The 72,089-nt window shown below is 42.3% G+C and overlaps 1 protein-coding gene across 1 annotated transcript; it reads right to left on the bottom strand.

The window, feature by feature from the left end:
* Nucleotides 1-22,259: 22,259 nt before the first annotated feature.
* On the bottom strand, nt 22,260-67,857 carry LOC121271757 (deleted in malignant brain tumors 1 protein-like). The gene is made up of 14 exons (XM_041177996.1): nt 67,751-67,857; nt 61,585-61,653; nt 57,680-57,991; nt 40,268-40,585; nt 38,273-38,587; nt 36,984-37,298; nt 35,533-35,844; nt 32,928-33,242; nt 32,270-32,584; nt 31,343-31,387; nt 30,198-30,503; nt 27,083-27,214; nt 25,443-25,529; nt 22,260-22,591 (listed from the first exon to the last, which is right to left on the bottom strand). Exons 1-14 carry the CDS (start codon nt 67,794-67,796, stop codon nt 22,518-22,520), a joined length of 2,961 nt encoding a protein of 986 aa, XP_041033930.1. The 5' UTR covers nt 67,797-67,857; the 3' UTR covers nt 22,260-22,517.
* Between the last annotated feature and the right edge of the window lie 4,232 nt (nt 67,858-72,089).

Here is a 72,089-nt window from a genome sequence, read left to right as displayed (position 1 = left end):
ACCGTGCCCCAGCACAGCTCATGAATCAACACTCCCCAATGTTGAAATACAGTTAGAGGAAGCAAGGGTGGAAAAGGCACAACAGGCTCTCAGGCCTGGGAGCTTCAATGTCCATCACCATGAGCCGCTAGGTAGCACCACTACGAGCCAAGCTGGCCGCGACGTAAAGGACATTTTTGCTGCCCTGGGGCTGGGCTAGTTGGTGAGGGAATGAACGAAATGCAAAACACCAGTTCACCTCGTCCTCACCATTCTACCTGTCGCAAATACACCTGGTTGTGATTGCATTTCGGGAGTGCCGACAGCCACAGATCAGTGCTTGAGGAAACGAGTCCAGTCTTCACATTGACATACCCTCAATCGTGGTGTGTGGCACTACAATCATGCTAAATGGGAGAGAAATCAAACAGATCTAGCAGCACAAAATTTTGCAACCATAAGGCCATGTGTGCCATCAAAATTAGCAGAATTTTGTTCAACCATCATCGTCAATCACCTCATTTCCAGAACATCGCTGCAGGAGTTTCAGCCATCGTCAACTGCTTCATCAAACACCTTCCTTCCATCATAATGTCAGAAGTGGCGATTTTACAGATGATATCGCTATGCTCAGAATCTTTCCTGACTACTCAGATATTGAAGCAGTCCATGTCCAATTGCAGCAGGAGTGGGGCAAAATCCAGGCTGGCTGTTAGAAGTCGTAAGTAGCATTCGAGTCACACAAGAGCCAGGGAATCAGCATCTCCAACAAGAGAGAAGCTGACCATCGACGTATGATATTCACCGGCATTACCACTGATGTATCCCACTCTATCCACATCCTGGGGGTAACCTTTGACCAGAATCTGAATTGGACTAGGCACTTAAATACTAAGGCTACAAGAGCAGGTCAGATTAAGAATCCTACAGTGAGTAATTCACACCCTGACTCCCTAAAGCCTGTCCACCATCTACAAAGCACAGGTCAAGAGTGTGATGGAATCCTGCACATTGTTCGGGATGAGTGCTGACCAATCAACACTCAGGAAGCTTGACACAATCCAGGGGAAAGCAGCCCGCTTGATTGGCACATCTTCCAAAAACATTCACTCCCTCCACCAACGACAAACAGTGGCATTAGGGTGTACGTTCAGCCAGATGCATTGCAGCAACCCAACAATGCTCCTTAGACAACACCTTCTAAACCCACGACCGTGCCAACCTAAGAGGACAGTGGCAGCAGAAACGTGGGAACACCATTACCTGGATGTTACCCTCCAAGCCACTCACCATCGTGACTTGGAAATGTATCACATTTCCTTCGTTGTCACTGGTTCAAAATTCAGGAACTCCCTTACGAAGTGAACTGTGGGTTTTCCTACGCCACATGTGCGACAGGAGTTTCTGAAAACAGCTCACCACAACCTTCTCAAGTGCAATGAGCGCTGAACAATACACGCTAGCTTGGCCACTGATGCCCACATCCATTAACTGAATTTAAAAATCACAACCTGTAAACTCATGGCCCTGCAGAATCCCAACTCTATCATTATTGTCAAATCAATGGATAAACCCTGATTCAATGAAAAGGGCAGAAGGACGTTCCAGGAGTAGCACAAAACTTGCCACAAATGAGGTGCCAACCTGGTGAAGCTACAACAGAGCATGACTCGCATGCCAAACAACACAAGGAGCATGCAATAGGCAGATATGAGCGATCCCATAAGATAGGAACATGGGGATATAGGAACAGGAGTTGGCCCTTCGACCTGTTGAGCCTGTACAGCCATTCAAACTGATCATGGCCGATCGTCTTCCTCTACACCATTTTCCCCACGATGTCCAAATCACTGAATGTCATTTTATCCAGATATCTATCGATTTCCGTCTGGAAATGCTCAGTGAATGAGCTTCCACAGCCCTCTAACTCAGAGAAATTTCTCTTCATCTCTGTCTTAAATGGGCTGATCCTTTTTCTGAGACTAAATCCCCTGGTTCTAGAGTCATCAGCCCGGGGAAACATCCTGTCTGCACCTACCCTGTCAGGCAATGTCACAATTTTGTACTTTTCAATGAGATCAACTCTCATCCTTTGAAACGCTGTAGAAAACAGGCCAGGTAGCCTCAATCTCACCTCATAAGACAGGACTGCAATCCCTGGATATAACCTGCTGAGCCACGTTCGCAATCTCTCTATGGCGTTTATGCCATGACTGAGGTAAAAAGATGAAAAGTGTAAACATTTCTCCAGCTGCGGTCTCACCAACGTTCTATACTATTACAACAATACACATATATTCCTGCACTCATATCCCATGCCATGAATTCCAACAAACCATTTGCCTTCTTAATTGCTTGCTGCGTCTGCATTCTAACTTTTAGTGACTCATGGACAAGGGAAACCAACATTGCACTTTCCAACATAATACTTCCCAAACTCTCGTCATGGAATAAATACTCTGTATGCTTGTTTTTGTTTTCTACCAAAGTGGTAACTTCACACTTGCGCACATTAGATTCCATCTGTCGTGTTCTTGTGCATTCACTAAGCCTGTCCAAATCCCTTTCAAGTTTCCTTGATTCCTCCTGAAAACTATTTGCCCTCGGCAAGTTTTGTGCCATCAGCAAATTTAGAAATATTACATTTGGTCCCAACTTCCAAATCATTTATATAGGTTGTGAGCAGCCATCCCCAGTACTGATCCTTGTAGTATGCCACCAGTTCATTCCTACTCTCTGTTTTCTGTCTGTTAATCAATTCTCAATCCTTGAGTATATTGCCGCCAATCAGATGTGATTTACTTTTTCTCACTAACCTCTTTCGAGGGACCCTATCAAAAGCACCCTGTAAATCTAAATACATCACATCCTTTACATACGCTACACGGAGCATCCTCAAAAACACCAAAAGGTTTGTCAAACTTTCATAAAGCCACGTTGACTCTGTATGTCCTGTTAAGACATCCTTTATGATAAATTTTAATATTCTTCCTACGACTAACATGAAATGAAGTGGTCTGTAGTTCTCCGTTTTCTCTCTCCCACCCCCATCCCCGTTCTTTAAAGAGTGTGGTTAAACTTGCTAATTTGCAGTCTGCAGTAACCTTTCCAGAGTATATAGAAATTTGAAAGATAACAACCAATGAATGCTTATCTCTGTAGCCAACTTCCTTAATACTCTGGGTTGTAGCTCATCTAGTCCAGGTGAGTTACCAAACTGAAACCTAATTAATTTTCGAGTAGTACCTCTTTATTAAGAGTAATGTCTTTCACTGTCTCGTTTTCACAAGTGCTTCCATTCCGTCGTATTTCTAGGAGATTTTCTGAATCTTACACGTGAAGACCATAAAGTGGTTGATTACTTTCTTCACCATTGCACTATTCTCAATTACAAATTCTCATGTCACCGCCTGTAATGGATCCAAATCTGCCCCTGCTTATCTTTTCCTTTTGACGTGCCAAAATAAGCTTTTACTGTCCATCTTGACGTTTCTCGCATTCTTGCATTGACATTCTCTTTCCCCTTTCTTTATCAGTTTCTTGGCCCTGCATTTTCGATTCTAAATTCTCCCCAATGCTCGGGATTGCCACATTTTTGACAACATTGTAAGCCACTCCCCTTTGATCAAATGCAATCGTCAACTAACTTTCTTAGCCAAGGTTGATTAAACTTCTCTGTTGAAGTTTTGCATCTTAGAGTCATAGAGTTATACAACAGAGAAACAGGCCCTTCAGCCCATCATTTCCGAGCCAGCCATCAAGCAACTACGTTTTGTAATTCCATTTTTCAGCACTTTACCGGTAGCCCTGTATGCTATGGCGTTTCAATTGCTCATCTAAATATTTCTTAAATTTGGTGAGTGTTCATGCCCCTACAATCACCAATCCCCCACCCACCACCAGGCCATGAGTTACAGATTCCAAACACCCTCTGAGTGAAAGCAGTTTTCCTCAAATCCTCTATAATCCATCTGCCAATTAAGTTAAATGTATGCCCCCTGGTTACTGACACCACCCAAGGGGAAATTCTTCTTCCTTCTAACATATTAACACCTCTCATAATATTGTATGTGTCTATCAGGTCCCCCGTCAGCATTCTCTGCTCTAAGGAAAACAATGCTAGCCTATCCAGCCTCTCTTCGTAGCTGAAACATTCCTGCCCAGGCAACGCCCTGGTGAATCTCCTGTGCAACCTCTCCAGTGTGAATAAATCCTTTCTGTAGTGTAGCGACCAGAACTGCACACAGTAATCCAGCTGTGGCCTAACTAGTGTTTTATATAGTTCCAACATAACCACCCTGTTCTTACACTCTATGCCTCGGTTAATAAAGGCAAGTATCCCATTTGCCTTATTAACCATTTTATCTACCCGTGTTGCTGCCATCAGGGATCTATAGGCATATACATCCAGGCCCATCTAATCCTCTGTACTTCCTCGGGTCCTACCGTTCATTGTGTATTCTGTTGCAGTGTTAGTACTCCCAAAATGCATCACCTCACACTTCTCAGGGTTATTTTCCGTTTGTCATTGCTCTGCCCATCTTACCAACACATCTACATCGCCCTGAAGTCTAAAGGTTTCATCCTCACTAGTTATGACACCACCAATTTTCATGTCATTTGCGAATTTACTGATCATACTTCCTATATTCAAGTCTAAATGATTAAAGTACATTGCAAACAGCTAAGTCCCCAGCACTGATCCCTGAGGCACACCACTCATCAAAGGCTTCTAATCGCTAAAAACAACTTTCGACCATCAGCCTGTGCCTCCTGCGACGAAGAGAACTTTGGATCCAATTTGCCAAATTACCCTGGATCCCATGGGCTCTTAACTTCTTGACCATTCGCCCATGCAGGGCATGGTCAAAAGCCTTACTGAAGTTCATAAACATTATGTCAACTGAACTACCCTCATCTACACATCTATACATCTCTGCTAAAATTTCAACCAATTTTGTTCGAGATGATTTACCCTGAAAAAGCTATGCTGGCTGTCCCTGATTAACCTCTTTCTCGACAGGTGGAGAGTAATGCTAGCCCTCAGAATGTTCTCCAGTTGTTTCCCTACCACAAATGCGAAAGTCACTGACCTGTAATTACCGGGTTGATCCCTGCTAACATTCTTGAATAATGACACCACATCGCTGTCCTCCAGGCCTCTGGCACCGGTACTTGATCCAACAGAGGCCGAAGCTGAGAAGTGACTGACGCATTCTGGGAGAAGTCGCTGCAGCCACCGTGAATCAGGAGGGTATCGAGGAGGACCCACTGTCAAAAAAGAGAATAGCACCAAACATTACAATGTGTTTCCATCCCTCCCTCCTCCTCAAACCTAAAGAAAAAGAGACAAAGGAAGAGGAAGTGCCTTCAAGAGTGCACCAGACCTGATGGAATGGTGGAAATTGCATTGGCACTGGCCACAAATTTTCAGTCTTCCTTTGGGCTCAGGGTTAGTCCTGGAGAATTGGAGGTTTGAAATGTTACCCCCTTGTTCAAAGAAAGGGTGTAAAGATAAGCACAACAACTACAGGCCAGTTAGTTTAGTCTCATTGTAGGGAAACCTCTTGAAATGATAATTTGGTTCAAATTTAATAGTCACTGAACAAATGCAGGTTAATAAAGGAAAGGTGGAATGGATACCTTAAGGGAAGCTTGGAAAAGAAGGAGATGAACGATGAATTGAACACGATACAAGTAACATGCCAGAAGTGCCGATAAACCAGGAAAGGGAATTGAGGAATCAAGTCAGGAAAATTACCATCACCAGAGAAATGGTACTGAGTAACGCTGACAAGAGCCCAGGTCCTGATAGACTTCATCCTAGGGTCTTAAAAGAATTGTCTAGTGAGATAGTTGGTGCATTGGTTTTAACTTTCCAGAACTCTCTGGATACACTAAAAGTGGATTTTAAATAAAAAGCAGCTGATCAGTGAGTAAAAACTGGGAGCACACTCGGAGGGAGGAACCTAGATGCTATGTTTAAGGAGGCAGTCCCACCCGGCAGCTTAAGTACCTCAAGTTCACTCAGTAGTCAGGGTCAGCAAGGTGTGACTGCAGGTGAGGCAGGTAGAGGCATTCGGCGTTCAGGAACAGAGGGGCCTCAGCTCTTCACCTTGTCCAACAGGTACGACGTACTTGCTTAGTGTGTGGATGAGGAACAGGGATGTAGGGAGGATGAGCCAGCTGATGACGGCACAGTGGCAGAGGAGACAATTCAAGAGGGGCGAGCAAAAACAAAAGTGGTAATTGTAGAAGATCCTATAATTAGGGGAATTGATAGCATCCTTTCTAAGCTGGATCCAGAGCCCTGCATGGTTAGTTGCCTGCCCGATGCCAGGGTGTGGGACATCTCCGACCGGCTTCAAAGGATATTGAAGAGGGAGGGGGGGATCCAGTTGTTGTGGTCCATGTCCGGATAAATAACATGGTAAAGCCTAGGAAGGAGGATCTCTTTGAGGATTATCAGGAACTAGGAACTATATTAAAGAACAGGGCCTCAAGGGTTATAATCTCCAGATTACTACTCGAGCCACGTACAAATTGGCATAGGAATGCGGAAATAAGGGAAGTAAACAGGTGGCAAAAGGAGTGGTGCTGGAAAGGGGGGTTCCATTTCTTGGGGCAGTGGCATCAGTATTCGAACAGGAGGGATCTGTACTGTTGGAACGGTCTCCACCTGAACCGATATGGGACCAATGTTCTAGTGAAAAGGGTAAATAGCGTGGACAACAGGACTTCAAACTAGAGAGTGTTGGGGGGTGGGGGAAGGGAAGGGTATAACTCCAAGAAGTATGACTAATGGGAAACAAAACAGCAGGTTAGCGTATGGGGGGTGAATTCAACTTCATGGAAAATTATGAAAAAATGAAAAGCTGGAGAGCCCAGGAGAGGCTACTGAAGTCTCCAGAACACAAAATAGGATAGAATGTTTGGAAAGGGCTAGGAATCTAACTTCAAGCACATCAGATAAAGGTACGACAATGAGAAAGGGGACGGGAAATACAGGACAGAAGCTGTTGTATCTGAATGCACGCAGTATACAAAATAAGGTAAATGAACTTGAGGCGCAGATTGAAATTGGCAGGTATGATGTAGTGGGCATCACCGAGACATGGCTGCAATGGGATCAGGACTGGGAGCTAAATATACAAGGATATAAATCCTATTGAAATGATAGGCAGGTTGGCAGTGGGGACGGGGTTGCTTTGTTAGTAAGAAATTAAATTAAATCGATAGCAAGAAACGACGTAGGTTCAGATGATGTAGAATAATGTGGATAGAGTTGAGGAACCGCAAAGGTAAGAAAAAAAAACTGGGAGTTATGTACAGGCCTCCGAACAGTAGTCAGGATGTGAGGCACAAGATACACCAGGAGATAGAAAAGGCATGTACAAAAGGCAAGGTTACAGAGATCATGGGGGATTTCAAAATGCAGGTAAAATGGAAAAATCAGGTTGGTAGTGGATCCCAAGAAAGGGAATTTGTGTAATGTCTACGAGATGGCTTTTTGGAGCAGTTTGTGGTGTAGCCCACTAGGAAACATAAATTTTAGACTTAGTGTTGTGTAAAGAGGCAGATTTGATAAGGGAGCTTAAAGTGAAAGAACCCTTAGGAGGAAGTGACCATAATATGAAATAATTTACTCTGCAATTTGAGAGGAAAAAGCTGGAAGCAGATATAGCGGTATGACAGTTGAACAAAGGCAAATACAGAGGCATGAGGGAGTAGCTGGCCAGAATTGACTGGGAGATGAGCCTAGCTGGAAAGTGAGTGGGACAGCAATGGCAGGAGTTTCTTGGAGTAATTTGGTAAACACAGCAAAATATCATCCTTAGGAAGAAGAAGCAAACTAAAGGGAGGACGAGGCAAACATAGCTGACAAGGGAAGTCAGGGGCAGCATAAAAGCTAAAGAGAAAGCAGACAATGCGGTGAAGAGCAGTGGAAAATCAGGGGATTAGGAATCCTACAAAGACAAACATAGGACAAAATAAAAAAGAAATAATAAATAAGAATATATAGGAGGGTAAACTAGCAAGTAACATAAAAGAATTTTGCAAGAGTTTTTTTAGATAACTTAAGTGTGAGAGAGAGGCAATATTGGACATTGGGCCGTTGGAAAATGACGCTGGACAAGTAGTAGTGGGGAACAAAGAAATGGCGGAGGAACTGAATAGGTACTTTGCGTCACTCTTCACGGTGGAAGACACGAGTAATATCCCCAGATTTCAAGAGAGTCGCGGAGGCAGAGCTGAGTATGGTGGCCATTACCAAGGAGAAGATGCTAGAAAATCTGAAAGGTCTGAAGGTGGATAAATAAACTGGACCAGGTGGATTATACCCCAGTGTTCTGAAGAAGGTAGCTAAAGAGACACTGGAGGTGTTAATGATGATGTTTCAGGAATCACTGGAGTCAGGGAGGATAAAGCGAACTGGGGAATCACGAACGTAACGCTCCAGTTTTAGAAGGGAATGAGGCAAAAGAGGGGAACTTACAGGCTGTTTAGCCTGACCTCGGTTGTTGCTAAGATTTTAGAGTCCATTATTAAGGATAAGCTTTCAGAGTACTTGGAAGTGCATGGTAAAATAAGGCTAAATCAGCATGGTTTCATCAAGGGGACATCTTTCCTGACAAATCTGTTAGAGGTCTTTAAGGAGGTCACGAGCAGATTAGACAAAGGAGAGCCAATGGATGTTATCTACTTGGTCTTCCAGAAGGCTTTGCACAAGGTGCCACACAGGAGGCTGCTCAGTAAGATAAGAGTCCATGTGTTAGAGGCAAGGTTCCAGCATGGATAGAAGATTGGCTGGCTGACAGGAGGCAGAGAGTGGTGATAATGGGGTCCTTGTCAGGATGGCGGCCGGGGACTACTGGAGTTCTTCAGGGGTCACTGTTGGGACCACAACTTTTCACTTTATACATTAATGATCTAGACGAAGGAACTGGGGGCACCCTGGCTAAGTTTGCAGATGTTACAAAGATAGGTGGAGGACAGGTAGTATTGAAGAGGCGGGGAGTCTACAGCAGGATTTTGACAGGTTAGGAGAATGGGCAAAGAAGTGGCAGATGGAATACAATGTGGGGAAGTGTGAAGTCATGCACTTTGGTAGAAAGAATAGAGGCATAGACTATTTTCTAAATGAGGAGATATTCAGAAATCTGGTGTGCAAAGGGACTTGGGAATCCTAGTCCGGATTCTCTTAATGTTAACTTGCAGGTTGAGTCGGTAGTTAGGAACGCAAATGCAATGTTGGCCTTTATTTCGAGAGGACTAGAATATAAAAGCAGGGAAGTGCTGCTGAGGCTTTATAAGGCTCTGGTCAGACCACGTTTAGAATATTGTGAGCAATCCTGGGCTCCGTATCCCAGGCTGGATGTTCTGGCCCTAGAGAGGGTCCAGTGGAGGTTCCCGAGAACGATCCCAGGAATGAAAGGCTTAACAAATTACGAACGCTTGAGAACTCTGGGTCTATATTCGAAAGAGTTTAGAAAGATGAGAGCGGATCTGTTTGAAACTTACAGAATGCCAAAAAGCCTGGATTTCGGGGACGTGGGGAAGGTGTTTCCAATAGTAAGCGAGACTAGGACCCGAGGGTAGAGCCTCAGAGTAAAGGGAAGATATTTTAGAACAGAGATGAGGAGAAACCTCTTTAGCCAGTGAGTAGTGAATCTATGGAATTCATTGCCACAGAACGCTATGGGCCAGGTCATTGAGTGTATTTAAGACCAAGATAGAAAGGATCTTGATTGGTAAGTCGATCAAATGTTATGGGGAGAAGGCAGGAGAATGGGTTGAGAAATTTCTTAGCCATGATTGAATGGCATAGCTGACTCGATGGGCCGAATGGCCTAATTTCTGCTCCTTTGTCTTATGGTCTTATGGTCCTGTGGCGAGAGAAGATTTAAAAATTAGTATCAGAGCTCCTGCAAACCTTCCCTCACATAGCAGCCTGGGCCTGGGCATTTATTAAATTTTAAGACCACTAAAACCATTCATATCTCCTGTCTTTCAATGGTAATTAATTCAAGTATAAAACAGTCCCCCTCCCAGATCTGTGCACCTGCATCGCCTTTCTCAAACTGAATACAGATGTAAAGCAATCATTTCTAAACCCATCTGCACCCTCTTGCTCCTTGCCAATTTGGTTCCTACTGGGCCCTATTCTTTCACTGGCCTTAACATATTCATAAAAAATCTTGGGGTTTACCTTTATCTTGAGCACCAGTGTTTTTCCATGCCTCCTCTTCGCTCCCCTAATTACTTTTTTTAAGTGCACACTGTGATGAAGCTATTATTGTGTATAATAATGCTTGAAATTATTTTTTATTTAAGTCATACCTTGTTGCTCTGGCTTAATTGGATTAAAAGACGGTAGTCTGAGTGCCTTGATATTTTCTTGTTTTGAGATGTAAGAGTTAAAGTGCATTTGCAATTTGTTGTAGAGAGCATTCAAGAAGGGAAGTGAAATTTGGCACCTTGCTAGTAGAGACCTAGCAATATTTATATTACTAATAAAATGGGTAAATGAAAGGAATTTTATTGTTAGAAGAAGTGGAGTTCAAAGGAGCTGGTGACACAATGAGAATTATGCGCCCTATCCCCAAAATGCTCACCGACTGACACTTCTAACAGTTGTCTGGCTTCATTCCCCAATATTAAGTCTAGTATTACCACGTATCTTCTCGAGCTTTCTACGTTCTGTCTCAAATAGCTGTCCTGGATGAACTTTAAGAATTTTGTTCGCTCTAAGCTTTTCACACTAAGTCTATGCCAGTTAATGCTGGGGAACTTCAACTTCTCTTACCATTATTACGGTTTTATCTTTACAACTTCTCTGAGATTTGTTTACATATCTGTGCCTCTATTCCCCGCTGTACTCCCAGAAAGGTCATTGTTCTTTTTTTGTTTTTACATTCTACCCATATGGCTTCATTTGAGGAATCTTCTAATATACCATCCTTCCTTGTACTGCAGTAGTTTACTCTTTGATTAATAGTGCAATAACACCTCCTCTTCACGTCCACCCTGCCCCTCAGCCCCCAACCTACGGCATGCCTGACAATTCTATACGCTGAAACATTGAGGAGCCAGTCCTGCACTTCCCTCAGAAATACCATATACCTGTATGTTAATTAACACCCTCAATTCATCTGCCTTACTGTTAAGGCTCCTTATATTAAAATAAATGCAATCTAGCCTTGCATTATTCCCTTGTGCATTAACAACTCTGTATTCACTCTGCCTTCCAGGCTGACCTTGTTTCTCTTCTATATTTGGCTGTGCATCACCGCCTCCACTCTATCCCACCCCCCGGCCAAATTAACTTCAACACCCCCCGCCCATCAACCACCGCACTGCCCCCCCTCCCCCGCCATGGCACCAGCAATTCTCGTCACATTTATGTTGGCCCTGTTCCAGCACTCAGGTTTAACCTATCTGATCGTCCTGTTTTTACCGTCCCTACCTTCAACAGAAGCAGACCCAGTGACACAAGAAGATAAAGCCCTCCCTCCTGCATCATTTGTTCAGCCACCCATCCAACCTCTCTACCTTCATTTTCCTATACTCACTAGCAAGTGACACGGGGAGTTATCCACAGATTACAAACTTTGAGGTATTGTTTATTAATCTGCTTCCCAGCTCCCTAAATTGCTGAGTAGATGCTGCTTGAGATAGCACTGTCAAGAACATATTTCACCAAGTTGCTGATGACTGAAAGCAGACGGATGGAGTGGTAAATGACCAGAGTGGATTTATCTTTCTTGTTTTGGAGAGGATGCACGTGAGCAGTTTTCCATATCACCGGGTAACTGCCAGTGCTGTAGCTGTACTGGAACAGCTTGGCTGGAGCGCAGCTATTTTGGGAGCAAGAGTCTTCAGTATGATTGCTGGAATGTTGCCTGGGTTTATAGCCTTTGCAGTATCCAGTACCTTCAGCATGTTTTCATATCACGTGGAGTGACCTGATGGGTGAAAGGCCAAAAGCATCAGGAACATGTTCCTTTATTAAGCAGTATTCAAGTTTGGACAATCAATCCACTGTTTATTTACATAACTCTAATTCCTCGTGCTTGGAATCATCCTCATAAATATTTTCTGTCCATTCTCTATTCCTTTCACATCTCCCCTAATGTGTGGTGCCCAGAATTGACACACTATTCCAGTTGAGGTCGACTGAAGCTCCAGCAACACCAGCGAGTACAAAGCAGTTCACTTGAACTTCACCCCTTCCACCAACCTAAATATTCAATTGCCTGACCACCAGTGCACAGTAACTTCCGAGTTATTTATCTGTATCATGCAACTCACTAACTAGCCCAGGTCTGTCCAGAATACCTTCCCAACCTATGGAGAAAAACATGGGCAGCAGGCGCATGGAAAGACAACCACTTGCAAGTACTCACCAAGGCACACACCATCCTGAGTTGGAAATACATCACTCATGCTCCATTATCTCTGGTTGAAAATTCTGGAACTACACCCTTAACAACTCTGTTGATGTTTCTGTATCACCTGGAGTGCAAAGGTTCAAAGAAACAAAATGTCTTGCCTTTTCAAGTGCAATAGGTTTGGCCAATAAATGGTTTAATGCCAGCCACGGCCCAACCCTTGAACTAAGGAAATAAAAGCAGCATGTCAGAAACGCAATATCATCCTGTTCTCTGAATCTCGTGACCACGTCAACTTATTCCTGGGTGATGAAAGGTAAGGGCGTGCCAGGTAAAGTTTGAGCTGGAAAGTGATCCATGAGAAATGAGTGCTGGATCGGTCCCTCTGCCACCGCAAGATTTCTTTTTGTGCCTTATTAATTCAAGTATAATTGCGGCTCTGCGGTTAAACAGGAGCAAAGAGATTTCCGATGCAGTGACCCCCCTCTAAATCAAATGTATGCGTGTACATTGGGGGTTGCGGTGGGGGGATGGCAAGAGTAGGAAGAGATATGTCAAAATTCATTATGTGCATAATTCAGTCCTTTTCATCTTTTTAACGATTAATAATATCACAAGGATCATTATTTCACTGAGTTTCCGCACACCATAGTTACTTATTAGCTCCAATTATCTCAGCTGCTTCTGGAACTTATGCCTAGGTGCATCACACGTTCAATTTCACTTCCATGTTCTCTAACATATCCACTGCACTAATGAAACTCAACACAACATCGTGGCACAACACCATCACCTTCCCATTAGTCATTTCACAGCTTTTTAGCCTCAACATTGGAGAGTATCACCCCAGATTTTAACAAAGCGCAGTAGAGGACGGGGGCAAAAGTTGTTTCACCCGCCAGCCACAATGGTTGGTTTTCACGCAGAGGTGTCACATTCCTGGCCTGCCCTACATCATTAATAATGCACTCACGGGAAACATGCCAGATCTCTGGTGCGTGCACTCAGATTTGCCGGCCCTGCCCTGATCTCAGCAATTCTTCACTAAGGAGACCATGTTCAAGGCGCACCAGAGCACAAAGCTACATCAAGTCTACAGCCAGCACTGCTCCAAGTGACAGATGACCCCGAAAGCATAGATGGCAGCAGACCCTAAATTCAGTGATACCGCTCTGGGTTCCCTGCTGGATGCAGTGCGATGTGCTGTAACCCTGACCTCGCCATCCGAGGTCGAGCAGAGTCATCAGCCCGGCGTGGGAGGCAGTGGCAGTGGCAGTAAATGCCACCGGAGCACATGAGAAGGTCAGCCAACCAGTTCATGGAGCGGATGAATGCTCTCATCCATTCCACCAGAGTAATTCAACTACATCATCACCCTCAACTCGCACTCAGAAACCAATCAGACATCAAAAGGGACCTCACTCCTCACGACACAAATCCATTAACTGTCACACACCCTCGTGTTGCGACGAGAGTATAATAATTTTCAAAATATTTCACTGATTTATTGTGAAGTGGCTTCATGCGACTAATTATCGTTGGGTCTGTTATGATGATTTAATTGCATTTGCAGTCTAGTAGACTGCCAACTTTAAATCATCAAAAGAAGCTAGGTGCTTGACATGCTAGTGAGTAACATGAATGATGGCTTGGCATGTAAGGTGTGAAGGGAGTTAGCATTTTTAGATAAATGAAGTGATTTGGATTTCAAAGGGATCTTAGTCTGTTTACAAATAGCCAGAGAAGCAAGATTAAGGAGTTTGTTTATTTTTTTAATAACGTTTACTGACAATATTTGCAACATGATTTTTTTTTAGTATTGTGAGGAATTGTTGCTGATCGAGAGAAGGCTAACGGGGCAGTAGTTGGAAGTGTTTAATTCATGCGAACATGCAAGCATACGATTTCGGAGCAGGATTAGGCCATTCAGCACATCAATCTGGCTCCAGTATTCAGTAAAACCATGGCTGATCTCATTGTAGCCTCAATGCCTTTTTCCATTTTACCCCCAAACTCTTTGATTCTCTTGTCAATGAAGAATGCACTTTATTCAGATTTGAGTATACTTAATGACCCTGCCTTCACCAATCCCTGGAAAAGTGTTCTCACGACCGTTTGAGAGGGGGAAAAAATCTCAAATCCATCTTAATGTCCCGACCCCTTATTTCAAAACATTGTCTCCTATTTCCAATCTCTCCCACTAGGGGAAGCATCCTTTCAAAAGCCATTGTGTCAATTCCCCTCAGTGGCCAGAATTTTCTGGGTAAAATGTCGTGGGGTGAGATTGGGCAAGCGTCTGGACGTTACTGTGCTCCATCGCGATATTTCATTCGGCAGGCGCCCGATGAAGTGTGACGAGTGCCTGTTATTAATTAAGGGGCTTGCTCAGACCCTTTACTTGGCAGGGAATTATAGCCTCAGCGCTCAGCCACAACTGACAGGCCGGTAAGCAGCTTTATTACAAACCTCACCCAGGGGCAGGATTTGAGCCACAGTGGTTGTCAATTTTCTTTGTGAAGTATTTATTGTATACAGTGCCTTTAACTTGCCTCTGTCATCTGTAGGGGTTCAGAATTAATTCCCACAGCTTTCTGTGTATTTTGAACCCTCAGCTCAGCTCTCGGCAGTCAGTAACCTTTATCAGGCCTGCATCTTTCGGAAGGCCTCCCTTTAGCCTTGGGTATGAGTACTCACACCTCCACTGGAGGCAGCTCCTCTGCGGAGGCAGGAAGAGCTAGAATAAGGAGGAGGCCAGCCTCCAGGGGAGCCGACAGTGGAAGTGCATGTTAAGGCACAAGGGGCGCTATGCCAAGAGGAAGTCCAACATAGAAGATGCTGCAGAAGATGCCACTATCCTGCTGCCAGGGTATACAGGCAGAGAAACAGCTGTCACAATATGACTGAGGTGCAGTGCCGCATGAGGCTCCGACTGTCAATGGAGACAGTCAACTATATCTGTCAGATGATTGGGCCTGTGATCTCTACTAACTGTGGGGGCAGACACCGCAGGTCAGCAGCTCTGAAGGACACAGTTGCCCACAATTCCTACTCCTCTGGCTCCTTCCAGGGTTCGGTGGGTGATCTTTGTGATGTCTCCCAATCAGCTGTCCAGACTTGTGTCAAGCAGTTCACTGAGGCTCTGTTCAAGCGTGCATTGACCTTCCTACACTTCCACTGTGACGAGGCAAGACACGCACAGCGAGCCAGAGTCTCCGCGGCTATTGCAGAATTCCCCTGAATACAGGGTGTAATAGACTGCACATATGTGACAATCAAGATGCCAGCAGGTGAACCCAGTGCCTTCATCAACAGGAAGAACTTCCACTCCATGAACGTGCAGATAGCGTGTGATTACAGGAGGCTGATTCTACAAGTCTGTGCAAGGTACCTCGGCAGCTCCCATGATGCCACATCCTCAGACACTCCCAGGTGCTGGGCCTCTTCAGTGCTCCAGCTCAGCATGATATATGGCTAATTAATGACAAGGGCTATTCCCTCAGAAGGTGGCTCATGAAGCCTCTCCGCTATTCATGAAGAGAAGCTGAGCGCTACAATAGGAGTCAGAGCTCCACAAGGGCTGTGGTGGACAGAGACATTGGCCTTCTCAAGATGTAGTCCCGATGCCTGGACCGCTCAGGTGGTGCAGTACAGTGCCATTCAGATTATGTCTCTGTGATCATGCTAGCATGCTGCGCTCTGCACAATCTTGCACATTGGAAACTGGGGAAACAATGGACTACAAAGACCTTGATGCAGAGGATGCGGCTACACAAGATGACTGCAGCAGTGGTTCAGAGGATGAGAAAGCCCTGATCAGGGGCTGAACAATGACCCGGCACTACACCAAGGAGGCAGGGTCACCCCGGAGATTTTAATCCAACAAATCTTCAGGTAGCTCCACACAAATGGATCTGGCAGACCAGCATTGCTTGGCGCATCCATACAGCGCACATAAGTGCCACATCAGTCACTTCATCAGCTGCATCTGAGGCCTTTGCACATAAATCTCAGTGTCCACTCAAACATTCATGATACCTCTGTGAAACATAGAAATGCAGCACAAAGGAGCCGCTCTCAGCCATGGTAACACATGTGGATTTTATTTTGATCCATCATATGGGCCAACAGAATTAATTGCAAACGTTGTTAGAACGTCAAAAAAAATTGAAATCCTTAATCTAGGGGTAACACAAAAACACCGGTGGGAAACCTGAGCCTATTGGAAGAAACACTGTGGGATTCTTCTCAATCAGGAGTCAACAGCAACACGCTATGCAAACCCCTCAACTGCTTGGTTTATGAAATTCATGGGAAGATTGGAATTAGTAGAAGATGGCCATTCAGCGCCTTGAGCCTGCTCAGATATTGAGTAAGACAATGGCTGATTTAAATGGGGCCGCAACTCCAAACCCCACCAACCCCTTATAACCTCTTATTCCCTCTTCAGTTAAGAATCCAGCTCTAAGAATTTAGTTCTGTTGAAGGGTCATGAGGACTCGAAACATCAACTCTTTTCTTCTCTGCCGATGCTGCCAGACCTGCTGAGTTTTTCCAGGTAATTCTGTTTTGGTTAAGAATCTAGCTGCCTCTTAATTAAAAATATAAATTGACCCTGCTTCTACAGATTTCTATAGAACACAGTTCCAAATATTCACGGTCCCCTGAGAGAAAAAAAAATACTCTCCTCAACTCCGTCTTAAATGGGAGACTCCATAAATTTAAAATCTGTCTCCCAGTTCTCGTTTCTGCCACAAGGGGGAAAATCCTATCAGCATTCACCCTCTCAAGACTCCTCAGGACATTTTCTGTTTCAATATGATTAGCTCTAAATCTTCTCAACCCCAGTGGAAACAGTCCCAACCTGTCCAACCTTTCCTCGTAAGATAACCCGCAAACTTCCAACCCAGGTATCAGCTGATGGCATTTCCTCTACACTGGTCCGAATGCACATATATACTTTCTGGGATCCCTTGATCAAAATTGCACGCAGTGCTGGAGATGTGGCATCACCAATTTTCTGTACAAATGTAGAAAAATATCCCTACCTTCATCTTACATTGCCCTTGCAATAAACAACATTCAATTTGGCTTCTTAATCACGTGGTGAAACTATATATAGTAACAGATAATGAATCACATACCAGGACACATAGATGCATCTGAGCTCCAGAGCACATCAATTTCTCTCCATTAAAATAAAATGCTGCTTTTGTATTCTCCCAGCCAAAGTAGAACTTTTCGCATTCTCTCACATTACACTCCTTCTGCCAATTATTTGCCAACTCAATGAAGCTATGTTTAACCCTTTCCAAATTCGTATGCCCTTTTGGCAACTTAATTTCCTACCCACATTTATGCTAGCAGCAAATTTAGCAACCGTACATTCAATCCCTTCATCCAAGTCATTCATATACATTGCAATTAGTTGAGGCCCAGCAATGATCCCTGTGGAACTTCACATGTCATATCTTGCCAACTCCAGATTCACCTACCGATGCCTGTTCTCTTTTTTCAGGTAGCTAATCAATCCTCTATCCAGGCTAATATATAGACTCTGACAGAATCTTGAGCTCCCTCCTCCATCCCCACCCCATTTCTGTTTCCCCCTTCCTTTTGTTTTTTTTTTCCAATAAATTATATAGATTTTTCTTTTCCCACGTTTTTCCATTATTTTTAAGTATTTTAAAACATTTTATGCTCTCCCCACCCCCACTAGAGCTATACCTTGAGTGCCCTACAATCCATTCTTAATTAGCACCTTCGTTTAGATAATTTCACCATCTTTAACACCTATGTGTTCTTTGGTTCTATTGTTGGTGACATCTTTTGATGATCTGCTTCTATCATTGCTTGTTTGTCCCTAGAACCAAACCACCCCCCTCCACTTCTCTCTCTCTCTCTCTCTCTCTCTCTCTCCCCACCACCCCCACACACACACACCTAAAACCAGCTTATATTTCCACTCTTTCTTGGACTCGAACTCAAGTTCTGTCGAAGGGTCAAGAGGACTCGAAACGTCAACTCTTTTCTTCTCCGCCAATGCTGCCAGACCTGCTGAGTTTTTCCAGGTAATTCTGTTTTTGTTTTGGATTTCCAGCATCCGCAGTTTTTTTGTTTTTATCTCTGTGTACATTTCTGTTTTCGGTCTCCCTCTTGTTTTCTTTTTGTTTTGAATATAGGAGTCACATTCGCAATTTTCTAATCTGATGGGACTTTTCCAGACTAGGGAATTTCATTAAAATAAAACCAATAAAACCAAATAAAACAAAACTCTCTCAGCAGACGCTCCTTTTAAGACAATAGGACGAAACCCATCTGGACCTGGGACTTGTTATCTGAAATAATTTCCTCAGTGTGCTTTCCGTGGAAATTGTAATTGTTTACCTTTCTCCCTCCCTTTCACCTTTTGATTCGCAGCTGCTTCTGTGTTGTTATTTGTAAACTTGACAGTGAAGGTAGTTGCAAAATAGCCGTTAAATTCACCGCCATTTCCTTATTTTCCAATATTTATTTTAAATTCTCGCTCTTTCGAGAACCAACCCTCCCTTTGCTTCCACTTTTGTTTTCTTAAATGCCTGTCGAAACTCTTAATGTCTAGCGAGTTTTCATTCTCTAAATTCTTCATCCTTGTGAATTTTTTAGATATGGTGTTTTTCTTTATTTTCTGACGTGCCACCCATCGTTTCTAAATTATATATTATTCCATTTCTCCCTAACCAACTCCAAATTATATTATACCTTAATACTATTGTTTTCTAATCTTTCTCCTGCCACTCACACCACATCCACCAAGGTCCGCGGTTTGCTGAGCCAGTTGTGGCGCTTTGAATGAGGTTCCGGCCGCAAACCACAGAGAAATCTGTCTGGACCGCCTTGACTGCATGGTGGTCACCCATTCCCAATCATTTGGCACACACCTAATCTGTGAATGGATCACGTCCTGCTATCCATGAATCTGTCCAACTCGCAGGTTATTGTTACGTCAAGCTTCGAAATCGGAAGCTCGCTTCCCCCCTCCCCGCCCCCACCCGCCCCGCAGCTGAAGGCACTTCCCGCACATGTCCTTGACGGTGCACAAAAAGCGCTCTGGAATTCCAGCATGGAAGGAATTGTGCACAATACGGGACTGTTATGCCTTGCTCTATATTTCAGGCTACTAACTTATTCAACAAAAAATAACGTAAGTCATAAATAGAAACACAATCACCAGTCTGTAAAAGTCGTTTCTACTTATTATTTATATTGGTTTGTATTTCTTTTGAATTTACTTTTTTGCTTTCCTCCCTTTCTATCAAATATCCTTTGTGGGTAAATGAAAAAAAAGTCAAACTCTTCAGTCATTAAACACCTCAATCAAACAAGGACAACTACACTTTCAACACCACACCCTAACATGTAATTTGGATAGTAGATTATGACATCTCTTATGCATTTAATTTCCTGCCTTGTGCCACTGTAGTCAATTGTAGCACTTTTTAGAACGCCTGATACGTTCTACTCTTATCGCTGGATCAAAACATCCAGGACTGAGTATCCAGTCCACGGTTCGATCACGTAAACTAAACTCACACTTCAGTGCACTGTGCAGGTAGCGTTCCTCTGTAAATTCTGAGCACTGATGTATGGTGCGTTTAACGGTAGTTACGTCTGGCTGTTTAATAGGAGTTAAACCTCCCATGGCATATGTTGGCTCACCAGTTATTCGCACCAGCATGTATTCAACAGCCAACCCCACCAATTGCAGATCGCCTGGTGATCCATCTGTGGGATCCATCTGTGCCAAATGTATTGACAATTTTTCCGATAGAGCAAAGGTGACAGAAATTGAAAGTTACTTAACTTGTTGGAAAGAGCTCTGGAGATTCCTAAGGTTGAAAAAAGCAAGTCCAAGCATAAATGTGTTCCTTGTTGAAGAACCATCTGAGACTGATAGACGTTTTGGATAAGGTCAAGCATGAGGTCTCGAAAAGTCAACTGTACTCTTCTCCGCCGGTGCTGCCAGACCTGCTGAGTTTTTCCAGGTATTTTTTATTTTTTGTTTTGGATTTCCAGGATCCGCAGTTTTTTTGTTCCTATTTTTTGGTTTTTATCATATGTCGCTAGCACTTCTGGTTCAACTTACCGCTCTTGATGACTTTTAATTTACAGGTTTTTTTCATGTCTCTAAACCTTAAGTCTCATACATGTTCTCGGATAAACATTGTCAGCAATATTTTAAGTGTTGCAGGTAATAATGGTGCCCACAAAATTTTTTCGGCTATTTAATTGCCCATATTTCTATGCGGAAGTCGAATTTTGGAACGAGATTATGTTTCAAATTCAAATCAAATTGTTTATTTTCTTTTCAAAACGTGTACCTCGATAAGTAAGATAATACATCATGGTATAATGCTAAGCTTTTTTATCTTACCATGTTGTGTTACTATTCTGGAGCTTCTTCAACTTAATCCGACATTTCTTTGCGCAAATATTCCTGTACCTGGCGGTGCTTTGCTGTTATTTACCAGTGTCAGCGAAGAAATAATCATTTATAACTTGTTCTAATTAAAAATGTTCTGGGATTTTGAACGAGAATAATCACTGCTTACTAAGTATACAGCGCATCTTGTAACATTAAAATAGGCATCTAAGGTCAGGTCTGACGACTGAAAGTAGCTGAATTGTTGAGAGGTTAAAACCTATAACACGAATTGAGTTCCTATGCTGGCAATTTTTCAATGCAAACAACCTTTCATTATGTAATTATACAAATGTTAGAATTCAACTTTTTTACGTTATTTTGTTTTTAAATTCCCTGTCAATAATGTTGGTTTATTTTCTAACAAACTCTGCCGTGCGTCTGATTAATTTTGCTAACTAATCTATAATTTCTTCTGCAAAACAAAATTCATCGAGACATGCATCCGCAACAACAAGGGTAGGAAAACTTTGATGTTTATGGCTGAACATTTCCAAAACAAATGGCCAAGGCGGGAAAATTGTAGCATGCAAGATATTACCAAAATTAGGTCGAAGATTTCGATTAGGTGACTGACTCTGAAGAGTATTCTAATTTACCATTGACTGCAGCAAATGATTTATTGTTTCATTTTAAAAGTTGATAGCTGGAACTTTTCCATCCTGGCGATTTCCAAATTAGCTGCGTTCCATTTTCGATTTTGACATTTTAAAACATGTTAAAACCGTAATTAATAATAACAGGAGAATGTGAAACAAAATTCTGGTCTGTAACTGTCCTGATGGTCGTGCTGCATGGATGTGCATTTCCCTGAACAAATTTTTAATTATAAGTTTGTAGTTCCTTCAATGTCGCTCTCTTATAACCATTGCCCTGCCCTTGCTTTAACTGAAATTATAAAGATTGATGTATAGAATGATCTTTTACTTACTCAAATCTTCTTTTCATGGTTATGTCGAAAATTGAATAAAAAACTCAGGATTAAAAGAAATGTATTGATTTAAGGTCTAAATTATTAAAAAGATTCCCTCCTTTTAACAGAATTCTTATGTATTAGCTGATTGACAAGCTAATGAATTAACTGTCTGCATATGTGCAAATTAACATGGATGGGTCACTCTACACTCTACAGCTGAAATGGACATGGTATGCTCAGTGCTGAGATTCACACCACATTCATCAATCTATTGTCAAACTCTCTTCATTTATTGTGTCACTAATAGTCAAGGTCATGCCAATGTCGATTAATCAACAACAGGATGAGTTTACATCCAAATTAGTATCTAAGGACTACAAATGTGATGTACCAAAATGAAATTCAATGAGACAGGCACCCGCAGGTTAAGAAAGCATCCAGGCATCTATGTCTGAAGATTTCAAAAGCAAATGGCCAAGGCGTGGAAACTGTAACATGCAAGATATTATCAAACTGAAGTCAAAGTTTTTAATTAAATGACTAATTCTGAACAACGTTCTAATTTACCATTTACTGCAAAGCAAATTATTTACTGTTTATTTTCAAAAAATGTTAACTGGAATGTATCCATCATGACGACAGCCAAGTTATCTGGTTTCAAATTTCGAATTTACCCAACGGAATTTGGTTCAAATCACTGCAAAAGCGAAATTAAAAAATGCAGGAGAATGTGAAACAAAAGTCTGGTGAGTAACTCAAGTGCTGCTAGTCCTCACCACTCCGTCTCAAACGACTGGACATCGTCATATTCACTTTTGAATTCAGCATTATACGAAGTAAATGAACCTGAAAATGAAAACAGACAATTATAGCGAGCTGATAATACACAAGGTAGCCATTAAAATCACGAGAGCAGTTCTCTGTTTGTGAATGTGCCCCATTACCAAGCGATTTACGATCAATCCATGTGGGCATTCTTTATACCCAATCAGCTATATCTCACTCCAAACAACGTGTAAATTGCTTCAATTGAGAGGCCTAATTTCTATTTATTGTTGACCCACTAAGACATAAGAAAATCTTCAGAATTAATAAATTCATAAGTAAAGCCCTTTAAAATTAAAACATGGGAGTAATTCGGGGAAATGCAAGGTGTGAAGGCTGTTGTTTTGGCAACAGTCTGGCAATGGGGTAGGTACTGGCTCAGAATTTTCCCTTTATGATGAGAGGAAGAAGTAACAATTCCATACAACCGTGGATGACCAGAGATATTCAGGTTACGGTGAGAAGGAAAAGAAAAGCTTTTAGAAGGTGAAAGGGAAACAAATCAGCAGAGGCAAAGTGGAGTACAGACAATGCAGGTTGGAGCTTAAGAAAGCAATTAGGAGAGCAAAGAGGGGATATAAGAAACCTCTGACTGGTAAAAAAAAAAGCGAAAATCCCAAGATTTTCTCTAACTATGTCAATGGAAAGCGTAGTGCCCATAAAGTGCCAAGGTAGCAATCTATGGGTGGAGCCAGAGGACATCAGTAGGGTGTTGAATGAATACTTCACGTCTATCTTAACCCATGAGAATGAGGATGAAGGTATGGAACTCGGGCAGAGAGACTGCGAGGTTCTTAAGCAAATTGATATGGGGAGTGAAAAGGTGTTGGAGGTGTTGGCAGTCTTAGAAGTGGACAGATCTCCAGGTCCGAATGATATGTGTCCCAGACTGCTGAGGGAGGCAAGGGAGGAGATCGCAGGGGCTCTGACCCAAATTTTAAATTCCTCACTGGGCATGATGAAGGTGCCAGAGGACTGGAGAACAGCTAATATGGTTCTGTGATTTAAGAAGGGTTGTACAGATAAGCCAGGGAACGACAGGTGAGTCATTCTCACATCGGTGGTAGGGAAACTATTGGAGAAATTTCTGAAGGAGAGTACATATCTCCACGTGGAGAGCGAGGTTTGATCAGGGATAGTCAGCATGGCTTTGTCAGCTTGGGGCAAGCCTAACAAATTTGATTGATTTATTTGAGGAGGTGACAAGGTGTGCAGATGAGAGTAGTGCAGTCGATGTAAATTATATGGATTTCAGCAAAGCCTTTGACAAGGTCCAACATGGGAGACTTGTAAAGAAGGCAAAGACACATGAGAAACTTGGTAATTTGATAAGGTGGATTCAAAATTTGCTTAGTTATAGGAGGCAGAGAGTGATGACAGAAGGATACTTTAGTGACTGGAAGCCAGTGTCCAGTGGCGTACCACAGGGATTGTGCTCGGTCCCCTATTATTTATCATTTATATAAATGAAATAGAATGGTTATGTGGGGGGTAGGATTCGTAAGTTTACGGATGACACAAAGATTGGGCGGGTGGTTAACAGTGATGTTGAGGGTCTTGGGCTACAGGAAAATGTATATTGGATGGTCAAATGGGCAGATAAGTGGCAGATAGATTTTAACCCTGAAAAGTGTGAAATGATACACTTTGGAAGGAGTAATTTGACTAGGAAGTATTCACTGAATGGCATGGCACTAGGAAGTTCTGAGGAAGAAAGGGACATTGGCGTGTGTGTCCATAGATCTCTGAAGGCAGAGGCTCATGCTAGTGGGGTGGTTAAAAAAGCATATGGGACACTTGCATTTATCAATCGAGACATAGATTGCAAAAACAGGGAGGTCAGTTTGGAGTTATATAGAACCTTGGTGAGGCCACAGCTGGAATACTGTGTGCAGTTCTGGTCGCCACATTACAGGAAGCATATGATTACACTGGAGAAGGTGAGGAGGAGTTTCACCAGGATGTTGCCTGGGATGAAGCACTTAAGTTATGAGGTGAGGTTGGACAGACTTGGGTTGTTTTCGTTGGAGCAGAGAAGACTGAGGGGCGACCTGATGGAGGTTTACAAGATTATGGGGGTCATGGACAGGGTGGATAGGGAGCAGCTGTTCCCCTTAGTTGAAGGGTCAATCATAAGTAGGAATAAGTTCAAGGTAAGGGGCAGGGGATTTAGGGGGGATGTGAGGAAAAACATTTTTACCCAGAGTTTGGAGATGGCCTGGAATGCACTGTCTGGAGGGTGGAGGAGGCGGGTTGACTCACATCCGTTAAAAAATACTTTGATGAGCACTTGGCACATCATAACATTCAAGTCTATGGGCCAGTTGTTGGTAAATGGGATTAGGGAGGTAGGTCAGGTGTTTCTCACGTGTCGGTGCAGACTCGATGGGCTGAAGGCCCCCTTCTGCATTGCGATTCTGTGATTCAGTGAGCTGCTTAGGACCACAGGGAAAGTGTGCAACAACATCTGAATAATGAGTTTGTGTGCTTGCAATGGAGTGTAACAGTCAGAATTAGTGTGTGGATTTTGCATGTTTTTTGTGTTAATGAAATGCGTCCACAGCAATACAATTTTGTTGTTAGATTGTTGTGTTCTGGTAAAGTACCTTAACCTGTTTATGGGGGATAGTTTTTTTTATTTCCCCCTGCATTGCGAGATGGGAAAGAGACGGCATGTGACAGGATCTCAGAAAAGCCCCTACCTTGCATATTTTTATCATCACATACATCTAAATCGCTTACTGCATAATATTCCCACTCGTCTAGTGTACTGTTAGATTGGAAATCTATCAATAGAACATATTGCAATCTTAAAATATGAATGTTATTTAAGTTGAAAGATGTAATTTATATGTAGATGAATGATAATTACCTGAGCCTGAATCAAGCTCCTGAACGTCAATATCTTCATAAACAGGGTCAGGAAATGCAGTGGTGGAATTTTGTCTCCTGCTATTTGCTGTCGGACAAAGGTGGGTATAATGAATGAGCAAGCATAAGGAGATGTATATGTACATTTTCCCTTTCTATTTACAACTCTCCTTAGTGCTTTGTAGAAACGATTGGTTTTTGGAGTTCTCATAAATGCTCTTAATTCCTCCCTGCCCCCATTTCAAAAGTGTGTTCCACACTCAAGACCTTGGTAAGCCCAATTTTGGCGAATAGATTGAATGGCACAAATTCGGCACATTACCAATAAAAGATCAATTCCTGGCACGACCTTGCTGTGAGAACTAATGTTCAAGTAGCTGACAGTGCTCATGGGTCCTATCAGGGCACTCCTCACTTTGGGTCCCTGGAGGAGCCAATGGCTGAATATCCTCCACAAATCCCCGTTAGGCCTGCTCAATTTCCACGACTCTGTTTTCACCATGCCAGAATCCTCTCATTTGAAGCATGGTCCTGGCACATCCGCCGATGCCAAATTTTTGTTCATAAGGAATCGTTTTGAAAGCCCGGTGTATTTTTGTCAGGGAACTCTATCATCGTACTTCCTGTCGGACTTTGCCTTGATGAAACTCATGAACTGATGTCTATTTCAGGTGCATGCACAGTTTCCGCCCACCTACTAATGCTTTCAGAATTTCAAGGAAATTGTTTGCGTTGGGTAGATAGCAGTGAGTATCTTTACTTTTCCATCCACATGATCGGCAGATTATATTTCTCAGGTGCTAAGCAACAATAAATCAGCAGTTTCATGTTGCAAACAATCAAGGCTGCAACTAGATGCCCGTGTTGGTGATATTCTGAAGTGGGTATTTGGTTGACCTGATTGATTATCCCACAATTCGACCTTGCATCATTATTTACACTCAGTTGTGTTTCACTAGTGATATTGCACGTTTGCCAGATTCTCATCCCATCCCAAAATCATTAAGCATGAATCAGAAATTTATAGATTGATGGGAAGCATAGAGCTTTTTCGAAAAGAAGGAGGCAGTTTGGCCCCTTGTGTATTTCGAATGAAAACCAGCTACACAGTCTCATCTCACTTTACAACTCTGCGTCTGCACCCAGTCGATTATGACACATCACGTACATATCTAACGTATTTTGGAATGCCTCTGCCACTTCTTTATACCACCACGTCCCTCCGACCCGCACTCTTCTCTGCATGAGAAGATTTCTCCTCAAATTCTCTCTAAGCTGACTGCCAACTAATTCTTCTGAGTCCCCTGGCTTTTGACATCTCTGCTAAGCGAGAATTGTTCACCCTTATCCAATCGAACTTGGTTCCTCATTAACATATATTCGTCAAGTTAATCTCCTTGAAGTCTCCAATGTTCCAAATAAAATGACGCCAACCTCCCCAACCTCTCGTCATCAGAAAAATTATCCAGTCCAGAAAATATCCACATTTGTCAATTTCTAACCTATCGGGTTCAATCACATCCTTCCTGGAATACAGTCAGCAAAACTCTAGATGAGTTGTAACAACCGAAGGCCGTTAACATGTGCACGAATAGGACTCGCCATTTAAGGCCCTGATTTCAAACTTCATTATTAACCTACCTTTCTGGAAGCTTCTCTGCAACTCTGTGGCCAAAGCAATTGATACGGCAATTAAAAGGACCAGAAAAATGGAAGGGATGATGAAAACGGAGAGTCTGTGCTGTTTGAAAGGCGTTATGTGCTTCGGATGGCCTGGAAGTGAAGGTATTTCATATTAACAGACAAAATCCACACCCGCGCATTTCATTCACTCGTGGATACAGCCACCTAATAGAACGCAAATGTTCAGTGGTTAAACGAGGGTAGAAACCGATTAACCCACAGCTGCTCTGCTGCTGCCTTTACAATTGTTAATTTAAGTTACAAGTTATTTTAAATTTAATTAAGAAATGCAATCTGAATTTCCAAATCTCTACCTTTGTACAGTCCTAAGTCTGAAACTGTCAATGTCCACTTATGGCACTGACAGTAGAGACATTTCAATTTTGGGCAGACCTTGGGTCGTGCCCAGATGGAAAAAAATTAAAATACCAGTTCCAATAATATGAAGAAAGGCACGAATATCCAAGTTTAATGGCAGAGCCAATGTTGTTGACAAAGTAATATTTGAGATATTGGGCAGAAAGATGCAAATGGACCATGAACTGAATTAGGAGAACTGTGGCAAATGGAGCTCAAGATTGTTATTCATTCAAAGAATCAGAGCATTGCTGGTTAGACCAATGTATATGGTCCATCTCTAATTGCCTTGCGCCTCGGATATTTATAACCACATAAATGAAACAGATAAGGAGACACAGGGTAATACACGTAAGTTTGCTGATGATACCAAGATATGTGGAAATGTAAACTGTGGGACGATCACAGAGAGGGCACAAGAGCATTGGACAGTTTAAGTGAGTTGACAACAAATGACAGATGGAGTATTATGAAAAGAAGGGTGAAGTTATTCATTTTGGTTGTAAGAATAGAGACGCAGAATGCTTTTAAGGTGAGAAGCTTATAAGTATTAATTTTCAATGAGACTTCGGTGCGCATATACAAGGAACGCAGTAAAAAAGCTTCCAAGTGCAGCAAGCAATTGAAAAGGCAAATGGGATGTTGCCTTTTATCATATGGGGATAGAAGGACAAGGATAAAGAAGCCTTGCTAAAATTGTACAGACTTTGTGTGAGACCACTGTTCATGCAACTTTGGGCGCCAAATTTAAAATAGGATATGCTTACATTGGAGGCGGTACAGCGAAGCTCACTGAGTTTGTCTCTGGGATGAGGGAGTTGGCCTATGATGAGAGGCTGGATGAATTGTTTTTGTGTTCTGTGGAGTTTAGAAGAATGAGAGACGATCTGATTGGAACCTACAAAGTTCAGAACGGGACTGCTACGGTGGAGGCTGAGAGATTTTTCTTTTCTATTGCTTGGGGAATCATAAACACCGCAGCACATTCTCAAGATGAGAGGCCGCAATTTAGGATATAGATGTGGAGAAATTACTTCACTCAAAGAGTTGTGAAACATGCGAATTGTCTACCACAGAGAGTTGAATACCTTTAAGGCTGGGACAGAGAGATTTGTAACCTCCCAGGGAGTTAATGGTGTTGTGAGGAGGCGGGCAAATGGAAGTGAAGCCGAAATACGCCATGATAGTATTGAACGCTGGAGTATGCTCGATGGGCCGTTTGTCCAAGCCTCCTCCTATTTCTTGTGGTCTGGATAGAAATTCGTGGTGAGGGGATTGCTTGAACCATTGCAGTCAAAGTGGTGTAGGTGCTCACCAAGGATCCTTAGACAGGATCTTCCAAACCCATGACCGCAGCCATCTAGAAGATCAAGTGCAGCAGACACATGGGAATAACACCACCTGGAATATCACCTCCAAGCCACACATCATCCTGAGTTGAAACAATATTACCGTTCCTTCGGTGGGCAAAAATCATGGTACTGCCTCCTTAACAACACTGTCGGTGTTCCTGCACTGCATGGACGACAGTAGTTCAAGAATGTAGGTCACCACCATCTTCTCAAAGAGAGTCATTCGTTCGATCAGGAGGGGAGGCCTTTCAATATCTAATATAACATGTCGCCCAGTACATTGGCATGGTCACAACACAGCTAAATCCACTTTCTTTTTAAATGCATCCGACATGAAACATGGAGGTTCAAATCTTAAGATATTCTTAGGTTCGCCTACCAAATCTAATGGTACCTTAGCATTGTACTGGAAGGTGGTGTCCACCTGAGCATCATAATCACAACAACTTGTATTTGCTATGCACTTGCTATAGAGGGAGTGCAGCGAACGTTTACCAGACTGATTCCTGGGATGGCTGGGCTGACATATGAGGAGAGATTGAGTCGGTTAGAATTATATTCGCTGGAGTTCAGAGGAATGAGGGGGGATATCATGGAAACCAATAAAATTCTCACATGACTATCCAGTGCAGATACAGGAAGAATATTCCCGATGGTGAGGGAGTTCAGAACTTGGGGTCACAGTCTGAGGATACGGGGTAAACAATTTAGGACCAAGATGAGGAGAAAGTTCTTCATGCAGAAATTGGTGAGTCTGTGGAATTCGTTATCACAGAAAGCAGTTGAGGGCAAAACATTTTATGTTTTCTACATGGATTTAGATATAGTTCTTGTGGCGAAATGGATCAGAGGATGTGGGGAGAAAGCGCAAGCAGGCTATTGATTTGGATGATCAGCCATGATCATAATAAATGGCGAATCAGCACCGAGGGCCGAATGGGCTACTCCTGCTCCTGGTTTCTATGTTTCTACGAAGCACTCTTAATGTAATGGAACAAGATCAGTACTATTTGCCAGAACATTCATAGAGAACATTTGACACAGAACCACGCATATTAGGGTCAGTGGCCAAGAGCATGGGCAAAGTGTTTGGTTTTAAGGAGGTAGTTTAAGAGAGGAGAGAGAGGTGAAGCTATGGAGGGGGTCGTGTATCGAAATTCCGAGCTTGGCGTATAGGCAGATGAAAGCACATTGTTAGCTATGAAACGACTACATCCGGTACTGCGCAGAAGAACAGAACGTGATATGTCTCAGGTATTGTAGGGCAATATTAGGGCATAGAGATCGAATGGGGCGAGGGCTTGAAGGCATTTGAAGGCGAGGGTGATTCTTGTAAAATGGAAGTTCAAATTAAAATCTCCTACCAGAACATATCACATGGACGTCTTCTTTATGTTCACAGTCATGATCAGTCATTGTTAAAAATTGGCAGTCCCACAGGAAGTGCTCACTCCCTTTGCATTTAACATCATCCAACCAAATTGTGCCATTTGCTGTTTCGAATAACGTCTCTCCCGGGGTCCACACTGGATCACCACAGTTTAGTTGTCTACAGGTGACAGCAGCATCGTGCCGATCCCAGGAATCATCGCACACCGTGCCCCACGTGTCATTGAAGAAGATTTCAATTCTTCCAGAGCAATTATTGAATCCCGCAGCTAGCCGCAACTCTACAACGGAAGATTGCGTGTGAAACGTTGGCACGTTAACTTGCAGTTTGGTACAATTGCTTCATTGGCCAGATCAGAATGCCAACACAATGCACTATTTTTGAAAGACCCTCATGTTAAAGACCCTGCGATTCTCACTGGCCTGAAATGCTTTGCTTGGACAATAAAGCTAAACTAATTGCCCACCGCATATATCGGAAGGTAATTGTTCACTCTCGTGATTAAATATATTTAATGAGTGGCTTTAGCACATTGAAATTGAGCCAAAATAATTTAAATTAATTTTGCTGACAGGCAATTGAAATCCTGATATACATCGAAGAACAGTTGTTACGCATTACATTTTGTGCAGAAATTCAGAATTGAAACATCTAATGGTACCCTGCGGGGGCAATTGTCCAAAATCCAGCACTAAATACAGATTTCATGCATCCTTTTGCACAGCTCACACCGCGCTGGGTGCATCTGACTCTTAAGTGTCCTTTTCCAAACATTTTGTCCAGGGTACCATGCCTTCAATCTTTGCCACTGATTACAAATCACAACTTGTGAAATGTTCAATAATATCGTAGGATCGCTACTCTGAAACTAACACCCAGGCAGTCGTGAACCCAGTTGGTTGAAAGACCATTCAAAGACCCGCTGTCATTAAAACATCTGGAGTGCACCTGGTAAAATACTTAAAATGTTTGCGAGGAATGGCATATTTGAAGTGAGGTGATTGTTAGATTGTAAATATCCATTTAAGGATTATTATTTTTAAAAAGGCGCAGAAAGTATCATGATATATATTCATATAATTATCAATATTTACCCACATCTTCAGAAATTGGACTTACTTTTCTTCCTAACTTCCTCATTGCGCCTTTTCATTGGATTTATTTCTGAAAAAATACATCCATTATTTCAACAACTTCTTTCATATAGCTCCTTCAATGTAGAAAGGCGCCTCAGGAGAGCATGATAAAACAAGCATCACAGAGGCACATTATGAACTATTTCCACAATTCTAGTCAGGTTTTAGGGAGATTTTTTAAAAAGGTGAATGGGAGGCACAGGTGCGGGGAGATGTTGGCAGGGAATTGCAGATTTTGGGGGCCTAGTCAACTGAACCAATGGTGGGCAATGATGATTGGGGACGCACCAGAAGCCGAAATTCGAGGAGTGCACGTGTCCGAAGTTGGAGAAGTGTTTAATTTGTTGCTTTATTCATTCATGGAATGTGGGAGGCCAGCGTTTGTTGGTTATCACTAATTGCCGCTGAATGAAATGGCGTGCGAGGCCATATCAGAAGGCAGTTAATAGTCAACCACATTGCTGCAGACCAAGAGTCACATGTCGGCCAGGCTGGGCAAAGATGGCAGACTGTCGCACTTAACAGAACCAGATAGATTAGTGTTTAGTTTGATTCTTCCACTGAGATTAGCTTTATATTCCAGTTTTATTGAAATCAATTCATAGCTGCTGCTGCGGTGGGATCTGAACCTGCATCCCCAGAGCATTAATTTGGTCTCGGGATTACAAGCACAGGAACATTAGCACTGCACCACTAACCCATTGAGTGAACTAAAAGCAATATTGAGAACTACAAAATCAAGATGCTGTTTGACCAGGAGAAAATATAGTTCACCGAGCATAGGGTGTTACAGTAAAGGGTGAGTTAAGATATGGAAAGCAGAGATTTGCATGACTCTGGTTCATGGAGGATGCAAACATCGGAACATCAACGAAACATAAGAGAAATTAGTTCTATTTGTAGTTATTACCTGAGCAAATGACACCTACATCCTCCTTGTGCTCACAATCATGTTCACCCCATGGCGAAGATGGACATTGCCATAAAAGTGAATCGTGCAAGCGACAATGCACATCATCAAGCCAAATCTGTCCGAAACCCATTCCAAATGTGACATCCCGATCGACAGACCGGACGGATCCGCAGCTGAGCTGCTTACAAACCACTTCTGCATCCTCCTTTCCAAATGAATCAGAACAAACAGTCCCCCAAGTCGCATTATAGAAAACCTCAACTCTGCCCGTGCAGGGACTCGATCCATTCTGAAGCCTTACAGCCCTGTGCTCTGCAAAACAAAGAGTGAAGTTCAATCTTCCCTTCAGTTCAATCCCACCACACTAAATGAAGAAACAAAAGAACAGGTTTTCTATAACGATGTTAACTTAATGAGATTGCTTAGCACAGAACTACCAGAAGGCCAATTATTTCAGAGGAAGCAATTAAGAGATACTCGATTTTTTGATTGCATACTCATAATACATTGTGTTGTAGGCCAACGAAATTTCCTGTTGGTTATTAAAAGCAGTGGCAACAAAAGGTGACATTCAATGATTACCACGGCTAAATTTGTCAAAAAAGTTCTGTTTAACAGGATTCAAAAAGTGCTTGTATTTGTAAGTACATCTCACCCGAGCAGATAACTCCAGCATCCTCTTTGTGATTGCAGTTGCTCTCATTCCACGGACCCCCCGGACATTCCCACAAAACAGAATCATTCGTTGCACACATCAGGTTATGAAGCCAGATAGGCCCCGCTCCTGTGCCAAACCAACCGGAAACCGTTGCATTTAGAGCCTGTCCACACTTCAGCTGGTTACATATAACATGTGCATCTGCTAAATCCCAGAGGTCATCACAAACAGTCCCCCAGGTTCCGTTATAGTAAAGTTCCACCCTTCCGGCACAGCGACTTCCACCATCTGCCAGTCTCACCTGAATATGATCTGCAGGACAGGAAGAGTAATATTAAACAGTATCTAGCCCAGGTAAGAGTACATTAACAATTCGCAATCGATTCATACCCAATTAATATTCCGTTTCTAAAGGCAAATTTACAGCTATCAGTGTATTACGTTTCTGCCAAATTGTGATGCCTTTTTTCCGTTATCAATGCCAGTCTCACGTTGATAATAAAAACTTACTGAATAAAATGGTCCATTACAGCTTCCTCCAATGCAAATGCTACAGTCTGACAAATAGACATGGTGTATGAAATTAAAAAAAACAATTAATAATTAAGACAAAATCACAGAGCTGAATTCCATCACAAATTGCTTCATCGAATGTCTGCATGTTTTAACATCCAGCCTCTGCACACTAAAGGTACTGAAAATGTTGATATTTCTTGTCCACCCGTTTAAAGGCATTGATACAATTGTTTGGCATTGTTAATTAATACAGAAGGTGGTTAAAATAGCCAAGTTGGTGCCGGACGGCGTAACAGCCAGAATGGGTTAAGATCGGAGGTTTTCTTCCCTAAATGACTTTACTGAACTAGTTGGCAAAAGTCACAGTGAAAAATGTCAGTTTCACTGTGAAATGACTATACATAAACGTGCCAAGCTGTACGTTCACCTTGCGGAGAGTGATTCGGCCATGCCATTTCGGATTCTTCCATGTTTTCAGAAACAACTGTGGTCAAGTCAACTCAAATTCTTCGCAAATTACTTAAAGGACGGACATTTTTGCGTTGGGAGTGTTTCAGAGAATGTTTACTAAGCTGATTCCTGGGATAAAGCGGTTGTGTAATTAGGGCAGGTTGAGCAGCGTAGACCTATACAGTTTGGGGTTTAGAAAAGTGAGAACTGATCTTACACAAACATATAAGGTGCTGAGGTGGCTTGATATTTTAGATGTTGAGATGATGTTCACTCTCCCAAGGGAATCTCGAATTGGGTGCACAGTTTGAAAATGAAGGGCGTCCATTTATGACAGGAATGAGGGGAAATCTCTTCTCTCAGAGTGTCGTCAATACTTTTGATTCTCTTCGCTAGATAGCAGTGGAGGTCGTTGAATATTCTCACGGCAAATTTCGACACATTTTCGATTGGTAAGTGAGTCAGCGGTTATGATGGACAGGCAGGAAAGTGGCTTTAAGGTCACTTTCAGATCAAACACGACCTTATTGATTGGCAGAACAGGCTCTAGGGGTCGAATGCTCTACTCATGCTCCGATTTTTAGAGTTACTAAGTTCTCATGCATTTGTTACTCAGGCATATGTATATGTGTTTCATCAGAGTATTTCGAAATTAATCCGTATAGAATATAATAATGTATAACGGGCATACAATAAGCTTTACGTGTTCACATTAATACGATCCCAAAGATTTTACCCTGTTCCGAGTGTAATATAAAATGAGATTAATGCCTTGTATACCATCTCACACGACATCGACGCACAGTATATTAAAAGCCTGAAGTGCACTTTATGTTCCCTGAAAGTATCACTCTTATTTTCAATGTTTCTCTTCATAATTCGAAAGCTTTGCGAGGTATTGCAGCACAAAAACAGGGCTTTCGGCCCAACAGCTCAATGTTGGATTCCCGAAGGGAATTTGAGAAGCTGCTACATCAAAGCTTGGCATACAAAACAGGAACTCATGGTGTATAGAGCAATATATTAACATGAATAAAGGACAAGTTAAGAGGACACAAAGTTTAAGCAAAAAACTGTTCTTTTTTTCGGATTCCCAATTGTTATCTACTGGAATGATACAGGAATCAATGCTGGGGAATTAACTATTTCTAATCTATATCGCTGAATTTTATGAAAGCGCCGAATGTATGCTGACTAAATTTTCTGATGACAATAATGTAGCAGGAAGTGAGTTGTGACGAGGAGGGGAAAAGCCCAGAACGGAACAATACATGATGAGTGAGTCCGCAAAAAATTGGTCGATGTATATAACGTTGGAAAATATTAATTTATCCATGTTGACGGGAAGACTCGAAAAGCAGTGCGCTCGTTAAATTGGGAGAGATTGCAAAGCCTTCACCTTTCATGAATCAGTACTGTTTGTCTCAACTACTTCGTGTGATCACGAGCCCATGTTCTAGCCTCTTCCTGGGAACATAAGTTTCTTCCGATTTCCCTTTTGGATTTATCATTGACAAGCTCATATTTCTGGGCCTGAATCCCATTGCTGGAAGGGAGACCGGTGGATTATTTATGAATATATAATTGAACCGCGATATTCTGGGCATGTTAGTTCGTTAAGAAAAGTAATTCTTACCAGAGCAAACCACGCCGACGTCACCTGCGATGGATAATTGCTTCCCTTGTGTAATACTACAATTCCACAGGAAGGGTTCACTTCCATAGCATCTGACATTGCTGATCCACACTGGGCCGTCGCCTTTTCCAAACTTCCAGTTGTTATAAACATTTATTGCAGCGCCACAGTTCAGCTGTCTGCACACCACATCGGCATCATTGAAATTCCACTCAGTGTCAATCACTCTCCCCCAAAAACCGCCGTAATAAACCTCCACTCGTCCATCACAAACACTTTCTCCATTGACCAGTCGCACCTGCCAAGGTTCACCTGTAAGAATGCAATTTGGTATTGAAAGTTCATTCAATGCTCCACAAAGTCATACTGTGAACATAAATTATGGAATTTAATATTCTTGTGCGATTAATCACTGCCCCGGCGTTAATACAAATGCGATATGATGCAATTTTAGAATGTAGTCGGTAAGGCAAGAGAGAGAAATGGCCAGCTGAAAGCTTCAGGATTGTCCGTAAGAAATGCTGCGATCAGGAGGACAAGAATTGGGCAGGCATCCAAGAAGAGAGGGAGAAAAATCCACAGCGGAAGTTTGAAGCGACAAGTCATGTGACTATACTCATTTTTTATTCTTTCATGGAATGTGGCCAGCATATATTGCCTTATTGTGGTAGAAATTATTGAAATGCTTGGGCCTGAATTTAATTTAGTATTCCTTTCTCCTGGACTCCGCCACCAACATGACAGAAATATTTTTATTTGCTTTACCAATTGCTTTCACAATCCTAAAGTCACAAGCAAATAACTATTCCAAACGCAAGAGGACAGAAGTCTTTCTTATTCTATCCTCATAATTTAACCCTCGCAGAACTGCTAAAGTTGGGGTGAATCTGTGCCAATATTTCATTTCTTAGTGGTGATCTCCAGAATGTTACACAGCACTCCAGCTGCGTTTTGGGTCTGATCTATACACACCCACTACAGTCCCACTTGCAATCAAGTTGTGTACGATCTTTCGGGATAGAAGTGTACGCAGCTACTTGTGACTGATTTATGGACACAGGTAGTCACATCCGCCTTGGATTGAGGTACGGATATCATTTGAAAGGGAGTCACAGTCAAGGTTCCAGCAGCTTTTTCGGGATCTCAACTCTAATCCAATGTCATATCCGGTACAACCGTCGGGAGAGATTGTGCAGGGCTTGATCCGTGCTCCTCACAATGTTAACATAAACGCATTTAAACCCCTCTGACAATTACGATCAATGGAAGGGAAAGAAGTAACACAGACCGCCTGGTGTCTCAAGCCCCTCACACCACTGCCTCCCAATTTATTGCAATATATTACATGTTAAGCAGGATGTGATATCGCCTCCACTCGAGAATTCCTGCATGCAAATAAATAATATTAAGTACCAGAATAATTGGCAATTGACAACGAATGGCAAACATACCGGAACAGATGACACCAGCATCATTTTTGTGCGTGCACTGATGGTGCCCCCAGGATGCCACTGGGCAGTCACTCAAACGCAATTCATTGCCGATACATTCGTTTATATCGTTCCATATCGAACCATTTCCCTCTCCGAAGAATGCATCTCCTCGCGCTGATATTGCAGCCCCACATCCGAGTTGGTGGCAGACTACAGCCGCATCCTGTAAATCCCAGGAGGCGTCGCAAACTGTACCCCAGGTGTTGCCCAGCAAAATCTCCACTCTTCCTGAGCAGGTGCCATTACCACCAACTAACCGCGGTCCTTTCTGTCCTTTATGGAGAAACAAAGAATATTGTTCAGCAGATTCACATTCTATTGGAATTTCTTTTTCTTCTTCAACGTATCAAATGCGCAAAAATGGAATTATTCAAAGAAAAACCAATAAATCAATGCGAAACACTAAAACGAATGAGTCAATGTGGATCAAGTTGATTTTCACCAAACAAATCGCTGTGACAATTAACACGTCACTGCAGCGCCACAGTGAAAGAGGAGTTACTGCAGAACAGCTGCTAGGAGTCTGTTGAGAGCTAACGTAATGAATGAAACTCCAACGGGGAGGGTGACTTTAATATTCTGGTTAAAGGACGTCGTAACCTGAGTAGAAGTGAACAGGGAAAGGAAAGCTTCGAATTTTTGTCGCCCGAGTGGCGTGAAGGAAAATCCCCTACCTGACCAGGAGTATGCGTTAGACTGAAAGGCCTGGAATAGGCGAGGTTAAAGTAGAAAGAATGCGATGCGTCTTCCTTTTGAGATGCGGCTCTAAAATGGCGACTGGGAATGGGTCTGTACGGCTTGGGGTGGGCTTTAGGAAATTTATTGTTCTAATCTTGTTTTGGCGGCCATGAACGAAGTTGAATGAAATCCAAGGGCTTTAAATTTACCTTTGTTAAACACCAGATTTTGCTGGTATTTGAAATTGGAACAATATTACCTTATTGTCTATTGTCAGGTGGGAATGGCATTCCAGCAACTGGTTTAGATTATAAATTCCTTTTGTTGACAAAAGGACGAATAAATTATTTTTACAGAAATAAATCGCACGATAACACAGCGTCAGACCATCCACCTATATTGCAAAGGAAACCACAATCTGGGTCTGATACTGAGCATCAACGATATATTCCATATTGATCATGGAGGTATGGAGAAGGAACGTATTGAATCGATATTAACACTTGCGTGGACTTTAAGCTATCTGCGGTTCACCAGAGCCAGGGTTGAGGAAGGAATGAAACACTTACCGGAGCAAATGACACTGACGTCATGTCTGTGCGTGCAGTTGTGCGGATTTCTTGATGTAGTGGGGCAGTCCCAGAGAATGGTCTCATTACCCTGACATTCATAGACATCCTGCCATATGTGACCGCTGCCCTCGCCAAAATAAGCCTCTCCGAGTATTGATATCACTTCCCCACATTTCAGCGATGCGCAAACCACACGAGCATCCTGGGAATCCCAATGTGAATCACACACAGTCCCCCAGGTGTCTCCATACAGTATCTCCAACCTCCCAGAGCAGCTGTCCGCTCCGCCAACCAGCCTCGGCTCTTTGTGTCCTGTTGATTTAAAACAATTGTTATGAAACTTCCAATATAATTTTCTTGAATACACAGTTTAAATCGAGAACATTTCTTTCCTAGAATTGTCTGTTCTGTGCTCTGAAATGGAGATAACATAGAATTTTTATCTTTGAACAGATTTATCTTGAAACATTTCTATTCTCCAGTCTGTTTGAATGGTACCAGTAGACGAAATGCATCTTAGCATTTTTTTTTAAATGAAGTACAGAACAAAATCGTTGCTTTAATCAATGTTATTTTGTGTCCAAACCCATTAGAATCATTTTTTAATTACATCATTTTCCCGTCCACTCCAGTCCCACAACACGTTTTCCGGACATTCCTTAAACACTGCGACCCAATAATTCCAGCAATTATATTAAAGGGCTTCATGTCACAATTGAATCCTCTCTTTATAGCGCTGGACTCAGATATTTTTAAAATTTATAGGAGTCATTACTACGATTCTGAATTATGAAATAGAGCTTTGTAGTTGCATTATTCCGACTGGAACATCGGAAATAAACTGTTATTTCATACTATCGGTGATAAGCAAAAACGTGTCCTCCGCAAATGTAAGGGCGTTACTCAGAAATGTATTATGTGATATATTATGTGACAGCAAGCAATTATAAAACGCGGGCCATTTAACTCAGTTGACTTGAAGAATAGCGTTTGATTCAGAATAGGACAACTGCACCGGTTTGATTTCCGTTACTGCTGACGTGAGCATGGGGCCTATCTCGTCGCCCTGTCCCTGAGAGGGGACGGTAATGCCAAACAGCCACTGACAAAAAGCTGCTAATAATACGGCCCCGGATGCAGAATTAGCAGGTAATGAAACAAGTAACTAGCTTCCGGCAAAGCACAAGTGACATCAGGTGAATGACCTTATGTATTGACCATGAAGGAGATGATTGTGTAAATCAGCGATCAACCACGGCTGGGTGTTCCACTGGTGTACCTATACGCGCTGTCCATCAATTGAAGTTAATATCCTATATTTCATGCGTTTTGCTGGAGATATAACCCAGCTGAAGCTGGTGATTATTCATTTATGGAGTGTGGACATCGCTGGCTTGGGCAGCATGTATTGACCATCCCTAATTGCCCTTGCTCAAGGGGAATTTTTAAGAGTCAACCACATTGCTGTGGGTATGGAGTCACACGTAGGCCAGACCAGTTGAGGGCGGCAGATTTCCTTCCCTAAAGGCCATTCGTGAACCACATGGTTATTTACAACAATCGGCTATATTTTCATGGTCATTATTAAACTTTTAATTCAAGATTTCTCTTGAATTCAAATTAAATTAAATTGAGTTAAATTAGATTAAATAAAAACCATGTGTCCTCCCCCGCTGCCGGCGTCACTACACTGACAACATTCATTCAGTTTTGTTCCCAACCAGAGAAAACCTGCATCTCTAGTTTATGCTCCTGATCCGAAACGGTAGCAGTTCACCAGGGCACTACGTAGATGGGGCTATATAATTTATAAGTCTATGAAACGCTTCCAAACCTTCTATTTTACGTCTGATTCTTGAGCCTTCAAAACAAGTTCAATAACTTGCAGTAATTTAACACCATACCTCTTGCTCAAATTGCGCGGTTTAGTGGGGTCGCATGAAGTGGTGCCATCTTCCCCCTTTACCAAAATGTAACAGGGTGGAGAGTTACCTGAACAAACAACACCAGCTGTTTTCCTTCCTCTGGAACAGTTCGTGTCTGTCAAGACATTAAAGTCGCAATTCCAGGGGTTGTCCTCGGAGCCGTCGCAGTGAACTTCAACGTCAAAAACAGGCAGGTCGCCAGCCCCAAACTGAGAATCATCTGATGCAGAAACAGCGTCACCACAGCCCATGTATTTGCAAAACACACGAGCGTCATTCATGTCCCACATTCGACCGCAGATACTGTAACAGATACCGAGGCTACAGGCTTGAACTCTTCCAGCACAGGGGCTGCCGCCATCCTCAAGCATCGCGGTTCCCTTGGCTGTTGTGGAACAAAATAAAATTTAAGATTATTTCCCTTAGCTCTATTGCGCCAGTTGCGCAGATTGATAGCTGCATTTTCGATTCAGAGGAGGAACAAGAATCCTGGCCTTTTTTCCGAGACTCAAACCAGCCCTCAGTGAAACGATGACTGGTTGGATCTCTTACTGGAGCATCTTTAATAGCTCACAAATCATTGAATAAAATTTATCTGGGCCAGATCTATTGTCAGTTGATTGCAGTTGACTGTTCACCAATTTATTATTCATATTCGGAATTGTCCTTGTCCTTTTCCATAGGAAACATAAACCTTATGATGCAATAACAGCTTCCACCCTTCCTCCCCACACACACACAGACACACACACAGACACACACACACACACACATAAGTAACCCCGTTACTATCCCATCGTACACTTGGCCCCCACATTCCCCACACAAAACAGATATAAAAAATGGTAGCAGGAGCATGCTCCGCCAGTTCATAAGATCAAGGCTGATCTTAGTGCAGTCCCAATTTCACATGCTGACCCCTAAACACTTGACTTACTTGTCCATCAAAATTTTAACTCAGCCTTGAATATATTCAATGATCCAGTCTCCACTGCTCTCTGAGAAAGAGAATTCCACAGATTATCGAACTTCTGAGAATACAAATATTCACATCAGTCAGGAATTCTTGGATTGTGTCCTCTCGTTTTCAGAGCCCCACAGGGAGAAACATCCTCACAGCATCAACCCTGCTTAGTCATCTAAGGATCTAATGTGTTTCATTAGGATCACCTCTCAAGCTGCTAAACTCTAATGGATATAAGCCCAACAGGTAAACCCTCCATCAAAGGTATCAGTAGAAGGAACGTTCTCTGAACTGATTCCAATGTAATTCTATCAATTCTCAAGTAAGAAGACAAAATCAATACACAGTACACGAAATGCAGTCCAACTAAGGCCTTCTACAGCTGCAGCACGATAATTCTATTTTTATACTCTATTCGCTTTGCAATAAACCCCAGAAATCCACTCTTCTTCCTAAACAGTTGCTACACCTCCATACTAAATTTCTGTGATTCGTGCACCAGGGCACCCAGATTTCTCTGCACCATAGAGTCCTGAAAACTCTAACCATTCAGATTATATGTTGTTTTGAAATTCTTTCAGCCAAAGTGGACAAAGTCACATTTCCCCATCGCCCAGCAGTGGCTCCTTTCTTGATGAACTGGAAACATACTGCTGGAGAAGATTCTCCTGAACACTGTGCTGGAAAGTGTTCACCTCTCTGCCCTTTACACTGCTAATGTCCTCGTGTATTTTCGGATAATAAAGGAGCCCATTTTCTCACTCTATACTTCTTGAATTTCTCTGTAGTTTTGTTGAAAATTTATTCTTCTATATCTTTCCCGCTAGTGTGACCCATAGATTACCCTGAGCAAAGTTTTTGTTGCTGAGCCATGGCCAAATAAGTTCAGCAAGGACTGGCGATAAATTCCCCATCCTTCTTGAACTCAGAAGTGGTACCAGAGGACTGGAAAATTGCAGATGCTGCATGTTTCAGAACAGAAATGGTGTGTAAAGTTAAGCCCAGTTGGTCTAACCTCAGTGGGAGGGCACTTTTTGAACCATTAACACGGGACACAAAAATACTCTTTTGGTTAAGTATGCATTAATTAATGAGAGCCATCAAGATTTATAAGGACACATCAGAATTAATAATCTGATTATTTGTTTGACGAGGGGGTATAGAGGATTGATGAGGTTAATGCAGTTAAAGTGGTGTATCTGGAATTCCAAAGGTCCTTTGATACATTGTTGCACAGCAGGTTTGTAAATAAAGCTTGTGTTCATGGGGTAAATAGTACAGCAGCAACATGGATGCGAAATAGGCTGAATGAAAGGCAACTGAGTGTAGTAGGGATTTCGTTTTTCAACTTGGGAGAGGTTTATACCGGAGTGCCCCCGGTTTCGAAGTTACCACCCATGTTCTTCCTGATATTTGTTAATGACCTAGGCTTTGGTGTACGGCACAACGTGAACATTTTCAGATGACACAAAACTTGACAGCATTGTGGACTGTAAAGACGATAGTGTAAACATTAAAAGACATAGATTGGTGGAATGGGCAGGCACGTGGTAGATACAATTTACACAGAGGAGTGTGAGGTTATTCATGTGGGTAGTAAAATTGCAGAAAAATCAAGGAAAAATGGTACAATTATAAAGTTGGCAAAGGAATGGAGAAACGTGTGTTTTTTTCTGTGAGTTACCCTGGGTGTGCGGTTACTAAACCACGCAGCATCCTTGGGGTTATAAATTTGGCCATGGAGTATAAAAGCAAGAACAAAATGATAAACCTGCATAAAACCTGGTTTGGACTCAACTTTAACACTGCATCGAATTCTGGGCACCACCCTTTAAAGAGGATGTGAAAACATTAGAAATGATGCAGAGAAGGTTCACGAGAATCGTTCCATGGATGAGGAACTTAAGTTACCTAGATTAATTGGAAAAACGTGGATTGTCACTTGCAGAAGAGAAGGTAGGGAGGAGGTTTGTTATAGTTGTTCAGAATCATAATAGATTGGGGCAGAGTATAATATGAGACGTTGTTCTCACTGGTGAAAGGACGCAGAAGGAACAGATTACAATGGCAAAGGATGAAATGGCAAAATGAGGAAAAACATTTCTCTGCAGGGCTTGTTCACGATTTGCAATGCACTGCCTGAGGGTATGGCATTTGAGGCATTCTAATGGGAATTTTTGCGTTATCTGAAAAGAAAAAGGCAGGTCTATGGGAGGCAACAGCAAAGTCGAACTAAATGCATTGCTCCTGCCATCAGCCTGAACAGATACAAGGGCATGAATGCCCTCCGTCTGGGCTATTACCATTCAATGATTCTATAATTGTTACTAGACAGGTTTCATGTCCATGTAAGGGTGTCGGGCGGACTAATGAAACTGGAGAGCAAACCAGAGGCATACAGTAAATGTTTAGTAAATGAGTGAGTGTTGCAACATGGAGGTTCCTTCTCAGTAACATTGCTTAAAAATAGGTATTTGTAAAAGCAGCCTGTGCATCGCTGCTGTCCTGAAGAGAAAAAGATGAGCTATTCTACAAGGGGCCCCTGGCTACATGCACGCCCAGGCAAGGAAGGAGGGACCGTAACCATCCTGGATGCCTGTTATCTCTGCTGGGTGCTCGTCTACAGGCTGTTGTGTTATGCCCCCGCACCATCTCGCCTCACCAAAAAAGTCACCTGAGACGGAAATTGCCAATGACGTCCATTACCTCATATCACCCAAAAATTATAAATAATAGTAGCAGAAGCATTGCATTCGGCCATTTGAGCCCATTCCACCTCTTGATAAGTTCATGGTAAATCTCGTTTTGTCCTTAACTCCTCTTTTCTGCATTTCCCCCAAAACTTGGCTCACTTGTCACTCATAATCTGTCTGACTCAGCCTTGAATATATTCAATGAGCTCGCCGCCATTGTTCTCTGTGGAAGAGAATTCCAAAGTCTAACGATCTTCACAGAGAACAAATTCCGCATCTCCACTTAAAAGGGAGATCCTTATTTTAGAATTGTGCCCCTTCTTACAGGTTAGCTAATGACAGGAAATATATTTTCTTCATGTACATTATTAGCCCCCTTCAGAATGTTTTTGTTTCAATAGGACCACCTACCATTCTTCTAAAGTCCAAGGAGATCCTCCTGCTCAACATTTCCCAGGAAGACAAACCCTTCATCCTAGGCATCAGCACAGTGAACCTTGTCTGAACTGCCTGCATGCTAGTGCATTCCTTAAGTAGATCAAAGCTGTTCACAGCACGTCAGCTGCCATCTCACAGCTGTAGAAATACTTGATGCATTGCAATTGGGCGGACATTCCATTAGCCTTTCTACTTGATTGATCTACCTGCAAGCTAACATTTTGTAATTGACGTCCAATGACGTCCAGATCGCTATGCGCTGAAATATTTTGAACTGCAGTGTATCTCCATTTTTTTAAAAAACATTCCTCTTTATATTATTCCTCCAAAGTGGAGTATATCACATTTCCCCACATTGCACTCCATCTGCCATAGTTTTGCTCCCTCACATCAGTTATCTGCACATTTATTTGCAGATATTTTGTATCCTCCTCACTGCATGCTTTCTTACATATATTCGTATTACCAACAAATTTGGATATATACTGTTGATCCCTTCACCAAAGTCATTAACATAGATTGTGATTAGCCGTGGCCCAACCCTGTGGAACTCCATTAGGGGCAGTTCGCCAACTTGATAATGGCCCATTTATCACAACTCTCTGTCTCCCATTAGTTATCCAATCTACTTTCCAATTTAATATATCACACCCAACATCATGAGCTCTTATGTTTTGAAGTAACCTTTTATGTGGCATCTTTTCAAACACCTCTTGGAAATCTAATTACACTGCATTTACTACTTGCCCTTTATCAACTCTGTTTGTTACATCCTCATCAAATTATGATGCAATTCTCAAACACAATTTCATTTCATTGAAATCAAGTTGACTTTGGCTGTTTGTACTGTGACATACTAAATGCCCTGCTGCTACATTCTTGTTAGTTTTCTCTAATATTCCAATCTCTCACTCATTATTATATTTTCTTTCATCCTTGACATCGGAGAACAGGTGTGCCATATTTAACCAATATTCTGACCGACTACTAAATATGCAGAATTGTGTGCTTTTTTTAATTTCATACCATTTTTAACTCCCTAAGTTAGCAAAAGATTTTGTATCCTCCTTGCAGTCTTTGTTTCTAAATTGAATGTATTATGTTGAGACTTATGATACATCTCCTCAAATTCCTGCCACTGCTTCCCTTGCCACATAATGTTAACCTATTCTCCAATCACACTTCAGCAAAATTTGTCTCCCTACCCTTGAAATTTAACACATTAGTTTCAGAGTCATGTTCTTCGCACTTAAACCAAATGCGAAATTGTGGCACGTTTTGATCATTCTTAACTACAAGATCCATTAATATGAAGTCATTTATTATTTCTGTCTGATTCCACATTGTTAGTTGAAAAATAGCTTGTTTCTTCATAGTTTTCAGAATGAGTTGTTCGAAGATGTTATCCGTAATCTACCCTATGAATTCATCCTCAAAGCTACCTTGGCCAATTTAACTCTTCCGAACTATTTGAAGATTAAAATCGCCTATGAATGTTGAATTTCAGGTCTTTTAGGGCAGATGACTGCATAATGCTGATGTTACTAGATAAGGCATCCAGCTGAGCTGCCTAATGTCCTGCAGATATGTCTTCAAATATCACCACAGCAGCTGATGGAAAAAAATTCAATCAATAAATCTGAAATAAAAAGCCCGTCTCTGTGATGGTTGCTATCGTTAATTCTTGTTAAAAAAAAAAACTGTTATGTCTCACTAATGTTGTTTATGAAACAAAAATCTGCCGTCCTTTCTCACTGACATGGCCTGGGAAACTAAACAATTCGAGGGCAAATCGGGATGGGCGACAAATGCAGACCTTAACAGAAACACCCACATCCCATGTAAGAATTAAAGAAATAAACTTTCTTAAATGCACCCCACTATTTTATGCTATTAGGTCTGTCATACAATGTACCTTCCGTCAGCCTGGAAACCACAATCACGGGTGCCTTCTTTCCTTTGCTGTTTCTAATCACCACCCATACTCCATCCTAAATGTGAATCCTCTAAACCGAGTTTAGTTCCGACGACTGTAATGAATCCATCCTTGATTAACAGAGCTACCCTACCTCCTTTCATTCATTTCTGGCTACAGAAATTTCAAAAATCCTTGCATATTTAATTCCCAGGCGTGGTCAATTGCAACCATGTCTCTGTTGCGACTCATGATTTTTATTCATTTTCTTTTATTTGTGTTACCAATTCATCGATCTTGCTTTGAACGATGCGAGATTCAACTAAGGAGACTATATTTCGTTTTTTTTAATCAATTTTCCCTCCTCAAACCTCATTTCCTGGTTCACTGTTATGATTGTATCGTCAGCTTGGTTATCATTTCTTGGATTGCCACCCTTATCACCCCTCATTGATCAGAAACTGAACTGGACTAGCCAGTTAAATACTATGGCTACAAGTGCAATTCGGAGTCTAGGAATCCTGTGGAGGGTATTGCATCTCCTGATGCCCAACTTACAAGGCATAAGCCAGGAATATGATGGAATATTCTCTGTTGGCTTGGAGGAATGCAGCTGAACAATTCCCAAGAAACTTCACACCACGCAAGTAAGAACAGCTCGCTTGATTGGCACACCATCCACAAACATTCAGTCACTCCACCACTGATGAACAGTGGCAGCAGCGTGTACCATTGTGAAGTTTCTGTTTAATCTTTATGATTTTTCGAAAAGGACATTTTCTTTAAAAAGAATTGTTATATTTAACCTGACAGTAGGGTGTGCTAAATGACGGATGTATTGCGCTCTGATGGAGAATGACGATTTAAGGACCCATCTGATTTTCAATCAGGAAGTTGGAGTTAAGAAGCAGATAGCTGTGTGTGTATTTTTATTTGCTATGTAATGACAAAATATTTGACACTTCTACTTGAAACTGCAGAAATTCACCAAGGCTTCTCGGACAGCACTTTTCAAACACAAGACTGTGACCATCTAGAAGGATGAGGTCAGCAATTTCATGGGGACACCACCACATCGAAGTTCCCCACAAACAACTCACCTTCCTAACATGGACATATATCGCCGTTCCATCACTGTTGCTGGATCAAAATCCTGGAATTCCGTCCCTAGCAGCACTGTGGGTAGGCCTACGCCATATGGACTGCAGTGGCTCAATAAGGCAGCTCACCACCGCCTCCTCAAGGCGAATTAGGGATGGGAAATTAATGCTGGCCTAGCCAGCGAAGCCCACGTCTCGTAAATGATTTGAGAAACACACATACTATTTAGGTTCTCACTCTCCCTACAGCCCTGGCTATACAAATAGCTACTACAGTTGTCCCAACATGGTTCAGATGACGACAGTCCCAATGGTGCATCTCCCACTATCCTCGGTATTGGTCCATGAGCACCATGGACCAAAATCCATTTCTTCCACAGCAATCTTTTTGCCACACATTTTACTATCTGATCTTATTTAGCTGTGCTAATTTGCTCATGACAATTTCTGTGTTTCTGTTCTGTTTTTTCATTCAGTTCCTTGCTGCTCATAGTCCCTCAGCAAAACCTCTTTCTTAGTCATCGCGATGTCGTTGGTACCCTTGTGGACCAGGAAAGCAGGAGCCTTCTGCTCTGACTCCAAGTTATCCTGCAGCTCTGAAGAGATTACCTCAATCATAGCACCAGGCAAGCAACACAGCCTTTAGGACTTCGGCTGCCGTGAACAATGACAATGCACGAATTATGCTATCTACTACAAAAACTACATTCCTTTTGCTCCCTACACTTTAAAATCTCATTCCACAAGGTTGCTGTGTTCAGTTTGCTTATTCTCCCTGCATCTACTGCTCTCGTCCACACTTGCTGCAGGAACCTCAACCTGTTCTCCAATTAGAAGGTCTAAGTATCCTGCATTGCTACGTTTTTGATACCTGGCACTGCCTCTTACGTTCTTACACACTTGTCTCCCTGAACACAAACCAAATCTGAAGTACCTAACTTAAAAGATGTGACTGCTTCCTGGAACAACATGCGCAGGTAAAATATATCAGTTCCCCGATACATCGCAATGTCTGAAGCTGGGAATTAGCTCCTTGACTCGGGGCCAAGCTTCTTCTAGCAGCAGGCACTTGCTGCTCATATTGTAACAGTGGATTACAAATGTATCCACAAGCTCCCACATGCTGTTCCTGCAACACACAATCTAACCTGCTATCTTCATTCTTTTCACATTTATCTCATTAGGTTTCAAATTCAGAATAACACCGAATGCTTATCTGAAGTGATATTATGGAGTTTAACTAGTTCTGCTATAAATTTAATGTAACACTAATATCTCAACACTAGCAGGTTTAACCACTGTCCCAACTTATAGGGGGAAGAAATTAAAGTTCATCAATTCCTTCACTTATATTCGAACATATAAACATGGAGCATGAGTAGTCTACTTAACCATTCAAGCCTGTCCATACATTCAATATGGTGATAGCTGATCTGATTATAACCTCCTGCCTAAACCCAATAAACCACTCACTACATTGTTAATCAAAAATATATCTAGTTCTGCCACAAAACTATACAAAGACCCCGCTCTACTGCCTTTTCAGGAAGAAAATTCAAAAGACTCACTATATTTTGAGAGAAAAATGTCACCTCAACTCTGTCTGAAATAAGTGACCCTTTATTTTTCAAACGTGATCGCTAGCTCTAGACTCCACCAGAAAAAGAGACATCTGCACATCCACTCTTACAAGAGCCCTCAGGATCTCAAAGGCATCCATCAAGTCAGCTCGTACTCCTCCGAATTACAGTGCAGACCTTACATCGTAACACAGTCCGCCCATTCATGGTATTATTCTAGTAAACACTTCTCTGAACATCTTCTGTCACATTTACATATTTGCATAAGTAAGGATATCAATACTGGGCACTGTAATCCAGATGTAGTCCCACCAGTGCCCTGTACAGTTGAAGCATGATTTTCCTAATTTAGCACTCAATTCCTCTCAAAATAAACAACAAATTTCTATTGGCATTCCTATTTAAATGCTGTGCCTAAGTACTAGCGTTCTGTGAATTATGCACTAGGGCACACAGATGCTTCTGAATCTCAGAGCTCTGAAATCTCTCACCATTTAGCCAATATGCTTTGAATCAGTCCTTTTGCCAAAATGGCAATGTCACATTTACCCACATTGTAAGCCACTTACCAGATCTTTGTCCACACAATTAACCTATCTGTATCACCTTGTAGCCTCCTTGTGTCCACTTCACAACTAACTTTCCCACTTAACTTTGCGTCATCAGCAAATTTAGCAACCATGCTACCTGTCCCTTCATCCAAGCCGTTTATCCAATCGTATACACATACCAGTATGCTAACACCTACACCATGAACTTTTATCTTCCTCAAAAACCTTTGGCGTAGGACCTTTTTCAAATACTTTCTCGAAAACTAAGTTCAGTACATGCACTAGTTGCCCTTTATCCACAGCACATGTGACCCTTCCACAGAACTCCAATGCATTGGTTAAATATGATTTATTTATCACCAAACCAAATTGAGTCTGCCAGGTTTCTAGTTCCTGTTCTAACGTCATTAACCATTAACATTTTCCTTATAACCAGACACGACGCTAACTGGACTCCTTAATGACTCTGGGTTTCAGCTCTGATGCCCCACTGTCTCAGGGCACCCTCTCATCGAAGTCTCCGTTTTCCTATGATGCCAGACCAGCACCTCCGACCTCACTGCAATAAATTTTCTCCATTACCAAATTTCCAGATTGTAGCACTCGGTCTGGTTGCAGTCAGTCTGCAGCTACACCATTGTGTAACTTTCTTTTTTCACTTGCCAAACCTCCTTAATTAATGCCAGTAGCTTGTCTTCCAATAACATTTTTATTATATTTGTTCATGGGATAAACCCATCACTTATTTCCCTTGTTCAGAAGGCATTTAGGAGTCCACCACAATGCTGTGGGTCTGGAATCACATATAGGCCAGAGCAGATAACGTCGGCAGGTTCCCTTCCCAAAAGGAAATAAGTGAGCCCAATGGGATTTCAGGACAATCGACAATAAGTTTAATTGAATTCAAATAAAACCAACTGCCGTGAGCATTCTCCTGGATCTCTGAAATACCTGTCCAGTGACAATATCACTATGCCACTGCCTTCCCTCGTGACGATTCAGTATATGTTGGCTGGGGAAACTCCTCCAAGTGATTATCTGATTGATTGCCCCACAAGTGTCTCTATGTCAGGACCTTTTCTTATATTGACTAAGACCAAAATGAGTTACAATTTACGATTACAGTTGAGTCAGATGCAAAATGGAAACTTGAATAGATTTTAGAAAACGATCAAGCCTTAACCACCACCCCCCTCACTCCCCCCCACACTCCCAAACACACCCCCTCCCCCACCACATCCCCCCTCCCCCCACCACGCCTCAACGCCTCCCAATCAACTTCCCCGATTTAAAGAACTCAGCCTTACCGCAATCAGGCTCCAACTAAATTTTGTGCAACATAATTCATCCTGCATTTATCCGGTATTGTTTTGCGGGGGCGCACACAACATCCGGCAGCTTCCACCATAACACATGCGACAATTTTTTTTCTATAAACGGCGCCAAGACCGGCGTACACTCGAAACTGACCAGCTGATTGATGCCACATAATCTAAAGACACTGACGTGATGTAAAATTTCTGAATTCCTGAAGTTCGAATCGCCCCACATCAATACCTCATTACTATTCCCGTTCAGTGAACCGTCTGGGGGCTAATCTTACCAACATCCTTACTGTCTAAATCACTCCTTCCATTGGTGATCCTGTCACATCTGCTCTTAACACCCCTCTACACATCTCCATCCAGGATATCTATTCACATGGGTGGAAGGTTCTGGTTATACATTCCCTGTTTTCCCTGCCAAGGCAGTTACAATGCTGGCATGATTTTTATCGCCAAACTACAACTTGTCAGAAACCCCCACCCAACTGACACGCTCTTTTTCTTTGAACAACTGAGCCTGTTCCGCTCACTCAAAACCCATTGTTTTAAACAGTCCAACAAAGTACAATAAACATTTCTTTAGTGAGGCAACTGCTTTCCTCAGTCTCTGAGCGAAAAACAAATGACTGCTCCTTGCCACCCAGGAAGTAACTGTGCGTAAATCCCGATGAAAGTTAATTCCGGCTCTCACTCTGCATGTTCTGCTTGGCTAATTAGAATATCCATTATTTTCAGTTTTGGCTTTTCATGCTCGTTGATTTCGAACTCCATCTCAACTCATCATGCTGCCCCCTTCTCTCCTCTGAGATCGTTGCACTCTTAATCTCCCTAAATCTCTCCCTCCATATAAGCTCCCCAAGCTATATTGACGACCACGCCCTTGGCCTCACTATCCCACGTAGTCTTGCTAGCCCCTTCATATCGATCATAGATTAAGCCTTCTTCCTTCGCTTATTTGTATCACTCTGCACCCATCTCCCATTCAACACTCCAACTCTACCTGCGTGTGTATCGATTCCTGCAAAGCAAACATTAACACAATTCACTAACAACTGCATTTTCAAAATGGCAACTACCTACCTTTGGCCATCAATTACCTGCAGCATTTCTGCAGCTACTGATTTCCTAAATGCCAGCCACGCGCCTTCATGTTAGGCTCCCTATGCGCAAATAGAACATATATGATCTCTCTCATTCTGACAGTTTCACATGGCACGTCCGTCATCTCCACTTCCTTAAGTTCAAGGGGTTATACTTGAATAGAGGTCGTGGAAAACAGGTTTGCCAACCACCATCTGATATTGCTGGGCTACATAAAACACCACCAAACCCTGCGCATATCTGCAAAAATTGTTCAATATTCCAGGGCCATTCTGGAATGCAAATATGACGGTTTGCAACAAGCTGCCTTCAGGAACATCGCCACTAAAATCCTCCCTCCCACGACCACGATCTTGACGCACACTGCCCCCCTCCCCCCACACTCCCCCACCCGTCGGTCTCTTCCACCTTCATTAACACAGATGAAATTCGTCCAGTTGCCTTTTTTAACATTTTTCATTCATGGGGTGTAGGCGTCGATAGGACGGCACTTATTGTCCATCCCTAATTCCCCTTGTTCAGAGATCATTTAAGAATCAACCACATTGCTGTGGGCCTGGAGTCACATGTCGGCCTGACCAGGTAAGGACGACTGTTTCCCTCCCCAAGAGGACATCAATGTACTAGATTGGTTTTATTGACAATTGGCAATGGTTTCGTGGTTCTCATCAGCATTTAATTCCAGGTTTTTTATTGAATTCATGCTCCGCCATCTGCGGTGGTGGGATTCCTACCTGGGTCACCAGAGAATTACGCTGGGTCTCTGAAATATTAGTCCAGTGACAATACCACTACGCCATCACCTTTGCCACGTCTTCCTTTCTACTCGTTCACTGGGCTTCACATCTTTTAAATTCTGCTCTACCCTATTCACGAACTCTCAACTTACTCAATTTTGTTCTCAAATCTCTGCTATTGTCCCTTTGAAGTTCATCGCGACCAAGAGATCTGTTAACAATTCTCTCAACCCTATTCCAATTAACAATTGACCACCCAACTTCCCCTCTTAGTCTCTAAACTAATCAATATTGTTATCACTTTTCGCCCTACATGTGTTGTTGTCTCATCTTTAAATCTCACATCATCTGCCCTATCCTAAAAGAAATGAATAACACCATGGCCCTTGCCAACTATCATGTCATCTCCAATTTCCTTTCATCTCCAACGTTAAGGCACATGTTATCCCCTCCTAACTCTATGCCCATCTTTCGCAGAACTCCATCTTTATATCCATCCAAACAGTTCGAGTCGCTGTTAGAGCCCCAAAACGGCTCCCATCCAAGTCATAAATTACAACCTATCGACTGTGACAAAGGTAAATTATCCCTCTATGTTCCTCTTGGACGTTCTACAGACATTGACACCATTCATCTTGTGATATTCGTTCAACTCCTCGCCACTCTCATTCAGCTGGTAATGCATGTTATTACCCAGGTTCGCAAGGACGTAACAACATAAGAAATAAGAGCAAGAGTAGGAAATTCGGCCCCTCAAGCCTGCTCTGATTCAACAATGGCTCATCTGCCAAGGCCTCATCTCTGCTTTTGCACAAGATGCTTAAATACCCCAACACCCAGAATTTTCATAACTATATCTGCCTCCTCATAATTTCCATCATCTAGCCTCCACATGTTTCTGTGGAAGAGAGCTCCAGACTTTCACTATCCTCTAAGAGAAGAAATTCTTTCACATCTCACTTATAAATGAGTGCCACCTTATTGTGTAGCTAATTCCACTAGTGCGAAACTCCCCCACTAGTGGAAACTTCTTCCCAACATCTTGTCAATTTCCTCCAGAATCTTATATATTTCAATAAGATGACCCCTCATTCTTCTGAACTCGAATGAATAAATGCCTAACCTGTTTGGCCATGATTGTTAAGTCAATACCTTCTTGCCAGGAATCAACCTAGTCAATCCCTTAGGTTCTGTCTCCAATGCTGGCATATTATTTCTTAAATACGGGGACCAAAACTGCACACAGTACTCCACGTCTGGCCTTACCAGCGCTCTATATATCTGTACCCCCTAGGGATATAGGACAAAATTCTATCTGCCTTCATAAATACTTGCTGCACCTGCATGCTAACTTTTTGTTGAAACAAAAGTAAAAATGAAAATATTCGGAAAAAACCCAGCAGGTCTGACAGTATATGCGGAGAGGAATACTGTTGAGGTTTCAAGTCCGAATCAGGACTCAAGAAAAATTACAATGAGGTGAAGTATAAGCTGGTTGAAGGGGGTGGGACAGGACGAGCTGGATAGAAGGCCAGTGATAGGTGGAGGCAAAGAAGAGATTGCCAAAGATGACATGGACAAAATGGCAAAGGCATGTTGACGATGGTGATATTAGCTAAGAAATGTGCTAATGGTGGCATTAAGGATTGAAAGCAGAACAGGCAAGTGACAGATATCCCTCGTGGAGGTGGGGTTTGGGGAAGGGATCGAAATAGCCTAAAAGCTGGTGATGAAACAATGAATGGGAATACATTTAAATATAATGGAAATCGGTGGGAAAAGAAAAATGTAATTAAAAAACATAAATAATTAGAGAACGGGGGAACGTAAAAGGTGTGGGGATGGAGGAGAGAGTTCACGACCTCAAGTTCCTGAACTGAATGTGAAGTCCGGCAGGCTGTAAAATTTCTAGTCAGAAGATGAGGTGCCATTCCTCCAGTTTGTGCTGAGCTTCACGGGCACTTTTCAACAGGCTAAGGGCAGACATGTGGGCATCAGAGGAGGGTGGTGTGTTGAAATGGCAAGATACAGGGACATGCTTGCAGACAGACCAAAGGTGATCCGCAATGCAGTCACCCAGTCTGTGTTTGGTGTCTGCAATGTAGAGGAGACAGCATTGCGAGAAGCGAATGCAGTAGATTAAATTGGGAGAACTGCAAGTGAAATACTGCTTCACTTGAAAGGAATTTTGGGCACATGCATAGTGAGGAAGGGGGAAATAAAGGGGCAGGTGTTGCACCTTCTGTGATTGCATGGGAAGGTGCCAAGGGAAGGGGTTGTGGTGTAGGGGGTGATGGAGGTGTGGGCCAGAGTGTCCAGGAGGGATTGGCCCCTACAGAATGCCACCGGGGAAGGGTGAAGGGACGATGTGTTTGGTGGTGGCAACATGCTGGAGTTGGTGGAGGATGCACAGTTGCATATGGAGGCTGCTAAGTTGATAAGTGAGGACATGGGAAGTCAGGGACTGCACAAAAGCTAAAGAGAAAGTCTACAATATGGCGAAGAGCAGTGGAGAACCAGGAGATTGGGAAGCCTACAAAAAACAACAGAGGGCAACTAAAAAAGATATAAGGAGGGAGAAGATTAAATATGAGTGTAAACTAGCCAGTAATATAAAAGAAGATTGCAACCGTTTTTTTTAGATATATGAAGAGTAAGAGAGAGACAAAAATGGACATTGGGCCACTGGAAAATGAGGCTGGAGAAGTAGTATTGGGGAACAAAGAAATGACGGAGGAACTGAATAGGTACTTTCCATCAGTCTTCATGGTGAGTGACACAAATAATATCCCCAAAGTTCAAGAGAGCCGCGGGGCAGAGGTGAGTATGGTGGCCATTAAAAAGGAGAAGCCAGTAGGAAAACTGTAAGGTCTGAAGGTGGATAAATCACGTGGACCAGATGGATTACACCCCAGAGTTCTGAAAGAGAGAGCTGAAGAGATAGTGGAGGCGTTAGTGCCGATCTTTCAGGAATCACGAGAGTCAGGAAGGGTCACAGAGGACGGGAAAATCGCTAATGTAACCCCGTTGTTTAAGAAGGGAGTGAGGCAAAAGACAGGAAAGTACAGGCCAATTAGCCTGACCTCAGTCGTTGGTAAGATTTTAGAGTCCATTATTCAGGATGAGATTTGAGAATACTAGGAAGTGCTTGGTAAAATAGGACAAAGTCAGGATGGTTTCATCAAGGGGAGGTCATGCCTGAGAAATCTGTTAGAATTCTTTGAGGAAATAACGAGTGTGTTAGACTCGTTATCTACTTGGACTTCCAGAAGGCCTTTGACAAAATGCCGCACAGGAGGATGCTCAGTAAGATAAAAGCCCATGGTGTTAGAGGCAAGGTACTAGCATGGACAGAAGATTGTCTGTCTGGCAGGAGGCAGGGAGTGTGGATAAGGGTTTCCATCTCAGGATAGCGGCCAGTGACTAGTGGAGTTCCGGAGGGGTCAGTGTTGGGACCACAACTTTTCACTTTATACATTGATGATTGAGATGATGGAACTGAGTTTATCCTGGCTAGGTTTGCAGATGATACAAAAATAGGTGGGGGGACAGGTAATGTTGAGGAGGCGGGGAGGCTGCAGAAGGATTTGGACAGGTTAGGAGAATGGGCAAAGAAGTGGCAGATGGAATATAACTTGGGGAAGTGTGAGGTCATGCACTTTGGTAGGAAGAATAGAGGCATAGGCTATTTTCTAAATGGGGAGAGAATTCAGAAATCTGGAGTTCAGAGGGACTTGGGAGTCCTAGTCCAGGATTCTCTTAAGGTTAACTTGCAACTTCAGTCGCTAGTTCGGAAGGCAAATATAATGTTGGCATTTATTTCGAGAGGACTAGAATATAGAAGCAGGGACTTGCTGCTGAGGCTTTATAGGGCTCTGGTCAGACGACATTTCGAATATTGTGAGCATTGTTGGGCCCCGTACCTCAGGAAGGATGTTCTGGCCCTGGAGAGGGTTCAGGGTAGGTTCACAAGAACTATCCCAGGAAGGAAAATCTTAGCCTATGGGGAAAGTTTGACGACTCTGGGAATATACTCGATGCGGTTTAGAAGGATGAGAATGGATCTGATTGAAACTTACAGAATAGTGAAAGTCCTGGATAGAGTGGACGTGCGGAAGATGCTTCCATTAGTAGGAAAGACTAGGACCCGAGGGCACAGCCTTGGAGTAAAGGGAAGACCTGTTAGAATAGAGATGGGGAGAAACTTCTTTAGCCAGCGATTGGTGAATCTATGGAATTCATTGCCACAGAAGGCTGTGGAGGCCAGGTTATTGAGCATATTTAAGACAGAGATAGACAGGTTCTTGATTGGTAAGGGGATCAAAGGTTACGGGCAGAACCGGGGAATGGGGTTAGGAAACTTATCAGCCGTGATTGAATGGTGGAGCAGACTCGATGGGCCGAATTGCCTAATTTATGCTGCCACATCTTAAGGTATTATGGTCTAAGGGGACCCTATCATGCTTCTGTGAGGGTGGATCCGCAGGAGATGGGCCGGAAACGGTTGAGGGCCTTGTCATTCTCAGTGGGTGGAAAACCTCTGTTAAGGAAGAAGGAAGACATGTCAGGGGAACGGTTTTGGAAAGTGGCATCATCAGAACCCGCCAGCATCCAGCCTCACTTTCCGTTGCCCAGAGCTCCAGTGACAATACTGTTCCAAGACCCCACCGGAGCACAGGCAGTGCCGACCGCTCCCGGTGGCGCTGGTCATACTGGGGAGTCACCGGATCTGAGTGGTCACCATCCCTCGAAGGCGCAATATACGGCGTCACCAAGCAGTTTAACGTCTGATTGGCATTCAATGGAGCTGAGAAATCGAATGGCTATGGAGTGGCTTTCACCTGCTCTTATCAAATGGCGGGGCAGTCTCAGGGTCTGAATTGCCTAATCTTGCTCTTAACTTGTTTTCTACGTATATTTTCTAACTTGTAGACTGGTCCCTGCCACTCCCATTATATATCGCTCTCAGTCCGTGACGACGTGTGCGGATTGCAGTGATATTACGGGATAACTTAAACACAAGCCAACATAGCGTGTGAAAGAACATATTCAACACCGATTAACAACAGAAATACCTGTGCACTTAATGGTTACAATCGCCCCAGTTTCGCAACTCTGCAGGCCCGACGCACTGAATGAGCACTCCGACAGTGAAGCCTCTGTTCCATTGCACTGAATCTTATTCAGTAACGGAGATCCTGTTTCTTGTGAGATGGGGCTGCTTGTTGAACTGTGATAGATACTGCAACCAAATTGCTTGCAGACGACTTCGCCAGTAGCTGAATCCCACAGACTACTACAGACGGATCTCCACTGACCTCGGTAATAAACTTCTAGTTCTCCAACACAAGACGACCGCTGGCCCACGAGTCTCACGTGCCTCAAATCTGGTAATAATTCAAGTGGAGAAGCAATAATTATGCAAAACATTCCCCAACTGAACTGAAGTAATCATCTTGTAATCATTACAAACCACTTCAAAATCCGACGCTTAAACTGTGTCCATTAATTAGTATATTAAGTATTATTACAGGCATTAATGTGTCAGTTTGTTTTAACGTTTTGCTATTGGCTTAATATTTTGGCTTAACTTCCAACACATCAATGTGTGTTTCTGTCAAAAACTTTTCGTCTGTTTTTCGAAATTATTTTGTTTTAAAATATGATACTGAAACAATGTATGTTATTAATCTTTACAATATGGCGCGGCTAACTGAGATGATACGATGGATGTGCCGCCCACACTCCATTTATTATGAAATCTAATTGAAATTTAATTAGAGATACAGTATCAGTATCAGCATAAGTGAACATTGAAATGTAATTCCGGATATGTTTTGCCTCTTGGTATCGGGCAAAAGATTTTACTTGAGCAGGAACTCAAAACTGGCGATTTCTACCAGCCAATGAGTCCTATTTGCATTGACCCGCAATTCCATGCAGCACTGTCTGTTATACATGAGGTTTTGAGCGGCAGAATAGGGCATTGGTGTGCAAACTACGTGAAAATAACACTATCCGCTGTGGCCACATTTCCTCTGTTCCTCCTGATCACAGACCAATTGCAGGTTGCCCTTATAGAAAGTCGGCACTAAGGGAAGTAAAGGTTCCACCTGGCGGACAGTCAGTTTGAAAGGCAAAGAAAGAAATTGTGAAAAGTTTTGTGTTGAGAATTTGCGGTTATTCTGCTATTTACATTTCTGAAGGATCGTGACAAATCCCCGCTATCATTATGACGCTCTGACACAGGGTTATTGATTGGAGTACATTTCAATAGATTCGAGGACCTTTTGACCATTTCCTTGTGCATGTCGCATTTGCAATAAAATGGAAGAGGATTGGAAAGGGTCCATTCCAAAAGGTCAGAGGAATCAGTAGTGCTTTCGCAGACTATAATTTACAGGATGACTGTGAAATAATTCTTCGCATCTTTTGTGACGGGGCCTTTTGTCACATTGCAGGACAGGGACAGCACATTGACTGATAGTGAACGTCAGAAGCACTTTTTCGCACAAAAAAACCTTATTGATTTCTTGCTTAGAATTCGCAGAAATTACATCACGATGCCCAGAAATCATAGGGCAGAACTTTCTGCCTACCGGGCGGGCGGTCGGGGCCAAACCAATCACCGGCGGCCGTCAAGCCAATCCCCGACGAAGAAGCAGGACCCACCGCCATTTTCAGTGGGCCAGCCAATTAAGCGTGACGCCCGGTGGGAAGCGCGATCCCTTCCTGTGCGGGCGGGTTGGTGGGGGAGGATTTCCCAAATGTGAGAGAGAGGAAAGCTTGTACAAACTTTTAAAACAGAAAAATAAGAAACTCCTTACCAAGTCCCCCTTATGTGACAATCTCACAGGGGATGGGACATGTTAATAAATTTCATTAAACGTTTTAAAAGTTTGTTAAACCCTACATGAAACCTCATCCCGCCGGTGGATGAGGTTTCGTGTATTTTCAGAAGCCCGCTGGGGCTCCTGGCCTACCGATCAACCTTCAGTTTGGACGGGCAGGTCCTTTAATTGCTTTAATTATCCTAGCAATGGCCTCAAATGGCCATTGACAGGTCGGTGGGCCGACTGCTGATTTTGCTGTGCCCTTGCCTTCCTGGGGATTTAAGTGGGGCGGGATGACGTCCGGGCGACATTCTTAATGACCGCCGACGGCAAAATCCAGCCCATGGAGAAAGAGCAATGTGTCCTCTCGAACTTTAACTGGTAGAGTTCCAAATTCAAAGCGGTGTTAGATGTCGTTCAAATTACACAAATCACGAAACAAAATGAATGCCTGCTGCATAAGGCTTTAATGCATTTTTTTTGGCTATCATTAACAAGCTTGCATGTGGGCAGCTGCATGTATCAGATAAGTCACTTGCAACATTCGAGAACATCACGATATCCTTAGCTCATTCTGGATTACCATCCCAGCGCTTTGATCATCCACAGGCAAGGTCAGGATCCAGGTGACAAAAAAAAAAATGATATCCTGCACTGCATGAGTTCACGATATTTCTGCATTACTATATCATAGCAGCTGAGTTTTCTCGTGTGGCCATGCTTATCACTGGGGCCCCAAAATTGATAAGCATCATGACATACTCCTCCTAATTCTTGGACAAATGTAGTGTGCGGTGCATAAAATATCAGAATTATGGTGGAAAAGAGAAGTTGCTCTGGAGAAGTAGCTTCAAAGTGCTGACAAAGAGAGGAATCCAGCTCGAGGAATTGTACAAAGAGACAATGGAAATTTATCTGGGAGAGAGAGTCAGGACGCTGAAGAAAATCTATGACAGTACTATTGCCAAGATTGCGGATGATACAAAAATGGGTTGGAAAAGCAAGTAGTGAGGATGACACGAGGATTCAAGAGAGGAATATAGCCAGGTTCAGTGAGTCTGCAGGAATTGGCAGATGGAATATAATGTGGGAAAATATGAGCGTTTGCACTCTAGCAGGAAGAATAAAGGAAGTACGTATTGTTTATATGAAGAAGGAATGCTGAAAGCTGCAGCACAGAGGGATTTGGGAGTCGTTGTGCATGAGTTCCAAAAAGCTAACATACAAGTTCAGCAGGTGTTGCGAAGGCAAACAGAATGTTGGCCTTTATTTCGCAGGGAATAGAGTATAACAATAGGGAAGTCTTGCTAAAATTTTACAAGGCTCTAGTTAGACCACATCAAGAATACTGTGAACAGTTTTGGTCCACTTACATAAGGCGAGGTATACTGGCCTTGGGTGCGGTACAGAACAGGTTCACGAGGTTGATCCCGGGCATGGAGAGGGTTTTCTGATGAGGAGAGGTTGAGTACCTTGGAGCTGTATTCATGTGAGTTTGGAAGAATGAGAGCGAACTTATTGAAACAGATAAGATTTTTAGGGGGCTAACAGGGTAGATGCTGAGCGTTGATTTTCCATTGTGGGAATGTCTAGGACCAGACGGCATAGCCTCAGAGTAAAACAGAGATGAGGAGGAATTTCTTCTGTCAGATTGTAGTGAACATGTGGGGGATATTTTACCCCGAGGTTTTAAGAGACTGGGTCGTTAAGTATTTTCAAGACTGAGATAGACAGAATTTTAATCATTAAGGAATCAAGGGTTATGGGAAAAGGAAGGAAAGTCGAGTTGTGGTTTATCAGATCAGCCATGATCTCATTGAATGGCGGAGCAGACTCGATGGGCCGAATGACGTCTTATATGGTTTTATGATCATATAACCGCTGTTTCAAATATTATTAAAACAATAATTTGCATTCTTAAATATAAATATTTAAGCTACTTTAGGGGCATGCTTTCAACAGAACCAAATGTCCACAGTGGATGACTGCCTTGCAGTCTCAGGGTATAATCTCAGAAAATCAACGTTGTGCGAGGTGAGTGGAGTATATCTTCTAAGCAACGTTTGCTAAATCAATGCAAACGATTATTGTATTCCTATACTTAACAATTTATAATGCATTTTGTTCCAATTGTAAAAAACATGTACCTTTCTGAGTCGTTGCTTCAACTGTTTCACTTTGACGGGTAGGGTGCAAAGAGGTTCCAACTGTTGCGTCTGAAATTTGAAAAGCGATTATATCAATTCGAACAAATGTAAAGTATTTGGTTACTGGCATTAAATAATTGAACAAGAAAACTTCAACCTCAAAATAAAAACTTTGTTAATTTCTATGCGAGCAACTGAAGCCCTTCATTCATAAGATATCTGTATAGGGAATAGTCACTGAATTATGGAATGTTGCAACAGGGAAGAAGGGCATTTGGATGATTGGGTCTGCGTTAGATTTTTGAAGAGTAAGGCCATTAGTTCCACTCCCCAGCAGATGCCATAACCTCCCACGATGATATCAGTGGGTCTCACGAGGAAGAGTTTAAATGACTGAATATTTTCGGCAACAGCCTACTCTTTGGATCTTCGCCAGTCAATTGAATTGCATACTGAGGACCGGGAGCCCATAGAATTTCAAGGCATTATTAGATAAAGGCGAACACAAGACATTTCCTAGGGAGCATCACTCATCGCATTGAACCAACTCAGAGAAAGAGACACACATTTAGTTTCAACATCCGTCCATGGTAATTTAATCTACCGTCCGAATCAATTTGATCTGACTCCATTTCTTAGCAATGGTGTGCATTGTGGTTAATGCACCCTGATAAATAATATTCCCACAATCATTTTATTTTATACATTCTAATTAAACAAGTAAACTTCCAAGTAATCTTTTGAAATAAAACGTGATAAAATCCGATGCAGTATTTCTATCTGGGCTTCGTGTGATAGTGTAGCGAGTTGACAGCCTGTTATACATCATTCTCAATTTGAAATTCCATCCACATCAAAATCAACCTCATAAATCATCCTCATGAATTAAATTGTGACACTTATCTTATATTCTTGCCCGTTCTGCACCTTCGTAAAGGAAAATAATGTCATCTGCGAGATTGCATCACCGGGACTGTGCGGTATTACAGAGATGGGATTTACCATGAACAGAACACTGTAAGAATATAGATTTGGGGTCCGTGGGATGAAGCTCACCATCTTACAAAGATTTTCGGGTGCAGTTGTGGGGAACATTAACTCTCATGATCGGGTGTAACACGGGTATTCGTGAATCAGGGATATGTTTTTAATGTCTTTTGATTTCTATATTCATCCAAAAAACTGGAAAGAAAAAGAGACAAGATCTAATCTGCTCAGATTATTCCCGTTCACCCTTATTTTGCATAGCCATAAGTTTCATGAACTGCCGAATCATCTTTTTGTTTACAGTCATGTTGTATCGAATTTTTTCTCTCTCTCTCCACCAGCACCCATTATACACATGATGACTGGTCATCTCTTCTTTATTCTCTGTGTTTCCATGATCACTTTGCGTTCCCACAAGTTTTATTCTTTCACACAATTCTTCATTTTCAGAGGGTCTCATCTCTCCCATTACAACAGTTAGTGCAGGTATTAAAAAACACAAGACATTGGAACAGGGGCAGGGGATAAGACACATCGAGCCTGCTCTGCCAATCAACACAATCATGTCTGATCTTGGGCTTCAACTCCATTTTCCTGCCTGCTCTCCATATCCCTTAATTACGTGGAGACCAAAAATCTCCCTATCCCAGCCTTAAATGCATTCAGCTGCGGAACATCCACATCCCTCTGGGATGAAAATTCTAAAGATTCACAACCTTTTGAGTGAAGAAATTTACCCTCCTCTCAGTTGTAAATGATCAGTTCCTTACCCTGAGACTCTACCACTGTGTTTAAGATTCGCGGAGCAGCAGAAACAGCCTATCAGCTTTCAACCTATCAACCACCTTCAGAATTTTATAATTTTCAATGAGATCACGTCTCAATCTTCTAAACTCCAGAAAATATAAGCCGGATTTACTCAGCCTCTCATCATAGGACAACCCCTTCATCCCAGGGACCAATTTAGTGAAACTTCACTGTACCACCTTCAGTGCAAGTATATATTTTCCTAAATGCAAAAACTACACAAAATACTCCGGATGTGGTCTGCTAATGACCATGTACAAGTGTAGCAAGATCTCCATATTCTTGTACTCCAATTCCCTTGCACTAAAGACAAGCTTTCTATGTTTCCTAATTCATTCTTAGGCCTGCTAAGTTTGTACGCCCTTTGTAGAAGCACATCCAAGTATCTTTGAGCATCACACAAGTGTCTCAGCTTTTTAAAAAAGACTCTGTTTTGTTTGTTCTCATGTCCAAAGTGAATAACTTCACATTTATTGCCCTCTCACGTAACTTGTAAATCTCTCATTGCTGCCGCCCTACAGATTACTTTTCCACATAAGTTGATATTATCATCACTTTCTGTCTCTTCATATAAGTGATTAATATAGACCTTAAATAGCTGTGACCCCAGCACTGATCCTCACAGCACTTCACTATTCACTATCTGCCAACTTAAAAAAGACCCTCTTATGAGTATTCTCCATTTTCCATCCGTTAACCAATCCTCTGTCCATGCTAGTTTATTACCTCCATGAGACCTTATTTTGACTATTAACATTCTGTACTGCACCAGAAATGCCTTTGTGAATACACGATTACTACATCTACTGGTTCCACTTTAACTACCCTCCTTGTTGCATTCTCACAAAGACTCGAAGGGGTGTGCCAGACAGGATTTCCCTTTAGTTAAATCATGCTGGTCCTCTCTAATTAGATTATGTTTTTCTAAGTGAATTTTTAAAACTCCCTTAATAGAAGATTCCAGCATTTTCCCAAGAACTGATGTTCGACAAACTATCCTGTTGCTCAATATTTTTTTCTCTCCCTCCTTTCTTGAAATCAGTGCAACTTCCAAACTATTGGGGCCAATCTTAAACCTATGGAATTTTGGAACATCATAGCTAGCACAATCTATACCTCTGCAAGTATTTCCTTTAGAACACTATGGAGCAGGCCATCGAGTCCCGGGGATTTGTTGGATTTTGGCCCCTTCACTTTCTCTAAGATTTTACCTCTGTTTTTATTAATTTCCCTAAATTCCTCATTTGTAGTAGCCCCGGTATATTGTCTATTTCAATGATGGAACTTCTGCCCGCGGTTGCGAAGACAGACATAAAATATTTGTTCAATGCCTCCGCCATTACTTCATTCCCTGTGATCACCTCCCCTGCCTTGGTTTCTAAGGGACCAACGTTAATTTAGCTATTCGCTTCCTTTTTAAATATTTATTTAAAAGCTATCATAGTCTGTTTTTACATTTTGTGCTATTACAATCTCATATTCTATTTTTTGCATTTTTATTATAATTTTGGTGGCCCTTTCCTCGTTTTCAAAACTCTCCCAAGCCTCAGACTCGCAACTTTCCTTAGCATTGTGAGTATCCTCTTTAAATCTACTATTATTCTTCACTTCCTGTGTTAGCCACGGATGAATCCTCCTTGCTGACTGTTTGTTCTTCAATGGAATGTACCTTGTTGAGCATTTTATTTTTTTTTAAATATTTGCCCCCTTTCTGTTACCTCCATACCTTTCAGTCTAATTGCCGAATTAACCTGAGCCAGTTCTCGCAAGTAACTAAGTAGTTTATTCAGGTTATATTCAAGATTCTTCTTTGCGATTCAAGTTTGTCACTTTTAATTTACGATGGAATTGAATGGTATAATAGGCATTGTTTCCCATCTGATCTTTTATAATGACACTTCTAATTAACACTGTTTCATTACACAATATTTGATCTAATAGCAATTACAGAAGCATGATGCAAGGTGATCAAAAGAGAACGAATCTTATCCCTAGTCAGTTCCAGCACGTGCCACTCCAAGTCACGGAAACAATCTGCAAACTTGCCTTTTGAGCCATCATAGTCAATTTGATGGTCCGAATCTATATCAAGTTCCCTTTGGGCTAAGATGGGCTAAGATAAATAACAGCTTTTAATGCATGACGACCCATGCCTTATTGTTGCACAAATTGCGGCCTGCCAGTATGCCGCTGCATGAGTTGGTGGACATCTATAGTGGTTTGATGTGAACTCAGGTTCCTTTACAGTGAATTTACAATCGAAACAATAATCTAAAGTAATATAATTCACTATTTTGTTTCTTGTTCGAATCAAATCACAAAACCTGTTTATTTGATTTAGATTTGGATTTTTGATTTAATATTGGGTAACAGAAATAAATGTCAGAAGAAGGGAGGAAAGCGGGAGTACTTTCAACATTTGGAGCAGCGTGAAATAGGCGACATCAGGTCTATGATCCATAATAGATCTCTTTCTGTAGAAAATAATATTCCACAGGGTGCAATATGGGCTGCAAATTCCATACGTTATTTAATTCAATTTGCTACAGAGCTCATGATCAAGTTTGCTTTTACTCAAAGGCAACAGCTTATCTTTTTGAAGAATTATAATCATACAATCTTTATAACACAGAAGCAGGCCATTTAGCCTATCCTGTTTGTGCTGGCTCTCCTAAGGAGAAGTTCACGTATCGTCACTCCCCAGCTGTCTTCTGACACCCCTACACTTTCCTTCTTTTCAGGTATTTATGACATTTAGAAAATGTAGGTAACTATATCACAGAAGGAGGCCGCTCTGCCTAACGTGTCTGCGGCGGCTGAAGAACGAGTCACCCAAGCTACTCCCATTTCCCAGGAATTGGTAGTTCTGGATATTACTGGGCATCAATTGCTTATCCAGGCAAGTGAAAAATTAGTTGAAGTTCTCCGTCTCCACTACACTTTCAGGCAAAGTGTTCCAGACCCCTAGCGAGCTCTGCGTGAGAAGGAATCCCCGTCTCCACTCTCAGAATTCTACCAATCAAATTACGCTTAATAGCACTGTTGATGACCCCTGGAATCACTTTTCGGATGGTCGAGATTAGTTTGAGAATAATTAGTCGGGTTAGATTTTCGCTGCCTTTTGTGTACAGGGCATTCTTGAACAATTGTCCACATTGCTGAGTTGATGACAGTGTTGTAGCTGTACTGGAACAGCTTGGCTGGGGAAGCGGCAAGTTGCTTTTTATCACGGGGAGTGAATTGAAGTGGCTGAAGTCTCACATATGTGATTCTGGGGGTCTCTGGAGGATGCCGATATATATCATTCACTCTGCACTTCTGGCGTGAGATTAATGCAAATGCCTCAGCATTATCTACTACTTAAGTAAATACAGAGCCCAGTACAAACGCAAAACTTTCAGAGGAGTGGAGGTATCTATAATCCGGCGGATTTCACTTAATAATTATTTACTAATTTCCTTTAGTAAACTAACCGCAGTTAGGTGATTCACATCCTTACAGTCACTTGGTGGGTACAGTGACCTATCAAGTGAAAAAGAAACTTTAATTGAATTTAAGATTGAAATTTCATGCCAATCGGGACGGGGTTGCGGGGGATGGTGTAGTTGTTGGTGTTCGGGTGAAGGGAGACTTAGATTTCCAAACAGAAAGGTCGAAGTATCGGAACAGTAAAGAGATGTGGGCAAAGGCAAGCAGAGTTGAATAGGAAGGGATAGAGTGTTAGCATCAACAAAGTACATTAAAGATTATGGTCATTGCAGGAAACAGAAGTAAAAAAATGAAATTATCTGCTCTTTATCTGTATGTGCGAAACATCTGAGATAAGTTAGGACAAATAAAGTTAAATTATTTAGATCTAATAGCAATTACAGAAGTATGATGCAACGCGATCAATGTTGGGAAATATATATTTCAGGCTATACAACAGTTTTGAAAGGAGGCAGAATGGAAAGGAAGCGGGATGATCCTGATAGTAAATGTTGACATAATGACATAAAAGAGAACGAATCTTGTCTCCGAAGATAATGAAGTAGAATCAGATGGAAATTAGTTACAGCAGGAGTCAGAAAACACGGCTGTAAGCAGTTTATAGGCAAGCGGCCAGTTTTTATACCGTTGGGCAAGTCATTAAAGAAGAACATATTGGAGCCTGAAACAAAAGAAATGTGATTATTCGGAGGGAACTTTAATCTTGATATAGATTGGGACCATCAAATTACTATGATGGCTCAAAAGGCGAGTTTGCAGATTGTTCCTGTGACAGTATAACAAATAGCGAAGGATTCTATGCGACTGAGTGAAATGTACCAAATCATTCCAATACAATGCACCCTTTCCAGATTTCGGAAAAGCAGAATAACGATATACTTACCCAGTAAAACTTGCAGAATCATCACGAACGTCCCCAAGCGATGCATTTCACGGCGATTGTATCAGAGAAACCTGTTGAGCATCTGATCAATGGATCTGCGAAGGAGCAGTACCCCAGCGCGGTGAGAAAGACATGTGGCGCTCTTCAGGCAGCGGTTCAATTTAATCAGCGGAAAGGGATTATTAAATCCGGGCATGCGACAGATTTCTGCTTTCCTTTTTCAGGACCAGAGATCTGGAATCGATATCATTACCAATTTAGGCAAAGCGACATCCAAGCCGTGAAGGTGGGAGGGGTTTTATGACCTCGAAATCGCCCGACAGGTAATCAGCATTCAGATTTAGAAAGTTGGATTTAATAATGCTCAATTTCATTAATTCGTGCAATTTCCTTCGGTTTATATACAGTTACGTAAAGAATAAAAAGGCCCAGCAGCCACAGAATATGACGAAAGATCAATACAGTTGTTTGTACGCAGTGTTATCCCCCTTTACCCAGCGAGTGCAATGGCGGAACGTCACGCTGAGGGTCTACATTGTGTCCAAGGCCACAGCCCTGCAAGGTCCAAAACTTAACGTGATCGTCTAGACAGAGAGATAGCGAGATAGACAGACAGACAGGAAACAAACAGACAGACAGAGAGAGAGAGACAGGCAAACTCTTCTCACTGACACGATTAATTTGTCTCTCCGTATCTGAACAAGAATAGCGAAAGTGATTTCAAATCACAGAAATATTTCAGAATTTTAATTCATTTCCGTAAACAGGCATCCGTAAACGGGGATGTTAAACCCCTCTCCACCCAGCCCCCGCCGCCACCACCAGCACTGACGATGGTCAACTTACCACAGGGAAGGATTCCCACCGCGAAACTCCTAGGCCCGATTTGCATGAGGCCAGCAAGTTACAAATACGTCCGCGTTGTCACCAGGACGTTTCACAGGTGAAAACTGTTTGAATTTCCGTATCCATCATTGATGGCAATGGCCCTCAGATAGAACTTTGAAGTACGAGGCAAACAACCTAGAGGGGCCAATTTGAGAGTCATCCGGTGAGTATGGAGACAGTGATCAGATGAATGATGAACATTGGCTAACAGGAGGGATTTTTTTTCCCCACTCGTTCATGGGATGAGGCCGGCGCTGGCCTGTCAGTATTCATTACCCATCTCTTGGTGTTTTATCTCAGAGGGCATTTAAGAGCCAGACACATTGCTGTGGGTCTGGAGTGAAATGTTGGCTCGTAGAGTTGTTTCCCAGGGTTTTTTTTTACAACATTCAGCAATGGTTTCATGGTCATCATTTACAGTTTTAATTCCAGATTTTAATTGAATTCAAATTCCACCATCTGCCGTGGTGGGCTTCGAACCAGGGATTCGAGTGCCCAGAGCATTATCCTGGGTCTCCGAATTACTAGCCCAGCGACGGTCGCATTACACTATCGTCTACCTGGGGACCGGTCGCCTTCACTTTGAGTCTCCGCATTCAGCTGAATATATATTTTACAATCTGCTTATTAATTTCCCACGGTAGTGTCTTTTTTAAGAACTCTAAACGCAGCGGCTACCTTTGGTTTGAATGAACGTAGCTATCCTGATTTACTCAATATTGCAAAGGGGGCAACAATCTCTCATAAGTCCCCTTAGTTTCACGTGCGAGCGTCTAAAATTTGTTTCAGGTACCAGTCCTGGACACACCTTTTGATTCCTGTAGCAATTTGCCAGTTGCTGCCTCAGAATATGCCCCCGCAAGAGGCACTTCATTTCGGATAATTTTGTACTTCTTCCCGGCTGGTCGAATACGCGCCATCTAAATTCCGGGCCATGTCTGTCTCTGTCACCATTCTCGCCCTTTCAATAACCCACGTCATTGCCTTTTTTTTCCAGCTTTCTCTGCATTTTCCCATCTCTATCCTAGTTTATTTCCAGAGACTAGATGCATCCCTCTGGCTGTCGTTCACTGACGCGATTTAATTCTCATTCTCTACCTGCCTCTCTATGTAACTCGCTAGATTTCCCGTTGAATATGTATCTTTCCCTGCTGTCCCGCTGTTTCGTTACGTACTTGTTTCATTTACTGCTTGCTTGTGAAAGTTTACATATTGTGTAAATTAAGTTTCACAGAGACATGCCCAGTAATTTGAATTATAAAAGCACAGACTAATACAGTACAGAAGGAAGGAATTCGGCCCATTGTGGCCGTGATGATTTTTTTTTTTTGCAGCCAATTACAGTTTAATCCCACTTTCCCGTAAGCATGCATTTATATACTTTTGAGAATTTAACCGATTTCCGTTTAAGAGAAAAGGCAGAATGACCTTTCAGGCAATACATTCCGCATCACAAAAATTCGATATTTAAAAACATGTTTTCACAATTTGTTTAGCTGATCCTTTGCCAATCACCGTCAATCTGTGTTAACAGCCCTTCCGACACTGATACATTTCCTCCTTTTTCAATTGACCCAAGCCACTCATGATTTCGTGCACTTTAATACAACGTTCTCTGTTCGGTGGAGAGCAATACAGATTAACTAGTGTCTCCGCATAGCTGAAGCCGTCGGTACCATTTGAGTAAGTCTCATCTGTAAACACTCGAAGGTTTTGACACCCTTTTATAAACTTTGAACACAATAATCCAGTTGCGCCTTAACCAGTGTCCAAAACTGCTGTAATATAAATTCCTCGCATATGTACTCTGTCACTCTATTAATAAAGCCATTGCTCGTTATTTCTCTCCTCAACTTGTCCTGTGATGAAGTTTATACACGTATGTTTGCAAGTGTCACTAATCTTGCGGCCCCTTTAGAATCATGCAATTTGGTTCAAATCGCTCCTCCCTATTCTTCCTATACCCGTGTTAAAGTTAATCTCTATGTGCCTGTAGTTTTTACCAATCTATCGATGCCCTCATGAAATCCGTTCCTGTCCTCCCCAGTTCTTCCTAGAGCTTAGGGTTTTGTACCACACGTTCGTCCTGTGATTTTATCGAAAAACTCGATCAAATTAATCAAGCATGAGTTGCGTTAAAAAAAAGTCCACGCTAAAGGCCATTTATTATTGTGTTTAAGGTTTGTAAGTTCAATATTCCAGTTAAAAGTTTGCTAAGGTATCTGACTCAGCTGGCTGTGTGACAGTTCACTGTCAATCACGTGAAACCTGATTAGGGCCTGAATAGGTGTTAATTACTATTTGAAGCTTAACTAATGTGAGTTAGCTCAACTCTATTTAGGAAAGGGACTATTTGGAATCACACTACAGTGTGCCTGCATACAGACAGAGGAGAGAGCTCATCCTGAGTGAGGTAGAGCCAGAGTGAGTGTGGGTATAGGCAATTGGTGAACTGTGGGAATTCTGTGCCTAGGGAAAAAGGTGCTCTTTGAATGTTTCTTGGCTATCCAACTTCTTAAACCTTCAGAGAGCGTTCTTGCTCTGCTGCAGCAGTAGAAGCTACAAGAGAAAGGAATGACTGGCAAGTACTGGATCAGGCTGGGTAAGTGTTTACTACTTTAATCACTAAAGCTTTAAGGTCTTTTTGTGGTTTATACTTGGCATATTCTATAGTAACGAAGATCAGGAAAGAAGGGACCTCGACAAATTGATTTCAAAGGTTTAATTTAAGGGGATAAGTCATGGCAGGAGAGCTCAAAGCCGTGGTGTGTTCCTGTGGGAAGCCACGGGCATGTCCAATGCCAGGGACCAGCATATGTGCAGGAATTGTGCCCAGCTGCAGCTCCTGGAACAGTGAGTTTCACAGCTGGAAATGCAGCTGGGGACATGGTGTGGAGCTGGGACAGATTCTTTTTCAGATCACTGCAGCAAGTTCTCGTACAGTTAAGTGCATAAATGCTTGATTATACCTTGTCCTTCTCCGTAAGTGTTCTAATTCTGACGATGCTAAGTTCACTGTTCCCAAAATGCACTGCCAGGGTATCATACTCAGGTGCATAATCCATTCCTCAGATCCTTGATCCATTACTATTTCCTTCCTCGTTGGACTGCTAACACACTGAATGGGATGGTTCTCACGGACACATTTCTGAAATTCAATCTATCCTTTACCCTTTACACTCTAACTATTCCAGTCTGAATTAAGATAATAGAGATCCCAGCCGTACCCACACCCCCCAACCCCCATTACCACTACTCTCTAGCTCCTGCACTTTTATTCAAGCTAGTTGTAATCTTACTCCTCTATCTCCTTTCCACTATTTGGTGGCCTACATAGTTTTGTTCCAGGAGGGCAATGAGCCCCCATTTAATTATTTCTAAATAATTAGACCTTATCGTTGTTTTCCCAACCAAATTACCCTTCCCCTGTGATGCAATCACTTATTTGATC

Source organism: Carcharodon carcharias, chromosome 2 (genome assembly GCF_017639515.1).
Source record: "Carcharodon carcharias isolate sCarCar2 chromosome 2, sCarCar2.pri, whole genome shotgun sequence".
Lineage (NCBI taxonomy): Eukaryota > Metazoa > Chordata > Chondrichthyes > Lamniformes > Lamnidae > Carcharodon > Carcharodon carcharias.
This window is presented reverse-complemented; position numbering and strand designations above follow the sequence as displayed.

What these genes read in the sequence shown, in the direction of transcription:
- LOC121271757 (XM_041177996.1), bottom strand. Translation starts at nt 67,796, where the DNA reads ATGCATCGCTTGGGGACGTTCGTGATGATTCTGCAAGTTTTACTGG. An exon ending in CGTCAGTGTCATTTGCTCCG is followed by an intron (nt 37,299 to 38,272) that starts GTAAGTGTTTCA and finishes TTCTCCATAAAG; the next exon opens with GACAGAAAGGACCGCGGTTA. An exon ending in GGAGCTTGATTCAGGCTCAG is followed by an intron (nt 22,592 to 25,442) that starts GTAATTATCATT and finishes TTTCATTTTCAG; the next exon opens with GTTCATTTACTTCGTATAAT.